Source organism: Eulemur rufifrons, chromosome 7, assembly GCF_041146395.1.
Source record: "Eulemur rufifrons isolate Redbay chromosome 7, OSU_ERuf_1, whole genome shotgun sequence".
Classification (NCBI taxonomy): Eukaryota; Metazoa; Chordata; class Mammalia; order Primates; family Lemuridae; genus Eulemur; species Eulemur rufifrons.
The window spans coordinates 91,334,922-91,395,869 of record NC_090989.1 but is presented as its reverse complement, the minus strand read 5'-3'; the positions used below and the strand labels follow the sequence as shown (position 1 = coordinate 91,395,869).

The following is a 60,948-nucleotide window of genomic DNA, read 5'->3' as shown; positions in this document are numbered from 1 at the left end:
TTCATTTGTCATCAGCACCTCTGGCAGCATGCTTTAAAATTTCCATATTTTGGAGGTGGTTCTCTCCAAAATATGCTTTTCTATACTGGAACAGCCAAGTACTGGGAAATCCAAGGGTTAAGAGTGAGTCAGACTTGGGCCCCCTGCCCAGAATCTGCAGTGGGTAACTCTGAGCAACTTCGATTCTCCAAGTTCAGATTTCCTCTTCTGTTAAAGGCAGAGCATAACAATGCCCATTTCCCGGTGCAGTGAGAATGAAGGAATGCTCCTGGCACAGCTCCCTACACACACACACACACACACACACACACACACTTTAAAACAAGCATCCAAATTCGAAATTGGGGGAGGGGGTTGCCATTCCGGCTGTGCTTCACTTGCTAGAGATAGTTCACGGGCAGAGGAGTATTTAAGACGGAGGTGGTATACAGGTGCAAAGTCGGAGCGATCTAAAGACGCTCTTGCCCACCCGGGGTCTGCTCCCTGGGGCCTCCGCAAAATGCCGGCCGAGAAGAGCCCCCGGACACACCTTCCTGGAGGCCGAAGGGCACAGTGACAGGCACACCTTCGTCCGAGCAACCCATCACACAAAAGGCGGACCCACGCAATGGCCTGGGGCTCCCCGGGGCTCCTCTCCCGCCCGCGCTCGGGGGCGCCCCAAAGTTCCGGCGACAGCTGGGATTCCCAGGGGCAACTCTCCGGCTGCGCCGCCTGGGGCCGCAGCCTCTCTGAGGAATCGGCCGGCGCGACCCCGGCACCGCTCGCGCGTCCTGTCCCGGCCGGGTCGCGCCGAAGGGCACCCTACTTCTTACCGCGCTGCACCGCGGGGGCAGGGGCCGGAGAGGGGGGCCCGGCCGGGGCCGGGGCCGGGGCCGGGGCCGGGGCAGCGGTCGCCCCCTCCTCGCCGCTGCTCATGCTCCTCTCACTCCGCGGGCCGCGGCCGCCGCGCTGCCAAGGCGACCGCTCGCGTGCCGCTGGGGGCGGGGCCCGGAGCGCCCGCGCGGGCCCGGAGCGCCGAGTCCAGCCGCCGCGCGGTCCTGGGCCCTTTCTGTCCCGGCCCCGAGGCCTCACTGGGCAGGCAGTGACTGCCCCGCCCCCGCCCTGGGTTAAAGACACAGCGAGGGAGGGCGCCCAGGCTCCTCTGCAGGGAGGAGTTCCTGAGGTTTGGGGGGCTCAGCTGCTGGGCTAGGGCCGGGGGCTACAAAGACGATTATGACATATTCCATCCCGCAAAGTGTGCACAGGCCCGCGGGAGGCAAGCGCAGGGGCAGATAGTAGCAGCACTAGCACGTTTTAAGGGCGTGGGGCTTTGGGAGCATAAAGGCTTTTGTGGCGGGGCGAGGCCATCAGGGAGGGCTTCCTGGAGGAGGTGACAGCTGGACTGGTCCGAGTGAGGCTGCCAGAGGGCTGAACTGCTTGGTGCATGCTGGAGACGCGCAGGTACTTTGGTGTACCCAGATCAGTACTGAGTGGGAGGCGGGCAAGGCCAGATCCACGCGGAGCCCTGTGCATCCTCTGAGGAGCACGGCTGTGATGGGGCAGGGTGCTGGGACCCCTCAGATCGCCCGCGGCCGGCCGAGGAAGGATGGGTTTGACGGGACCCAGCGGGGAAACTGGGTCTGAAGCCGCTGCGGCAGCCCAGGAGAGAGGGGAAGGTCTCGCCCGAGGCTGGAATCAGGAGAATAAGAAGGGTGGGACGGAACCGAGCAATATGACAGGGTAACATGGTCAGGATTTGGCACTTGGACATGGAAAGCAGACGAGGAAGGGAGAAGAGGAAGGAAGAAAGGAAAAGATGTGTTTGGGGGTTGCCAGAGTCTGAAGAGGAGACAGGGCGAGTAGAGGAGTTGAGCCTGCGGGCAAGAAGGTGAAGGAAACCCCGCAAGGTGAAACCAGGCCGCTTATGAACAGAGTTACAAAGTGCAAAATAAAATGAGCCCTCCCTGCCTCACACGATCTCGCTAGGCAATTCCGTGTCTGCTCTCCGCTGCCACGAAATCGTGCTGGCCAAGACAGAGATCTCTTAAAACCCTGTGTAGGCTACAGATACAAAGCATCACTTGTTCTACAGGTTAAACATGATGACAGAAAACAAACAATGTGTTCATTTATCCCATGTGCTCCCAACAAAGTTGGGAGGCAATTTGGAATACTAAAGCAAGAGTGGGTCCAGTCTCCATTTCGCACCTACCCTTCCCTATCCCGTCCTTATAAGTATTTTGAATGAAGAAGAGAAAGTAAAGAGAGGTGGAGAATCCTGCTTCAGGGGAAGGGAGGGATACTCTTCTAAGGGAATAAGAACTGCAAAGTCAGACTTTGGTTCTAGAGAGTGACTGATAAACAGGGTCAGAATAAACAGAAAATAGCTGCTTTAACTCATAAAACAGCACCTACAACACTGTTTTTCTTGTCTGACTTAGCAAGGCAAAAACCAAAACAAAAAAGCAGTATTTACACAGAACTACGGCCTGCATGTCAAAGGCATATCAAATAGGATGGTCAAAAAGACACTGAGCACATATACAACTCATTTCCATCAGTATGTTGCCCTCAGTGAGGGTAGTGTGGTGGAGGGAGGTAGTTGAAATAGTCCCCTCCTCTTAAGAATTGCTGGTTTCGGGGAGGAAGATGTTGCTGAACCAGCTCGGAGGAAACTTGAGTGGGTTCATTGAGTGCTTATATGCGAAGATCCCAGAGTGGAGGGATCTAACTTGAATCTGAACTTTCTATAAGTCGGAGTGAAAGAGAATGGGAATCCATGAGAGTACGTAGTCTCCAGGCTCCAATAACAGGTATCATTTGCATGTGTCTGGCATCTCATATGAAGAAGGTTTAGTATGAATATCTTTATGTAAGTAACTTAATAGACAACGTCTTTGACTATAGTTTTATAGAAGATCCAGAAACATTTTTCAAATGATTGTTTCTTTTGTTGTAACTCTATTTAAAGAACCAAAAGCATGGTGTTTAATTACAATTTAAGGAAGGCATTTCTCCAGGAAATACATATAATATGGTCTAGATATGTTTTCTGATAATTTGAAGATAGAACTTAAAGGATCTGACAGAGTTAATATTTAACACATCCACTGGCTATTTTTCCCAACTATCAGATGGCTAATGGAGCTGCCAGCAAGGGCTGGACCAGGGGTAAATTCTGCAGTTCTGGCTTCTGGTGTTTTTCAGGCATGCATGTTGTTTAGGTATTGAATATGCAGGTGGCAAAATTAATTCTCTGTTATTTAAAAATGTTTTGGACCATGGATAAAAGAAGAATGGGTAATATGAAAAATTTAGTGTTATTTTCTGATAAGATGAGAAAGTGGAGTAGTGGAATAGTGACCAAAATCTTCTTGCTCTTTATGTAAGATAACAGTTTGATGAAAAACTAAATTCTTTAAAAATAAGTAAATAAAAAATATTTTGCCTGTGAATCACTAGATCTGTAGTTTGGTAGTAGGAGAATGAAGGGTAGAAATATTTTTGAAAATGGAGAAAATGCCACTTTTGAGTCTATTTAACAAATCCTGAGAAGCTATTTCAGATCAGTAATTTGGTGACATTGGTGATAAGGGCACACTGCTAAGCACTAACAGTTCTTGCAAAGGAATGTTTTCACCTTTAGGTGACTGATCAGAGGTTTCAAAAGGATGGGCTGACTGCATCCCAGCTTAGTAATACTCCAGGAATTTTTCAGAGCTCATTATAAGATTATAGATATTTTTTCCTCCAACCATTTCTCTTAAGAAGAAAACATATCAAGGATCTCGATACCCTAGAATCTGCCTTTGTTATTGGCCTTTGAGATTCTTTCTTTCCACTCGCTGCTGAAAATTTACATTGCTTGTTTATAAAAAGCTTTCCACTGAAGTTTGAAGTTTATATGGAACTTCAGCTCAGTATTGAGAGGAGACTTAATTTTTCAAGGAATTGTATAGTTCCCCAGAAGTCTTTTATCAAAGCAAAGGATAGTGTTACTGTCAGAGAGGCAGAACTTTACCTCTACCTCCTTAGGGTCCCCAGCTGGGCCTGAGAATTAAATTGACATAAAATAGATTAGCAGGAGAATAGGATGCAAATTTAATATAAGTTTTGCATGATATGAGAGGCCTCATAAGAAAACGAAGACTCAAGGAAGTGCTAAAACCTAAATACTTCAAAATTAGGTTGAACAAAGAGATATAATTGTGGATCAGTAAATTTGTGGGGAAGGTAAAGGAAGATAGGAATTATTTTTACCAAGGTCTGGCTGTACAGAATTCTCTCAGCTGTGACTCCCTGGTGAAGAATCTTTCCTTTTTCCAGGTATAGGGAGGGCATCTTTAACATGGGAATTTTTGTCTCTTGTTTTCGGAGGGAAAAAGGGAACGTTAGAATGCCTTCTTGTCTCTGCTGTTTTTCAAGTGCCTTTGGCTTACAGTAATCCTCATGCCACAGTGGCACATTTTCAGGTGGCATATTCTGCCACTCTTCGTTACCGTTACATGATTTTCCAGTCCTAGGTCAATTAAGGCTACTTTTAGCTTGTCTGTGATCCATTGGTTGTTAGGGGGAAAAGATCTCCTGTGTGAAGTTTTAAGCAAAATCTTGAAATTATTTTAACTAGAAATGGTTATTTATACTATCAGAGAAAGTCACACACTATATTAACCTCAGGAATCTAGTATTTCCTATCCAATATGTTGTTGGCAGCTAGATTTATTATTAATATATTAGAGACATAAATGATTTCAGGAGTTTTGCATGGCTTTGCCCTGAAGGAATATGTGAATGTGTTAGTTCGCATATCAAAAGCTGCCTCACTTCAGGAGGGTGTCTCAATGGTCAGTAGCAGCTGCATTCCAAGGTGACGCTGCAGTCTCAAGCCTGTGGTTCTCGCCTGCTTTGAAGGACAAAGCAGGTTTGCATGGAGCCACGAGATGGGGAGCTGATCAAAAAGACATGCCACCCGAGACAGACACCTAGGGCTGAAACCATTAACCTAAGGGACAGCTCTTGCTTGATTTCTGAAGAATCTGTCTCAATACACAATAACTAGAGCCATTATGTCTCTGTTTTGCTAAAGTGATAGTTTTATCTTAAAACTTAGATGTTTGTCCTAAAAAGAATTTGTAACTGTTTGTTCACATAAATAGAGTTAATTAAGTAATCTATAGAAGCCTTTTGGGAGACTTTGAACCTAAAACGAACTACCTGTTATTATGTAAATCTGTTACCCCTGGCAACCAATCACTGTACCTATATATACTGATGTAAAACTTCAGTCTTCACCTCCAAAATTCACGGGGATATTTTGGGGTCCTCTGAGCACCCCCCTTTTCCTATATTCATAAATCTATCCTTTATAAACTGCATTTTTGCCTCTGTGTATTGTTTTATTTCTATTTTCTATTTCCTACTATTTGTTCATCCTTTGCGACCACCCCTGCCTGAGGGACCCGATTCTTTGCTGGGAGAGTAGCTAACTCCCCGCAATATGTGTGTAATCAGACTTGGAGACAAAAGTATCAACATTCACTGTAAATTTGAGAGGGTTGATCAGTTTCCTAAATGGCTTTCTCAGGCATTAGAGTTATACAAAGAAGGGCTAATTATTAAACTGCCTAATTCTTGGCTTCTTCAAATGAAGATGCAACAGTTATTCCACTTAGTAACCACCCCACAGTAAGTTGTAATACGTCAATTTGATCATGTTTGGGTAGCAATCCCTAGGGAAAAAAAATGAGCAATAAAGACTCAGTCTTCCCCATTCTTATTTCCTGTGGCTGAATTACTGGCAAAGCTATTGCAGATCCCAGCTTTACAATCTCCTTTTATTAAATCCACAAATGTATGTGTATGTGTGTATATATCTTTCATAGGGCCATCAAATTGGTTCCAGACACATTCAGTCTGGAATCATATATATGACTAAAGTGAGATAACATATATACACACACAATCAGACATTCTACGCAGATCTATTATGGGGCAAGATGAATGTTAGGAGAAATAAGTTCTTTTATGTATCTGGAAGCTCAGACACACTCATGTTAACTCTAATCAGGGCGGCTCATCCACACGAATTTCTCCCACGTGGCTCTGTTGCAAGGCTACAAAAAAAAAAAAAATTAAATCTCTCTAAGTCCTCCACTTATTAAGGACTTTAATTTCTTTCTAGATTGCAGCTTTAATTCATTTCAATTCACTGCAATTTCAAATGTCTTATTTAAAGAGTTAAGTCCCTCCTTCCAGCCAGGCTTAGGAATGTAAGACCATGAAACTACAGGATCTTGCTCTTGTTTTTTAGACCAGCCTGCAACTATCCCTAAGGCCATTTAGCCAACCAAAGTCTAATGGAGAGAACTGGCTAGTGGAGAGAACTGACTTTACATTTGAGGCTACTCCAAATTCGAATCCATCATGCCAATCCATACATGGCTGTTAAAAGTTTGGCTGGTTTCTCCTTGTCCCAGAAGTTCCTTTGCCTGTGCCTATGGAAAGCCTGCTTCTCTGCCTGCCAGTCCTCAAACTTGAAAATGCCACCAGGCATGAAAGGGCCCACTCATGGTCTCTAGTTGTTTAGGAAAGGCTGTTCCATCTCCAGAAGTTAGTTCCTTTGGCCTTCTTTTCATCTACAACTCAGACAGCTTTATAGAAAAATGTAATATTTTAAAATATGGATTTTTTTCTAGTGTTTTCTCAATGTTATGGTAAGAGAAACTATCTTTTGCAACCTTTTGCATCCTACCTGGCAACAAAATCGAAATAGGCATTTTTTGTTTGTTTGTTTTATTTGAGATAGAGTCTCACTCTGTTGCCCGGGCTAGAGTGCCCTGGCGTCAGCCTAGCTCACAGCAACCTCAAACTCCTGGGCTCAAGTGATCCTCCTGTCTCAGCCTCCTGAGTAGCTGGGACTACAGGCACGCACCACCATGCCCGGCTAATTTTTTGTATATATTTTAGCTGTCCAGCTAATTTCTTTCTGTTTTTAGTAGAGACAGGGTCTCGTTCTTGCTCAGGCTGATCTCAAACTCCTGAGCTCAAATGATCCACCCACCTCGGCCTCCCAGAGTGCTGGGATTACAGGCGTGAGCCACTGCACCCGGCCAAAGTAGGCATTTTTAAAAACTGAAATCAGACAATCATTTTTTTTTTCATTTGACTCAACCTGTTAGAAGAAAGAGGAGCCTATACCTTAATACTTCTCCTAACATGAAACACAAAAACCTAAATTTTATGTTGTGACATAATTTCGAGTACTAAGTTTAACAAACTAGATTTTAATTTTATGTTTCTTAAGGATCGCAAGTCTCATGGGAGGTCAATGGTGATTGTTTTTCTTTCTTTTCACAGTATTTCAGATTGTGAATATTTGAACTTTCCTTCAAAATAATGTTAAAAGACATAATAAAATCAGTAGAACATTTATCTAAAATTCCCCAGAGAGATGATCCACAAGTCACTGATAGAACATTTTTCATTGATGCATCTCATCAGGGCTTGACTGCCATTCCATCGGAGATCTTAGCGTTAAAAGAATTAGAAGAAGTGCATTTGGAAAATAACCAGATTGAAGAAATTCCCCAGGACATTCAGCATTTAAAGAACATCAAGATTCTCTACCTGGACAAGAACAACCTAAGGAGCCTGTGCCCGGAGCTGGGGGCGCTGAGCAGCCTGGAGGGACTGGACCTGAGCTACAACCCCATCCTCCCCGCCTCTCTCCTGGTCGTTAGCTGCCTCCGCACCCTGCGCGAGCTCCGGCTCCACCAGACTGACCTGGAGGAGATCCCCGTGGTGATCTGTAAAAACCTTCACCATGTCGAGCTGCTCGGACTGACCGGAAACCACCTGAAGTTTTTGCCCAAGGAGATAGTGAACCAGACCAAACTGAGGGAGATCTACCTGAAGCGAAACCAATTTGACGTTTTCCCTAAGGAGCTCTGCGTTCTCTACAACCTGGAGATCATTGATCTGGATGAGAACAAACTGAATGCCATTCCAGAAGACATTGGGAATCTGACGAGGCTGAAGAAGTTCTTCGTGGCTTATAACAACCTGTCCTTTCTGCCCGAGTCGCTGCGCCAATGTAGCAAGATGTCGGTGCTCGATTTATCCCACAACGTCCTCCACTCCGTCCCGGACTCCCTCGCCGAGCTCGCCAGGATGACGGAAATTGGGCTGAGCGGGAACCCCCTGGAGAAAGTGCCGCGCCTCATCTGCAGGTGGCCCTCGCTGCACCTGCTCTACCTGAGCAACACCGGCCTGCGCCGGCTGCGGCGCTGCTTCAGGCGGCTGGTCAAATTGTGCTTCCTGGACCTCAGCCGCAACCACCTGGGCCGCTGTCCGTCGCAGATCTGCGCGCTGAAGAACCTGGAAATCCTGGCGCTGGATGATAATAAAATAGGGCAGGTACTGATTCCCTTCCTGGCTGTCACTATGCTCTCATCAAGGGCCCTTCCTGCCCTAATTTGGTGTGGTTCTCGGTCTAGACAGCAAATTTGAACTGACTTTATGGGCGAAAATCCAGGGTTACCAAATATATCTAACAAGGTGATACTTTATATTACTTTCTTTTTTCATTTTTAGAAAAATGAACCCTCACCCTACACAAAAAAAGACAAATATATTATGGAAGATTCCAGGTATGTGAAACCTTTACAGATAGGTTATCCTAGAGTGGGCTTTCTTTTTTCTCCCACTGGGACTGACCCATTCACCAGTTACCTGTCTATTCCACCCATCTATAGAAGGGTGGCTCTGCTCCAACCAAAATAAAATGTAGGGTGGCCAATTAGGGAACTCACGGGAGGAATGCCCAAGGGCTAAAGCAAGGAACTATGAGGAAGGATTTGCAGGAATAAAGCCAGGTAAAGGCACTTAGGAATTAAGAAGCTGTTGAGATACATAGCTGGGCTATTTTTTTCCACAAGAAAATAAGGCGTCTCTGTAACACAATCCATAGACTGATTGTGTCACATAGTTTAAGAGTGAGATTTTTTTCCATGTAATTCTAGAGGGCCAAAAAGAGACCAATAGGTACACATAATAGTGATACAGATTTTGACTTGATGGAAGAAAGAAGTCTGATGATTAGAAGGATCCATCAAAGGTAATGAACTTTTCCTTACAGGATGTGATTTAAATAACATCGAATTGGTATTAAGTAACCAACAGTTAAGTGCACATATAGTAGTAACATTCATCAGGTGTCTGGCAGATGGGTGGGGGAGGAAGAGATGGGCATACTCACACCTAATGGGTGTGGTACGCACTGTCTGGGGGATGGACACACTTAAATTTCTGACTTGGGTGGGGAAAAGGCCATATATGTAACCTAAACATTTGTACCCCCATAATGTGCTGAAATTAAATAAATAAATAACCAAAATAAATCATGTCTGGATGGTTAGCTATAAAACATATTCAACCACTGTATTAGAGGGTTGAAATAGAGAACCTTTCTTAGGCCTTCCAGCCCTGAAAGTCTGGCAGTCTGCAGAACACCTATGCAAAATCATATAGGGCACACAAGCCTCAATATTCACTGGAAAGCAGAACATGGCAAGATACAATCATAATAGTGTTTGCTGAACACTCTGTTTAGAAATGGTATGAACATGTTTGCTTCCAACTAAGATTTCAACTTAAGTTTCAAAATTGCTAAAGTCTTTTAGAACTAAATTTATCATGTCACTAAATTTATCAGTTTGAATAACTGAATTTATTATGAATATTATCATTGTAATATTACACATAACTTTAGTACTTTTTTCAATGGTATCAATCATTTGCCACACTAAAGTTCACAAATTGCAAGAAAGTAGGTTAAAAATTGCTCCAATTTAAAGCAGTGCATGAATGTGAAGAGCAGAGACTTCAGATCTCCTAGTGTAAATACTATCATGCAGACATATATGCAAACTTTTCATCGGTAGAAAATGCTAAGTTGCTTCACTTTTTGTTTAGCAATGTTCCTTAAAACCAAAAGCCCAATTTATTTTCTGACTGTTAAAAATAATCTTAACCTGAAACTTACCTTTTTGGAATACTTATAGTTACCTTCAGAGTTGGGCTCGCTTTCAAAACTGAAGATACTTGGACTAACAGGAAATGAGTTCTGTTCCTTTCCGGAGGAAGTCTTTTCTTTAGCATCTTTAGAAAAATTATACATTGGGCAAGACCAGGGATGCAAGCTTACCTATGTGCCAGAAAACATTAGGAAACTGCAGGTAAGCCTCCCCAAATGAGCAGGCAAAGAAACACAAGCCACTGACCCTGAAGTTGGCTGAAACTAAGAAAACACGAGGTGTCCCACAGGATGGATGTGGAATCATCCATACTAGATTTCCAGGTCCAAACAAGCAGTCATTTTTACATTTTGAGGCTTCCACTGTCACTGACCAACCCCAATAACATTTTTTGGTGATTGCTGTTGGACATGTCATGCTATATTTCTTTCCACTGTGTCGTTTGGCATGTTTCATTTGCAGAAATTGAGTCATACCTCTTTCCATTAATTTCCATTTTTTTATAAGTAGCTCCCTGAAAATTGGGCTATTTTGAGTTAAAGTATCATACAAGTGGCATGGCTGGGAGCCTGCATTTTGGTCTCCCATCCAGGTCCTGACCGGGCCTGACCCTGCTTAGCTTCCCAGATCAGACGAGATCGGGCACCTTCAGGGTGGTGTGGCCTTGAGCCTGCATTTTGGTATCCAGGATTGGATTTCCTGTTAGGGGCAGTGTAACCTCCCTCCCTGCTTGGAGAGGGGAAATTATGTTACACTAGGTTTATGCCGAAGATGAGTCCACAGCACTGTGCAGAATCCTAGCAAAACAGTAAGATATTATAACTTCATTCAGAGTAGCCATACTTGTGTGTCTTTAAATACTCATGCTTTAAAGAACTGGTTGGGTTTTTTCCCTTGTTCCTGTTACTACACTCTTAATGATAACATAGGTGTCGGCCACAACATAACCCTTGCTAATGCAATGATATGTAACGCAATGACACATACGGCACTGGTAACTCTCAATGTGACACAGGGCTCCTATTCCTAATTCTCCATTCCTTTGCCCTGTGTTCATAGAATACCTTTCATCATCTTGCTCTTTGTACATGTCATGCCACATCTTAGGGCAAAATGCAAACATTAAATTTTTGCCCAGTGAAGTAGAAAATTGTTAATTTGAATATATACATTTTCTATGTTTTGGCTACTTCCACTTAGGTAATATTGGGTTGATACTTGAGGCAATTATAAATCTGTAGCAACTCCCATAGATAATTATCTATTAAAAGGGAGCAAATGATAAATGTAGATAAAGAATCCAAATTATTTTTCCATAAAATTTTAGTAAAACAAATAAGCACTGGATTCCCGTATTCTCTTTTCCTTGCATAAATGGAAATGAAGTCTAATGGCTCTACTAAAAAATAATTTTATTTCTTGATCATGGTCCTTTAAATATGTTTCCCCTTTATCCCAGTGCATAATTTCTCCCATTAAAAGTGCTTGGGTGCCCACAGGTGATTTTTGTTATTATAATTCATTTATCAAGGTAAGGATCATTATGGTATACTCTCATGTTATTTCAGAGTCTTAAAGAACTGTATATAGAGAACAATCATCTGGAGTACCTGCCCGTAGCCTTGGGGTCAATGCCTAACCTGGAAGTTCTTGACTGCCGGCACAATTTGCTTAAACAACTTCCAGATGCCATTTGCCACACCCAAGGTGAGGAAACTTAGTAGATCCACAGCCTAGTAGAATTTGAGGCCAGCATTTCCCATGAAGAGTGTCTTCCTTGCTTTACTGAAGACTGATCTCAATGTTGGGAGAGCTGAGCCCTAACCATTAACTCTTCGCACGGCTCACTAGTGACGTGGGGGAGGCCAGGTGCCCTGGTTAGTATAGCTAAAAGTCTTGCAAAAGCGGTTAGATTGTTTATTGGGAGTTGAAAAGAGAAGTAAATAGCAACTGCTAGGAAAATTAGCATTCATTCATGCATTCAGTACAACACATTCATACATACATTCAGTACACATTCCTTCATGCATTCAGTACAACAGTAACTTACTGAATACTTACTATGTGCCAGAATTTGGAGTTGGGGTCCTGTAGTAAATTTTCATCTAGGTCACTAAGTCACTTGAATAAAACAAAAAGTATTGACCCAGAGTGGTGAAATCAGCAAGGGCACTCTTGAGGCTATTTGATTGACATGGAAAATCATATATGATTCCTGTCTAAATACCTGAATGTCTTCCACTAGGCTAAGCCATTTTTTGGTCTTTTTCTTTTCATTGACAGTTGTAGTCTCAGGCTAGGCCATTCTTTATCTGTACATCCATCCATCCATCCACTTTTTGACCATAATGTGCTGAATCGCCAGGCTTATCACTATGGCTATTCTTTAATGGACCAGGATGGATGCATATGAGAGTGGAAGCTGTTGCCTCCCCACAAGACATTAAAAATTGGGAACAGGGGGTGGGATGCAGTATCCTTAGTAAGGCTCCTGACCATAAATTCTTATCCTGTCTTAGGTCCCTGGAGGAGTGAAACATTCTCAAAATTTTTTCGTTTTTACTATTTTCCTGCCTCTAATGTTTATTTACACTGGCTCCAACAACTCTGAGTTATATAAAGAAGTTCTAAAAAAGAGAGCTTGGTTTGCCTCATTAAATCCCATGCATTTTATTAAATAGTACAGCAGGAAATTAACATGTCAAAGTAACTGGACTTTTTAAATTTAAATTTTGCTTGTTCTTTCTAAATGCATATAATTTGTTATGTTTTTCAAACATCCAGTCCCATGACAAAATTTCCTGTATTTATCTTCTCTTTTGATGAACCACATGGAGAAAAATGACTGAGTTTATAAGTCTTTTACCACTGAGTATGATGTAAGTGTGTTCCTCTCTTCTCCCTCAATACTGGGTATTCCCAGACTTTTCATCTCTGCCTACTTGATTGGTTAAACATTGTATTTTGGTGTTTAATTTACATTTCTTCCATTGAGTGATTTTGAGCATCTTTTTTATGCTTACCGGCCATTTTTCGCTCTCAGTGAACTATTTAAGATGGTTTCTTATGCTAAAAAATAGGGATTCAAACTATTTTCTATGATATGATAGCATTTGGATTTACAAACTTTAAAGCACATGTATCTATAGGCCTGCATGTGCCTAGATATTTGCTGTAAGGACTCACAAGAATCTGATAACAGTGGTTCCTTGTGACAATTAAGATGTGAGAGGGCTGGTGGGAAAGGGAAGGAAAGAGATAATCATTTCTAGCCTTTCTTTGCTGTTTTTGCATGCATACATTTCTATTTACAAGTTATGTATGTTACTTTTATGACAGTAATTTTTTTCAAACAATTAATTTGCTTTGTAATTTGAGAGTAGTAGAGAAATGACTCTGTGAGTCGGGGGCCACACATTCCACTCTCTTTGGGCATCAGGCAGGGAACACTGATGAACCAAAGCTTGGTATAATAACAGGGAGTAGTGAGGCCTGGGGGAACATGGAGTGTCCCATCCAAAGGCATGCAGAGTCAATCTTTCCAGTATTCTGCTGACTCAAGAAACAGGTATGAGGGTGGTTTTTGCCAGTGAGCTGTCAGTTCCAGTTAGCAACTGTTCCTCTCCACTAAAAAAACAAAACAAATAAAACAAAGACATCTACTCTTAGAGGGATAGGAATATCTGAAGACTCAGTTCTATTCTCCTTATCATGAGAAGGAACAAACATAGAGACAGACCTTTTATTAGATGGTATAAAAAGTTGTGTCAGTTCTTGTACATCCTTCCTCTCTGTCCTCTTACAAATGTAGAGGTGAATCCCTCACATACCTGGGCAGGTTTAGGTGACAAGTTAATGTTTGTTCTTAAGATAAAACCACCATTTTAAAAAATAATTCTTTCAGCTTTGAAAGAACTTCTGCTGGAAGACAACTTGCTCACACGTCTTCCAGAGAATTTGGATTCCCTAGTGAATATTAAGGTTCTGACATTGATGGACAATCCCATGAGTGAACCCCCAGAAGAAGTGTGTGCTGAAGGCAATGAGGCCATATGGAAATACCTTAAAGAAAAGAGAACTAGGAAAATAATGGCAACAAAGGTAAAATCAGCACAGATTCTTGATAACACATTTACAGTTGCTTTGGAGGGTGTCTGGTGTTAAATACATTGCAGATTATTCTACGAGGAGACTCATTATGAATCTACACCTTGTCCTTCTCAAGAGGAGACTCTTATTTACTTTTATGTACCCAGGGACAAGTGAGATAATTTTTTAATGTCAGCCCTAGCATTTTTATCTTTTATGTTCCTTCTCTCTTGTCATATAAGAAGCCAACAAACAGGCAAAGAAAACCAAAACTTCAAATTTCAAAACAATCCAAAATTCTTGGACTATTTCATTGGAGTGAAAAAGGCTCTTATTAACAAAGGCAATAAGATAAGGTTGAAAAATTAGAAATGAAGGCATTCATGGATCAGAGGCCCAGAGACCAGGGTTCTGCTCTGCCACTAACTAGGATCACAGGGCTGAGAGCCCATGGAGACCTAGGAGACCCCAGACAGGCCAGGAATGTATCCACTTCAGGCAATATTCTTTATTCTTCAACTGGTCCAAGTCCCCATCCTCTCTCACCTGGATGACTACGTTAGCCCCTAACTAGTGTCCCTGACTCCACTGTGGCTCCCCTACAACACAGCTTCCACTCAGTAGTCACACCGATGCTATAAAACGTGGGTTGGATCTCTCCACTCTCTGCTGAAATTGACAACCTGTATTTCACCTGGAGTAAGAGTCAAAGTCTTTGGTCCGCAAGACCCTCTATCAGTGGCCCTCAACCCTATTGGACCCAACATACTCTCTTTTATAAGAAATCTTTTGTGATACCTCCTTTAGTATTCTGAAATTGAATTCAGAGATAATAAAAACTACCAAAACACATAATTTTAATAAATCAAAATAATGCCTGAGTTTGCAACATAAAGGAGAAAAAAAGGAAAATAATTTACATTAAAATATTTATTTCAGTGTGTATATACTCAGGAATAACTACACTGAAAGAATAAAAATTGTATTTTTTGACTGCATACTTCCTAAAAGCATCTTGAAAACCATGCACCCTCTTGCATATTTTTAAATTGATAGTTACAATTTTTTGGCATAAAGTTTAAATCATTGCAAAGGATGTGATTTTCAGTGAATTTTAAATGTTAACATTTTGTAATGGAGCTGTTAGATCCATATTTTGAATGTATCCAGTGGAATCTAAATACCATTATAATTTGTCAAAATCAATTTACAAATACCTGAACAAGCTCTCATTTTACAGGCAGAAAAATTTTATATCATATTCCTTTTCTTATTGAACATGTATTTTCCATTCCACTTTCCCCTCAGAATTGATCCTAAGGTTATAGATATATATTTTTTATTTTAAGTCTTTTATAAATTGCTCTTTTGTACTTCTATTTAACAAAAATATGTAAATTAAATTTTAAAATTAAAACATTTATATATTACATCACAATTATTAGTAGTATAAAATCATCTAAGACAACATAAAATTTATTATAAATTATTTGTAATAAATAATTGATAATTAATAGACATATAAGATTCTTTAGAACATCGTACCCAAATGAGAGGGATTTTTTTTCCACTTTATATATTCAGGCATAAATATTACTGATTACTAGAATAAGACAGGGTTTATTATATTTTTATTTTACATATGAAAGCCCTGAGAAACTTTGTTCATGTAGAGGAGTTGGTGCTCCTGCGTCTGTGGAAGGGAATAGCATCCAGGGAACAAGTGAGGGCTGGCTTTAGGTAGGAGCACAGACAGGCCAGTAACAAGAGGGAAGGCAGGGTACAGGCACTCGGATTGCCCTTCCATGCCTTGTCATTCTCCACAGCACTGGTCACCATCAGTCAAATTATACATTCATGTGTTTATTCTTTACTGTCTCTTCTTCCCACTGGCATGTGAGCTCCATAAAGTTAGTGACATTGGCATTTCGCTGCTGTTGCCCAAATATCTAGAGCAGTGCCTGGCACATAAAAGCGCTAAATACATTTTAAAAAACTTTGCCTGAACAACTGGCCGATTGAGAAAGACAGAGAATAAGGCTTGGAGTTCTAATCACATCCCATTCTCCACATTTTCAATACCACGTGTCCAAACAAAGAGATTTAACAATCTCCAGGTCGTCACGATACCCGCTGATGCTGAACTTAGATTTACCTTGTTTTCAGATTCAGGCATGGTGGCGTGGGACGATGGTGCGGAAAGGACTTGGGGAATTTGAAGATCTACTAAAAGTGCGAAAGAAAGGAAAGAGCTCTCCAAAAGATAAGAAAGGACAGAAGGCTCCAAAAGGAAAACCTGGAAAGGGAAATCAGAAATAATTCTATAAATTGATGAACTGAGGTAATGAACTCTAATGGATTAGGAGGGCAAAACATCTAGGAATTAGAGTCTTACTACATTAAAATTATTCATAGAATTATGTTTATGCATAAAAATAAAAGGTACTTTTACTGAATTATTTGTGGATAAAGTGATAATGACACATGGGAATTCCTTCGAAATCACGAGGGGACGGGAGAATAGGTAGGGATACAACTGAAACACACTGGCCATAAATTGATAACTGTAGAAGAAGATGGGTACATGGGTATTCATTAAACTATTCTGTCTACTTTAAAAACTTTGATTTTGGAAAATTATAGATTTATAGGAAGTTCCAAAGAAATGCACAGGTAGATCCATGTACCCTTCACCCTCCCTCAACATTGACGTCTTGCATAACTACAGCACAGTAACAAAACCAGGAAACTGACATTGGTACAATCAACAGCGTGTATTCAGATTTCAATTATGTATGCACTCACTTGTGTGTGTGTGTGTAATTCAATGTAATTTTGTCACGAGTAGCTTTGTGTAACCGCTACCACAGTCAAGACACAGAATTGCTCCATCACCACAAGTCTCCCTTGTGCTACTCCTTTGTAGATACACCTACCACCTACTCCTCTCCTGATTCCTAACCTGCTCCCATCTTTGTAATTTTGTCATTTCAGGAATGTCATATAAATGGAATCACACAGTCTATAACTGGGATGGGCTTTTTTACTCAGCATAATTTACTTGAAGTCTTTCCAAGTTGTTGCATGTGTCAGTGTTTTGTTCCTTTTTCTTGCTGGGTAGTATTGCACAGTTTAACCATTCACCCATTGAAGGATATCAAGTTGTTTTCAGTTTTGGGCTATTATAAATAAAACTGCAATGAACATTCATGTATATGTTTTTGCAGAAGCATAGTTGTTCGTGGAATCCATAGGAATGCCCAGAGAAAAGAATATCACATTACCCCAAACATTCCCTTCTACAGCACTCAAAAATTCCTCATCTTGATGACTTTTTCTTTTGGAGTAGTATTGTTTTTAAATTTCCATATCTTTCAAGAAATGATTGCAATACTAAGTATTAGTGTAGCAAGAGGAAAGCAAAACATAATTTGATTAGAGACTATCAGAACAGAAACATCTCTGCCATGCAATGACTTTCATGCTCTAGTAAAAGAAAACCAAAAATTTCAAAAATTGCTTAGAGCAACACAAAAACTTTCATTAATGAACCAATAGGTTTTATGTAGCAAATTCCATGTCAAAGAAATGCCTAGAGACATCATATTAACAATTTTTTGTTTTCACAATAAAAGGTTTTAATTTATTCTAACAAGATGTGTTTTTGATAGTGGGTTTTAAATTTTTTTACCACTTTTGACTAAGATTTATATGTCAGTGACTATTGTTAGTGTTTATCATTTATATCTGAGATAAAAAGGCACTAGAACATATATTAATAAACCATAGAAGGGTATACTTTCTGAGTAGACCAACTTATGATACATACAATAGTAAAGATAACATGAAACTATTAGATAGCCAGTGCCTTTTACATTAAAATCACACACACACACACACACACACACACACTCATCCTTATATTTAGAACATTTAACATGTAGGAAAACAAGAGGCAGAAACCAGGACAAGAAAAAACCAGTTGCATTACCAGAATCTAAACCTTTTTTTCAGGCCCTCTAAACAGTAAGTAAACTAACTATATATCCAAAACAAATTAAATATATTGAAAAATGCCATTTTTGTTTCATAAGATAGAGAATGACATGTTCATATTAGATTATTATATAAATGGCCCCAAAGTTGATACTCAGTTAATGACACTGGAATCCATTCATGTTCTTTTCCTTCGTAGAATGGTTTGTAGCTTAGTAAGACTTGGGAAATCACCTTACTGAAACCCACCATGGTCAAAGTGAATGCTTCTTTTGTGATCTTGGTCAAAGCATTCTAGTGCTTCCTCCTGTGAAGCAGGGAGAATCCATCTTTTCATTCCTATCTCAGTGATCTCAGGAAGCTTGGTCACGGCACATAACAAGTGTTTAAACCATTGTCCACAAGCCCGAAAATTTGATGGTCGAAGGCTAATATCCAGCTCAGTTAACTCTTTGAGGAACCACACGTTTTGGGAGAAGATGGCCCATCCTTCATCGCAGATGTTGTCATTGTAGCTCAGGTCCAGCTTCCGCAGTTCGGCCAGATGACCCGTCCCTATGATTGATGCTGGAAAACAAAATCACCCTAATGCTAAACTATACGAACACTTTCTACCATGGCTATTTCCCATTTCCAATAACACAGTGTCTCCAGGATTAGTAATGACAAGATTAGTAATTATTTGTTATTAGCCAGCAGCTTTATTCAGGGCATCTGAAATTAGTAACAAATTTCCTCTCTGTACAGCTGAAGTACAGCTTGAAAAGTGGATTTTTTCCAAATCCTAACCCAAAGAATTTCTTTTTTGTCAAGAAAAAGAAATTCTGCTCCACTGCTCCACTGGAGTCCTAGCTCTTCCTATAGACTTGCTCTAATTAAATTATAAGGAGTGATAGCTCATTGGCTTTAAAACTAAGGAAGGACCATTTGTAAATAGTCTTCTTGCTGTTTAACACTGTTAACTGTTCATTGCTCATTCAATCGGTCATTCTTCATTCAACAATTATTTAATTGAGCACTTTCCATGTTCAAAACATACCCGGATAATTTCTAATTCACCTTAGAGACTCTTAATGCACAGGACAATTTTCCCTTTGAATAGCACATATCACAGTACTACCTACAATGACACTTAAAAATAATACTTAATGATGAAGTGAAGATAATGACCTCTGTAAGAGGGGGTAGGAGAGATACCCAAGGGACAGGGCATTTGCTTCCCTTTTCAGCCAAACCCAGGAATGGATTATAGGGATCAAATGAGCAGGATAGACTCTCAGACTTGCAAGGGATCTTAGAAGTCTCCTCATCCAACCTCCAGATCAATGATCAGAGAAGAATCCCTTTCACAATCTCTCTACTGGTGACACTATGATTCTACAGGAACTGACCTTTCCAGGTTGCCCCCAACATTGTGAAGCAGCTCTCAGCAGGAGAAAGCCCTTCCATGGGGCCCCAATCTGTCATCCCGTGTCTTTCACCCAGTGCCCCCTCAGCCAGCTGAAAAATGCAGCTGCTTCTTCCTCATGCCAGCCCTACAGCGTTGGACAACAGTCATGTCTCCCTCAAAGTTTCCCCCTCTAAGACTAAACGTACCCTGATCTTTCAATCGTTCCTCACATGGCATGGCTCTCGGACCAAGGAGGATGCTCCAACCCCATCACTTTCACTCGCTGACAGTTTGACTCCACATTGCTTCTGAGAGCTTAGCCATCTGCACACACAAAGCTGCACTCTGGCTCTAGGTGTCCATGTCAGTGTGTCTCTCTTCCTTTCTGTCTTGCAACATTACTCACAATATTCTCAAGACCTAACTAAGTGTTAAAGACAATGTGCATGCTGTTTCTCTTTAAAAATCTTGTATTACGGAAATTTTCAAACACACAAAAAGTAGAGAGAATAGGAGAAAGTGGACCCCGGTATGCCCATCATTCAGCTTCAGTCATCTTCATTACACCAATCTTGCCTCACCTAGTACCCTTTCCTGTGCTTTTTTTGATTTTTTGTTTGTTTTAGTATTTTAAAGCAAATCTCAGCCATCGTTTTGCCTTTCTGTACTGTTTGAATTTTCCAATCATGTGAATACTCTGTTTATTGTATTTTACTATTTTAGGTTCATTAAAAACCTTGGTAGCAAAAATGTGGGCCATGGAAATATTATTTTTGTAGTTTACTATGTAAAAAAATGAATGCTGTTGTTTATAAAATAAATAAATATAAACTACTAGTGATTAACAAATTCTTAAAGAATTTTTCAGTTCGAAATAAAGTAATATAAAAGTGGCAATGGCTGAATTTATCTATCGGTTCAATGCAATCTCAATCACATTTCCAGGTGGATATTTTAAATAGATATTGACAATCTGATGCAAAATTTATATGGAAATGCCAAAGAACTAGAATAACCAAAGCAATTTTGGAAAAGAACAAAGAATACTCATACTACCTGATTTCAAGACTTACTGTAAAGTTTCACTAATTAAGACAGTGTGATATTTGGTAAAATAACAGACAAATAGATCAATGGAACAAAATAGAAAGACAAGAAATAGAGCATCACAAACACAGCCAATTGATTTTTTTTTTTTTGTATCCACCTGTCTGCACACTGATGGCCAATTGATTTTTGACAAAAGTATGAAGGCAAATCAATGGGGAAAGGATAGTCTTTTCAACTAATGGTGCTAGAATAATTGGACAGTCATGCAAAAACATTAACCTCTACCCATACCTCATACCTTGTACAAAAATTAACTCCAAATGAATAATAGGTCAAAATATAAAATGTAAATATAAAAATTTTAGAAGAAAATATAGAAAAATCTTCGAGAACATGGGTTTTGCAAAAAGTTCTAGGATGTAAAAGAAAAAAGCTCTAATCATGAAATTTACAAATTGATAAATAGATGTTCATAAAAACTGAAAGTTTTGTTCTGTGAAAAACACTATTAAGAGAATGGAAAGGCCAGTGGGACAGACTCAGAGAAAATATTTGCAAATTACATTTCTGCTAATGGGCTTGTGCAGGAAATCTAAAGAACTCTCAAAACTCATCATTAAGAAACCAAACAATCCAATTTTTAAAATTAGGCCAAAGATTTAGAACAGACGCCTCACCAAAGAATATATACCATTGACCAATATGCACATAAAAAGATGTGTGATATCATTAGTCATTAGGAAAATGCCAATTAAAATCACAATGTTTTGTTCCCATCTTCCAATTTTGCTATAACATTTGTTTTGAAAACACAAGTTTATTCCAATTAGATTGAAATGTCAGGGAACAATTTGAGCATAATGCAAATTTCTTGTTTGTTTATGCACAACTTGTCCCCAGGAAACATAAAACTGCCCCCAATTTAGGGATAAAGAAAATACATCCTTCTCATGAGGACAACGACCCTCACCCATCCACATCTGGTGCTAGAACTTTCTATTTGACTTCAGGTCAGATAGAAAGTTTGATCTTTCCACCAGTGGGAGTGAGAAAAGCCCAATTCTAGACAAACTTCAGGTCTTTCTCAAGGTGAAGTGTAGTATTTATGCATTTTTTAACTATTTAACATGGATAAAAGTGTACTACCATTTTTCTTAGCCTCTGTTTTTTCAAATGTGCCACTGATGAAGTTTTTCAGAGCTGTACTTCTAACTATAAGCCCTGTGGTTATTACTGCATGAGTTTTGCGTAACATGATGTTTAGGCACATGCGTCACGTCATAGCAAAATTGACTGTGTAAACACTGAGAACACACCTATAACCACCTGGAATGACTGTTCTGAACCCTTCATTTGGAAAGGTGCTCGTTGCTTCAGAGATCTGGCAGCTGACGGCTGGATAGTGAATCGCTGTGGGGACGAGGCTAGATGGAGGACAGAGATGGTACTCTCCAATTTATCATTTCATCATGGGAAGTGGACATGTGAAGTGATTGGAGGGGATATTTAGGGACGGTATTTTGGTAAGCCTGGAATCCCACAGTGCAAAAGCTATTCCTTATTCAATTCTCTTTCCATCTTTCTAGACTGACATGGGAAAAGTGTCAGATTGGTGCTGCAGTATGCTTTTAACCTTTCTCATCTCTTTTTTCTAACTGAGGGAGAAGGAACCTCTACTCAAAACCTTCAGCAGTCTAATATCTATGAGAAGTGATACCCATAATTCAGCTATGGTGGTAATCAGTTTCCTGTTTAAATAAAAGCATTTAAGTTCAAGAGTCAATTTAAAGAAAAAATTACATAATACTTCAGGAACCATGTGGATAAGATGAAATTTGTGAAGGTAAAATGTAGATGACTGAAGTTTGAACACTCTCGTGGATGAAGCAGGTGTAGAGTCAAAGCTGTTTGCCTGGTAGGAACCTCCCCCCATCCCCCCATCTGTATCCACCTCCTTTTACGAAACACCCTCCAGTGTCGTTTGGTTTTAGAATTGCCCTCACTCGTTTTAGCTGGGTCTGTCCTAAGCAGATGTTAAGGAGAAGGGAAGCTGCACAGAGGGCTTAGCCCCAGGCCTTGCTGCCTTCCTCACACCACCCGTGGACCTGCGGGGCAGGCACCCTGAGCCCGGCGTGCCAACACCGCTTCGGAACTAGAAGGTACAAACCCAGGAGAACCACATCCTCTGTCACCAGGGAACAGCTGCTCAGCCTCAGCACCTGAAGAGACGTGGAAAGCTTCAGCGACTCCAGAAGCAGCTTCAGGTTGCCACCAACACACTTATTCCAAGAAAGGCTGAGTATTTCCAGAGCAGGGAGGTGAGTGGAGGCTTCAGCTAAAAGTGATCATGATGAGAACAACAATAATTTAGGTTTCCTTGATGATCATAAGCCTTGCATTTGAGGACACTAGGCTAGGGCAACATAAATATAACTGGGCTGAGAAAGTTGTAGAGACCGTTTTCTTCTGTTTGAAATTCAGAGCCTCAATTTATGTTGTCTATTTTTATTTGGGGAAATATTGGAAGCTTTAGAAAAGTAAACCTTGATTAAATGGAATTCACTGTCCACTGAGGTTTCTTTCCTTCACATTTAGGGAGGAGAACGAGGCACAGCCCTTGAACAGCTAGTCAGAGTTCCAGAGTGTGTCCCAGCTGGTACAGGGTCCACTGCACAGCCGCCGCTGACATGCAGAGACTCTGAAACACCACAGCGGGTTTGTGTTTCTTCCCTGCAATCACTGAGGCAAGGGAGGGAACTAACCTATTCTGGAAAGATTTTCTGCTTAATTCTCAGTTGCCCCCAAAGTTAAAATTAGCCAAAGTAACATTTTCCCAAGCACAGTAGTTAATTAAACTGTTCTGCCTTCTTTCTAAAGAACAATCTGTGTCCAAGGGGAAAATTCTTTTATAATATCCAGTAAGAAAATTTCTCCCACCCATGGTACAGCGACCTAGAATAAGGAGATACAGAACTGTTTCTTCTAGAAGTGATGTAGAGAAACATATATTTACTTTATTTACTCAAATTGAATGGTAAACTTGTGTCAGATGGTGTAGTTTATTGTAATATTAAATATCTACTTGATCATCATTCACTGATTATGCAGCTAGAATTAGAAAGAGCTGCATTTTCTAATGGCCATAATTCCTTTAAATTTTGTTTTCTAAAAAAAAAAATTCAACTTTTCCCAACTAAAAAGTATATTTATGAGATACCATGTTGTTCCCAAAATTTTTTGTGTGAAACTTTCCTAAGCAAACATTAGTCTGAGCAGTGGAATGTATCTCGGGTATGTGTGTACCTAACCATTTGAGTGATTACAGACTCCCTTTAAGAAGTTTGCTTTGTTTACCTACTTACTTAACTAATATATAGATAATACCTAAAATGCGCTTTGGGTATGCAATAAAGAATAAACACAGTTCCTGCCCTCAAGAAGGTTACAATCTGGGGGAAATATAGACATTAAACAACCACACAAATAAATACATAGTTATAAATTTTGATAAAAGCTATAAAGAAAAGCATGAGAGCTCCTAATTTAGATAGGGAGGGGCTGTCTTAAAAAGGGACATCTATACTGAGACCTGAAGCACAAGGCAGAACTCCTCAGGAAAGGATGGGAAGGTAGGGCATTCCGGAGAACGGGATGGCCCTAAGGCAGGAGAGAGCTCAGTGACATGAAGGAACAGAAAGAAGCCAGCTGAGGCTGGGTTCAGGGAACAAAGGGGAGGTACTGGGGCCATATCATCCAGACTTGTTAGGCCACGTGAAAGAATTTGGATTTTACCTAAGGTGCTACAGGAAAGCCATAGACTATTTTTAAACTGGGCAGTGATAAGATCGATTTTACTTTTTAAGTGAAATTTATAAACTCACTCCTCATAATCATAACTAAGATTTATTGAGCATTTACTATGTGGTAGGCTCTTTTCCAAAAATTGTATATGCCTCAGTTGATTTAATTATTACAGCCCAATGAGGTATGTACTATTATTCCATTTTATATTTTACAGATGAGGAAACTGAAGTCTAGAGATGTTAAGTACCTGAGGTCATACAAGGTCACAAGAGCCAGTGCCAGGATCTGATTTCAGGCAATCTAATTCCAGATGTTTTGGAACCAGAAAATGTACCACTCTCTGCCGCACAGAATAAACACTTTTAGGGGGTTCACAGGCACCCCTTCAAGCATACCTATAGACCCTCTGGGGGGTCCATGGACCCCAGACACCAGGTCTGAAAGGTACATATCCTGGGACTTTTCCTCATTCCGACGCATGGACAATGAGACGAACGTTGCTGGGGGAGGCTGGGAGCAGTGCATGGACAGGGAGGACCAAGTCTACATGGGCTGAACAAAATACTCAGGCTGAGTTCTTAGAATTTGGGGTAAATATTATAATATGTACTTATTTTTATTAATAGATTATAATAATGAGCTAATTACTTTTATTAATAGAATGAATCTATTTATTAATAGTAGCCTATATCTGGTCCATAGCATAATTTATTTTTTAAATTATTTATTTCATTTCATTTTATTTTATCTTACTTTTTGAGACAGGGTTTTGCTCTGTTGCCCAGGTCAGAGTGCAGTGGTGTCATCATAGCTCATTGCAAACTCAAACTCCTGGGCTCAAGCGATCCTCCTGCCTTGGCCTCCCAAAGTGCTGGGATTATAGGCATGAGCCACAGCATCCAGCTAGCACAATTCATTTTTAAGGAAGTGTCAACTAATATAACACTTGGAAGAGGGTTAGAGAGAAAGACTATTTTCATCATTATCCAGAAAGCACCCAAATCCAACAACTCTAGTCATGTATATGTGTGCTGAAAAGAGTTAACATAGCAGGCCTGAGACTGCTATCCCTGGAAAAGTCTGCTACCAACCAGAAAGGCTGGTCTTTGGCTGATGTCTGGGAACTTGGAATTTGGGAGTGTTCCCACCACTCCCTAACTGATAAGAGTGGTTTACTGTTGCCCAACCTGTTTATATAAACAGTATGATTTATGCTGAACACCACCTTTCCTTCTGTGAGTGTGGAATTTTGGTTCAGGCTAGGAAGAGGGTGCTTATCTAACTGAATCCCAATAAAAACCTTTAACTCAAAGGCTTAGGTGAGCCTCCCTGGTAGACAACATTCTGCACATGTTGTCACAACTCATTGCTGGAGGAATTAAGTGTGCCTGTGTGATTCCACTTGGAAAGGACTCTTGAAAGGTTGTGCTTGGTTTCCTGGACTTTGTCCCTTGTACTTTTCCCTTTGCCAATTTGGCTTCATATCCTTTCACTGAAATAAATCGTAGCCATGGCTACAACACGTGCTGAGACCCAAGTCGTTCTGGAGATTCACTGAACCTGGAGGTGGTGTTGGGGAACCCCAGCACCGTGTGCACAAACTGCTGGTTATCTGGGTGGTATATTTGGAAAAATGCCACAAAGTCCCTTTGCCTCGAAATATCTCCTTCTACTTGCTGACAATGCACCTGCCCTGACATGGGTGCAAATTTCAGACTCAGTAGATCTTTGATCTAGGCTGGGGCATATCCATGACCTTCAGAAATACCAAGATTCCTGAGAAAGCGTAACAAATCCTGTGGGGAAGTGATTACAGGGCAGTCAGCTAGCCTCACACACTGGTAGATGCCTCACTTTCCCATCAGACTCACAGCAACCCAACTCATATCGGCAGCTCAGCGAAATTACAAGTTCCTGTCAACATAGACCTCCAGAGTAGGTTATATACGCTTTAAAGTTTAAATGTTAAATCTGCAAATGCCAGAATCATTGATATGGTCTTCAGAAGGTCACTTTTAAGAGGGCATATTTCCTGAAAAGAAGACAAATTAGAACTTCAAACCTTTGCCTATGGCTGAGTCTTACAATGCAAGTTGTAAAGAGAGGCCTCCCTCTGGCAGGTGTGGGGAAACTGTGGCCTTCTGATTTCAAGACTGTTTTTTTTAAGCACCAAACGAGGCAAGAAAATTTCATCTTTCTCTGCTGCACCCCTTTTAATGAAAGGATTTGTTCTGTAAAATTTGGATTCAGTCCAAAGGCACACTTAAGGACCAGGGAGGCCAGAGGTTTCCTTAAGGCTGCAGGTTTCCCACCCCTGGCAGGGACCTGGGAGATTTTCTTACCAAAAGCTGTAAAAGTCTCACTCTCCAAAGCACAGTTGTTGATTAGTAGCGACTTCAATGCTGGTAAAAACCGGAGCCTGCTGAGTAGGTTTTCAGAAGAGCTGCCCATCTTTTTGTTGGCTGATAAATCCAATTCTTGAAGATTTGAGAGTAAAGGGATAACCTGGGCTGTTAATATATCAACAATATCATGTTTCAGGCACCATCTCACAGAGACTCTTTTTGGTATTTGCTTCCTACAATCTTCTTAATCTGGCAATCACAGCTCTCCCCCGTCTCACCCTACCCTCCCTACACACACCCCAAACCAGCCATCTTCCCAGTATGCTGTTCAGGCTTTTCTACTTCCAAGCCTCTCTCCAGGCTACAAGTTAAGAGCAAAGACTTTGAAGACAGAGAGAACTAGGTTCTAATCCTGTATCTGCTACTAAAGAACTGTGTGATTTTAGACAAGTTAATTAGCCTCTCTGAACCTTAGCTTTCTTAATGGTAAAATGCCTACTTCATGGGGTCATTGGGAAGATAAAATGACTTGGTATAAATAAAGTGCTTGGTACAGTAACTGCTCGATTGTTTGATATTATCATTCTTTTCTTAGAATGTAAGCACCAGTAAGACAATGAAAACAAGAACAGGTGCCTGTTGGTAATAGCAGCAGCCCCCTGGAGTGGGGTCTCCAGGGGCCCAGGCATCCTAGGAGTTACCCCTCGTTCACTTATCTTTCTGCTACTTTGCTGCCTTTGCCCCAGCTCTTACCAAGACAGAAAATGCAGTATTCTGGGATCTCCTGGGGGCAGGCTCACCTCCTCAGAGCCTTCCAGGGCCACCCAAGCCAAAGTAACCCCTTGATCACTATCATATCACCCAATTTTATCCTTTTCATCACAGCACTCACCATTATGTGATATTTTCTTGTTTATGTATTTGCTTTCTGTCTCCCCCCACCAAAGGCAAGATCTATGTGTGTAGGGACTACCCCCTCCTCAGAGTGGGGCCAGTACCTAGAACATCAACCAGAGGCGTTTGTGGAAAGAGGGGAGGAAGTCCAGGAAAGACAGACAGGGAGGGAAAGGCAGGTGGGCACTTTTGATCCCAACAGGTGTAACTATTTCCCGGCTTCCAACCCCTCGCAGTACTTTGTATTCCACCATGTAATTTGGGCATGCATTGGTGTATTCTCCCTACCAGAGTGAAGCTCCTTGACTGTCTGAATTTTCTGTAGCCCAAGGTACAGTGCCTTATACAATTAGAGGCTTAATCAATAGCTATTGGATAAATGAGGTATAATTCCATTTCTTTGGAGCTATTTAGAATGATCAAAGAATGCTCAATTATTTAACATCACAAGATATAAATCAGGGCCGGGTGCGGTGGCTCTCGCCTGTAATCCTAGCACTCTGGGACGCCAAGGAGGGCGGATTGCTTGAGGTCAGGAGTTCGAGACCAGCCTGAGCAAGAGCGAGACCCCCGTCTACTAAAAATAGGGAGAAATGATCTGGACAGCTAAAAATATATAGAAAACATTAGCCGGGCATGGTGGCATATGCCTGTAGTCCCAGCTACTTGGGAGGCTGAGGCAGGAGGATCACTTGATCCCAGGAGTTTGAGGTTGCTGTGAGCTAGGCTGATGCCACGGCACTCTAGCCGGGACAAAAGAGCAAGACTCTGTCTCAAATAAAAATTGTTTTATTCTTGTTCTTTCAATCAGTATTCAACATGCATTTACTGGGTGCCACCTATGTGCAGGTGCTTGTGCTTGAGCAATGGTGAGATGCTGAACTGGACACACCTCTACCCTGTAGTTGCCCATGATCTGGAGAGACAGCAATGGCTAAGGTCCCAATGCCAGCACATGCGTGGCGTGTCTGCGGGTCAGCAAGGACAGTGTGGCCAGAGTGGAGTCAGTGAGGGGGAGGACGAAGGAATGAAGTTAGAGTAATAGAGGAACAGAGAAACCACTTGGGCTCTTGCACTGATCTAGGCATGAGAGAATGGTGGCCTAGACCAGGGTAGCAGAGATCTGCATGGTGAGCCCTGGTGAGCAGATGCTGGATGTATATTGAAGGTTTACTGTGGCCACAGAGGGCATAAAACCCTTAATCTCCAGGTAATGCTTGCTCTGTTTGTTATGGGAAATTGCATTTATATATTATATGTTGTAATTACAGCACTATGTTTGTGGCAGGAAAATAAGTGTAATTACCTAAAGTTGTAATGTACACCCTTTACACACCATCCTGCTGACTCTTTCTCTGTAACTTCATTTGTATCTGAGTGGCCTGACTTCACTTGTTTGTCAGAAAACCCTGATACCCTTTGTTTTGGCATTTTTGCTACATACCTATTTGTGATCAACTTTGTGACACTAGGAGATTCATTTCTAAACAGCAACATAAATTCAAATTTTCCCTAGGTGCTAAATCTATCATTTACAGACATGTTATGATGTCTTTAATATTAACATAAATGTTAGATTATTAATATTTACTGGACATTTAATGCATGCTAAGTACTATGTTGGGGCATTCATAGAACCTTTATGATGTGATCCTTCCAATAACGTCAGAGAAAGTAAATTTAACAGTACATATAAAATTTTCCAAGTTTCCAAATATATGCCAAGAGTCCAAAAGTTTTTCTTTCACCCTGCAATATACGCTTACTCAGCAACACCACGTCATCCGCAGTCAGGGAGCACTGGTGAAGATCTAGGACTTCCAGATGCTTTAGCAGGGCCAGCTGAGCAGACGAGTCTTCAAAGCCTCCACCCAGCTTCTTATTGCAGGAAAGATCTAGTTTCCTCAGCTCACCCAAGTATCCGAAAGCAGTATCTACAAAGAAAGTCAAAATCCCACTCTGACATATCGCAAGGTGGTAGGAAAGTGTGCATGGAGGCTGACAGTAAGCAGGGCAGGGAGGGAGGCTGAGCGGGCTGTGTTGACAAAAGCCAAAAGGAAGAGATTGCAGACTTCCTGCCAGCTGCCCTCGGTGCACCTGGCAGTGATTTCACACACCGCCCCCCGCTCAGGTCACATAGATTTCCAGTGGTTTTGACATGAATCCTGCAACTGCCTTGAGCATACCTCCTATTACATTTGAGCATTGGATTAACACAGAATTTTAGACTTACTCAAGCTGCCAGTGAGGATACCACAGGCACTGTAAGTTGAAGAGAAAAACACAGTATCATTTCCCATCCTCCATGAATGTGGATGCTCTGTATAGGGGCATACGATTTAGCTAAGGTGCCACCGAAGCCATTATTTTCATCAGTACCGATTCCTTCCTACTACTGAGCATAAAATAATTGTGAGGTTTTCACAAAGAGGAGAAAACCTGGTAGCTTTAGTGGCAAAAAAACTTTTATTTTGCTCAATGTCTATCTCAAACATAAAATATACTGGCTCTTTCAGAGTCAGTCATTTTAAAAGCTTATTTTTGTAATCTCAAAAGTGGATGTTCACTGTAAAAATTTAGAAAATTAATAAAACATAAAGAAGATTTAAATTATCCATAATCTTATTCCCCAACATAACCATTGTTTATATTTTGTTGTATTTCCTAATAGCTTTTAAATATATTTATATACAATATCTTAAATTGAGCCATTGTTAACTCACCCAATGTGTTGACACTCTTCTGTGATAATCCACATGAATGTAACTTCAGCACCCTCAGATTTGCAGTACATTTTAGTCCCTGAGCAAGCCTGTTCAGACCGCCTCCGATGTTTCTGTTCATGGAAAGATCAAGCACTTCAAGACCTTGCAACACAGGTAGCAATTGACCTGGGAGGAAGAAAAGGCAACAAGAAGAGCAACACCATGAAAATGCAGGGCGTGAAACCAGCGTGCATGAGGGGACAGCAGTCTGGTGTGGCCTCGGGACAGACTGGGTCTCCCTTTACGGCCAGGATAAAACAGAACGGCAAACTTAGATTCCCACACTATCCACTCACGGGCATCTTCACCTTTCTTTTCTGGGATGGACTCTCCCAATTCCACTCACCCACAAATGCCCCATCTTCCGACGTGAGGGCACAATCCACGAGCTCGAGCGTTTGTATCTTGCTTCCTTTTTGGAAGTTCTGGAGGACCAGAGGCAAGTTTCCTCCCATTCTACTATTCCAGGACAAATTTAGCTCTTCAAGTTCAGGTATCATTTCAAGTGCTTCTCCTGTTAGAAAATATCCCCAAAACTCTGTTGCTCGCTAGTCAGAAAAGCAGGGAATTCATTTCAAAATCAATACTACCATTATTATGGAGTATGGAAGCTGGGCCAGGTGCTGTACTATGTTAGCTGCCGAGGAACAGCAAGAAGAAAAGGATCCGGCTCCTGCCGGCCCACAGCAGGGTAAGCTTCTGTATTTACAGGCACAGTGACTCTAGTCCCTGCAACATTCTGAAACCATGCGTGTGAGCAAAAAATTGTAGTTGTAAAAAAATCCACGTACTGGTAGGGTGGTTTAGGAAGTTGCTTTTGTGGCAGTCCATCTGCTTTCTCTCATTCACCCTCTCAGGGGTCAGCATTTCCGAGAAGCTTGACCAGGGGTAGAAATGAGGCAAAGCAGGGAACTGGCCACCACAGCAGAGTGGAGCTGTCTTCAACATCAACAACATCACACAACTGAACCAACTGCTACAGAGAGGAACTAACATCAGGCACTGGCAGCTTATAACAGCCACACTGCCTCAGGAGGGAGATGGGGGTGCAGTGAAAGAGGGGTGAAAGCTGACATTTCTGAAACCATTTCACAAAGGAAAGCATCCGAGGGCTGTGGCCTGGAGCCTGGAAGAGAACAGGGGAAGTGACCAGAGAGCTCCAGCCTCAGGAATGATTTCCACTGCCTTGGGGTAGAACACACACATGGAAAATGTGCTCTCACTGTGCAGCATCAATCCTAAGACCCTACAATTAAGGGTCCTGGAAAGTCCCCTGTATCCAGAAGTCTCTTTTTCACTGGTTGCCACTGGACTTAAAGATCTACCATTATTTACTCCATGGATTAAAGTTTTAGGAGTCCAGAAACCGCATGTTAAAATGCATATTGTCCAGGAGTTACAGCGTCTCAAGGCAGGGGTGAACAGGTGTCATTTTGTGTGCCATTGCCAGTCACCGAGGGTAACTCTCTATAGTCCTGAGGTGCCCCCAGGATCAGGGAGAAAGAATGCATGATTGATTATGACACAGGAATGTGACTCCCAACGCTGGGAATCACTTGAAGTCCAAGTGGGTCCTTGGCTTCATGCAAGAAAGAATTCAGGAGCAGCCAAGAGTATAAAGTGAAAATGAGTTTTATTTAGGAAGTATAGAAAGTCTACTCCGCAGACAGAGTAGAGGCTAGATCCCCCTGTGGAGGAGAACTGGCACCCTAGTTCCTTTTGCCTCCCTATTTAAGCAACAGCTTAATTATAGGCTAAATAAGGGGAGGAATATTCATGTTATTTCTTGGAAATGGGTGCTGTTTTCCTGGAATTAGGGTGATGCTCTTCTTTTGACTAAATATGGTCAAACAGGATGTGTCATGGTGTCAGGTGCATGATGGGAATAAGAGATTTCCTTAGAAACTTTTATGGTAATGAAGTGTATAATGAAGCTGTAAGGTCAAGAGGTAGTCATTTCTCCATCTTGGTTCTAACCAGTTGGAACTTGTCCTGCCTCCTTCTTGTTTTGATCATGGTAGTTTGAAACTTTGTTTTGAGACTTCCTAACTCAGTTTAAGCAATACCTGGACAAGTAAGCAATGCCTGAAGCAATCCCAAAGCAGTGCCTATCAGTTCCCTGTCTTAATTAGTAATGTCTGCAGCGGACAAAGTACAGGAGTCCCCTGCTTTAGCCATCCTGCACTAAGCAATTGTAATGGGTGTAATAATTTTGAAATGCCTCCTGATTTATGTTCTCTTATCAATAAACCATTTATTCTCCCTGTCCCCATCTGCCATTAAGGCTAAGCTAGGAGAACAGAGTATGGTGATAAGTAAGCCCTCCTGAGGGGAAAGGATGCAGACGTCCTTGCAGAGAGGAGAATGGAAGGACTTCCGGGAGAGGGAGGGCAACAAAACATCAGAGCATCTTTTGTATCAGAACATCCATGTGCCCAAAGCTAGTTAAACGTGGCACGAGGATTTGAAGTAGGATCTGGGCAACACCAAGATATATAATGTTTCTCCTCAGCTATGGGAAGGGTAGGCCAGGGGACATTGGCTGGCCCCCATTTTCCAGGAGGGGCATGAATTGTGTTGTTTTTACAGAAACCTTTAAAGAGATGTAAATGATCAAAATATGTCATGAGGCCATAAAAAGAATAAAAAAGTATTAATGACATCTAATAAACCTGCAAGCATTTTAAAACAGCAGCTGGGTAAGTAGCATGACTTCATACAAATTTTATCCTATGTTCAGTATTAAACTAACTTAAGTGAGGTTCTAGTTCTAATTAAACCACCGCTTTTACTTTAAAAATCTGGTTCTGATCAATCTTTTAAAATGGAGGAGGAAAAAATAAAAGAGAGAAGTATTATTTTGGAATTGGAAAAGAACTTAATTCTTATCTACTCCAACTCCTCTATTCTACAGATGAGGTAACCGACACCCACAGTGAGCACGTTTTAAGATAACCTCCATTAAAATGCCACGAAAGCAGGCACTAATCAGACTCATTCCTTTCTCTGTCCACACTGCTTAGCACAACACTAGGAACAGGGTTACGTAGCTGCTCAGCGTTACACAAGTGCTCAACACAGCACTGCATCACACAGAGCACCCTTGACCACCATCACCCCTGGAGGAGGCAACATAGGCAGTTTGCCTTTGAGGATTCAGGTTGCTTCCAGTGAAGCCATCTCTTAAAGGATGAATTCATCGTACCCAGTGCTCGAACATCCTCAGTGGTAAGTCTGCAACTACCCAGCCTCAGGATTTTTAACTTGCTGACCAGATGCATTTGCTGAGTGATTGAATGGAGGTTTCCACCTACAAAATCATTCCAGGAAATATCCAGTTCTTCCAAGTCTGGGAGAATAGGCAGCAAAGCAACTAGATGTGAACAGAAGAAAATACAGGTTTATATTAATATATGTAATTTGTGATTTGTAGTAAATAGAATTCAATGCCTACATGCATAGGATATAGTTTTGCACTGTAGGAGACTAGAGGGGAGTGGGCATGTTGACTTTTAGCAAAGCAGGGACCTCTCAGTTGTGCAATTGGAGAAATTGTGATATTTACATTTCCTATTTCTTGAGATGTTTTCTATTTCTGCCAAATAACTGCACTCTGAAAACACAGTGGTGTCTCCATAAGACTTCACAGAACCTCCTTTATTGCAGTTGAACCCAACAGCGGTAATGGTAATTCCGACACCATGACTGCTACTATCGCTGCTACTGCGATGTGTGTACTGGTCTTTTTATTTTGCAAAATCCTCTGACATCCATCACCTGTCACTCCATTGGATCCGCAGGTTGAAGGGCCTGAGGATGCTCTGTTGGTCAGGACTACTGAGATTGAGCGTGCCTGTTCCCTTTTCTTTTTTATCTTGACTACCTGGCTGTCACCACCTTGAAAAGCTTCTGTTATACTTAAAGGGACCAAGATGTGGAGGTTTAGACAGGGACAAAGCTTGATTGGAGCCTTCTCTGAGTCTCTGCCACCGCTCGTTAAAAGTGAAGTTGCTCTCTGTGAAAAAGATTCTCAAAGGGCATCTTTATCTCCTGAAGCAACAAGACTGGAGAGTAGAGATGTCAAAGTAGGGGCTACAGCACCTGTGCTTGCTTGCTCGCTTTCACATGTCTATCGTGAACGCCACACTGGTGGCAGCAGCCAGAAGCACCACGTCACAAGCACAGCAATTCCAGACCTTCCAAAATTCTGAAGTCATGCCTATGAGCGAAAAATGGTTTTCTTTTTACTAGTACTTAAAGCACTTTAGCAATTTCATCTTGTTCACCATGATCCTAACTTCATAAAGTATAAAAGTCTATTGAATATATCAAGAAGGCAAAAACAAGAAAGGCCACCAAAAATCTTGCTTTTTTTTTTTTTTTTTTGAGACAGAGTCTCACTCTGGTGCCCGGGCTAGAGTGCCGTGGTGTCATCACAGCTCACAGCAACCTCAAACTCCTGGGCTCAAGTGATCCTTCTGCCTCAGCCTCCCGAGTAGCTGGGACTACAGGCACATGCCACCATGCCCGGCTAATTTTTCTATATGTATTTTTAGCTGTCCATACAATTTCTTTCTATTTTTAGTAGAGTCGGGGTCTCGCTCTTGCTCAGGCTGGTCTTGAACTCCTGAGCTCAAACAATCCACCCGCCTCGGCTTCCCAGAGTGCTAGTATTATAGGCATGAGCCACCGCGCCTGGCCCAAAAATCCTGCTTTTCTAACATCAAACATTGAGTTAGTAGCTGAACTCTGTCCTATAACTTTTCATCTCCAATTTTTTTTAACTCATAAAGGAAATCAAGCCTCCTCTTTGTTAATAATCCCATTAAGAAGATACAACAGCCATACACAAAATACAGGTCAGTGGTCAAACTTCAGTTTGCATCAGGATCCCGTGAGGGGTTTGTTAATCCCATGAAGGGCCCCTGGGGCCCAGTCTGAGAAAATACGATTCAGTAGGTTTGGGTTGGACTCAGGTGACTGCATTTCCACAGGCTCCACAAGTGATTCTGACATAGGCTGTTGAGGACCACAGGCACAGGGTTCCCTCTTAAGAGACCCGTTCCAAATACAATGGTGTGAATTTTGATTAAAATAGTGATGTGGTCTGAATGTTTGTGTCCCCCCCAAATGCATATATTGAAACCTAATCCCCAATGCAGTAGCATTAAGAGGAGGGGCCTTTAGGATGTGTGGTGGTTAATTTTAGTGTCGAGTTGACTGGGGAGTAAGGAATACCTAGAAACCTGGTAAAGCATTATGTTTGAATGTGTCTGTGTGGGTGATTCCAGAGGAGATTATGAGTCTAAGCGAGCTAGGTGAGGAAGATCTATCCTCAATGTGGGCGGGCACCATCCAATCTGCGGGGGCGAGGAGAGAACAAAACATAGAAAAGGCGAACGTGTGGATCCATCTGCTGGAGCTGGGATACATTCTTCCTCTCCTGTCCTTGGACAACAACGGCAGGCTCCCTGGCCTGTGAACCCCAGGACTTACACCAGCAGCACCCCGGGTTCTCCGGCCTTTGGCCTTGGACGGAGAGTGACAACATTGGCTTCCCTGGTTTTGAGGCCTTTGGACTGAGCCACACTACCAGCACCCCAGTCTCCAGCTTGCAGGTGGCCTGTTGTGGGACTTCTCACCCTCCGTAATTGCATGAGCCAAGGCTCCTAATCCCCTGTCATATCTCTAAATCTACATCTATACATATCCTACTGTTTCTGTCTCTCTGGAGAACCCTCCTAATACAGGAGGTGATTAGGTCATGGGATGGAATCAGTGCCTTTATAAAAGGGAAGAGAGCTAGGTAGCCCCAACCCCCATGTGAGAACACAACTAGAAGACACCGTCTAAGAACCAGGAAAGGAGCCCTCACCAGATACCAAATATGCCAGTGCCTTGATCTTGGGCTCCCCAGCCTCCAGAACTGTGAGAAACGAATTTCTGTTCTTTATAAATTACCCAGTCTAAGGTATTTTGTTATATAACAACCTGAACAGACTAACACAAAGAGTTAAGCACCCGTCACTCAAAATGCAACTTGTTTGATAGCTCTCTGTTGGCAGACACATCCAATTTGATTTAAGGTATCTGAGAAACAGGAAAAAAGGGTGATGTGATGTGGGGAGGGCACTTCTCCACCAAACTCCTGCTGAGGTGTAACAAATGGTAGGCACATTTTCGTGTACAGAAGGTGTTAGCAATAACGCTGGTAGTTATACTTTACATACCACAGATAATAAACAACACAATATTCCTTTAAATTCCCATCAGGGCTCAGTTTTATGGATGAGTTTCGTTAGTTTGTAACACCTGCAAGAACAGATGTTTTTCAGAGAGCAAGAGGCAATCAGGTGGATAAAATTTCTCAGGAAAAAAGAAACAAATGAACCTTCCTTCTAAACTTAGCTCATATCTTCAAAACTTGAGGAAGGATCAATTAGCTTTAAAAAAAAAAAAAAAAAAGCATAGTGAGGCAGCTGCTATTCCTGCAATTGTCTGGGACCACTCAGCAGACTTGGGGTGAGCAGGTGGGTAACTGATTATGTTTTGCCTGTTCGTCTCAGTGTAAAGCCATATATTCCTCTGCACAAGGTCGACCGCATACAGACCCACTTCCCTCAGGTCCGCTCTTGTTAATCCACAGTTATTCAAGTCTAGACACTTGTTGACAGCCTTTTTGCCCAGCTTCTGCAAGAACTGCTCATTTTTCTCCATCCTGGATCTAAATTCCACTTCTGAACTGACAGGCTTAGCTGTATGATAAGAATAAAGAAGAATTTGTTGTTAATGACAGATAGTATTAAAGATGCACAATGACCACAATGAGACAAGTGAAAAGACCGACAATCCTGAACCGGTCCCTCGTAAAACTTCAATTCAGAAAGGGAGGCATTCACCAGGGATAAAACTTAACCACCATTCCTGCCACTGGGTGCTCAAACATCAATTGCTTCAGGAGCCTGGGGAACTCAGCTTTTCTATCTTGGCCTGACCCGGGCTTCTCGGGGTGAAGACAGAGTTGTATTCCTAGGTGAGAAGCAAACCTGCTAGTCCAGCCTTTGAGATGCTTGCTGCTTGAAGAACACACATATCTTTGATGGATGCAATAGCTAGGGAAGAAGCACAGGTATTTGCCTCCTAAAGCCAAACAGGTCGACAGGAGAAGCATTGAAATCACCATCAGTGAGCTTTAATTGGCTGCAAGGAGGGGGTAAAAGACTTGCTGGTCAATTCTTAGACCATTCAATTGACAAACACAAAGAGAGTATAGTGCCCAGGAGAGCATCTGCATTTTCTCAACTCCTGCTAGAAAATGCATTCGGAAAGCCTCATTTGTCCTTCTTGTTATTAGAGGCTATTTGCGTGGCACCCTCACCAAGTTCCTGTGTACTAGCACTGCACTAACATGGTAGCACCGTAATAACAAAAGCTATCATCCTATTCAGCACCTATTAGTGCGACCTACTTCTATGCGCCTGCATTTTAGACACACATAAAACACATCAGACTTTTTTCAGGAAAAAATGGATATGGATACGTACTGACAGTGACTTTAAAGTGGTTTTTTAGTGAAAATCTATACTTAAACATATAGAAAGAGTACACTGGATTCCAATAGGAAATCAAAAGTTCTGAAAGTGCAGTAAGTAATCTTTTACTAACCCTGACAAAAAGATATAAAACCACATGGCTAAGAAGAAATGCATTGGTACCAGTGAAAATTAAAAGAGAGTGGGATTGGATTAGTGATACATTTAGACTAAAATATTAGCAAGATAATAAAAAAACTTTACCTCTAATCCAGTGTGTCTGTGGCGTGCTGTATTTGGTGAGAAAACCACCTACCTATAGGGTGCACATCTTTGTTGGGACGGTGCGTGTTGCCACATTCCACCAGTAGGGGGCAGCATCATCCACCCTTTTACCTCTTCACTCTGGCCTTCAATTTGTATCATTGCACATTGGGTACAAGGTATTTTATTTGGGGTAGGATTGCCAGATTTAGGAAAAACAAAAACAGGACGCACAGTTAAATTTACATTTCAAATAAATAAGAAATCATTTTTTTATGTGTCCTAACTATTGCATGTATTTTTTCTGGCAACCCTAATTTTGGGTGGGGCAAAGCAGAGTTGTGGATAGGGGACAGGAAGGGACTGCCTCTTACTTGCCAGCAAGTACAGGGCATTTTGTTTAAAGTAGTCACAATTAAACATTTTATAGATTTGGAAACTTGGACTCAGAGGGACTATTAATTGGTAAGAAGAGCCAGAATTTGAACTCAGAAAAGTTTGCTCCAAAGCTCATTATATGTGTATGTGTGTTTCATTTATTTTTGTATTTTAAAAAATTTCTGTGCATTGCATCTTATTACTTTCTCTCTGTTTTCAAGCTTTTATCTCAACCTACAATCATGCTCAAGTTCCAGCATCACCAAACCCTCTCTTTCTTCTCTTTCCTCCTCAAGCCACTGTTCTGTCAATCATTTCCTTTCCTGGCAAACGCTGGGAAAGAGTGGTTTGCACTTGCTGGCCCAACTTCTTCACCACCTTTACCAGTTGACTTTACACCTTCTAGTTGCTACACTCACCTATCCAAACAAGTTGTTTCTGAAAGATTATCAACAATCACCTACGAACTGACAGATTCAGAAATCTCTTCTAAGTCCACATTCCATTTGGGTGCTCCGTAAGGTTTGATAGCATTGTCAAGCCCAAGTCAGCACAGGTGGAAGACCTAGTTCAAATCTCGGGGCCATCAGATGAACAAGTCACTTAACTTCTCTGAGCCTTGGTTTACTCACCTATAAAATGGAGACTATATTTCCTGCCTAGGTCATTTCTCAGGAAGATAGTGATTAAACTTACTGGAGCCTCCCAGGCATATGGGAATGAGCAGGGCCTTTTATCTGAGAAGTACTTGGTAAATATTTGTTGAATGTACAAATAATCGAATGAATAAATATTGGTTTTACAGTTCCTCAATTACAAAATAAATCAACATGATAAATCCTTAACAAAATACCTAAATATAAATATTAATACCAACTTATGAGACCCCTGGACATCTCCTCGAAGACCATCTATTTCAATTTTTTTTTTAATCTATGAAGCCCATTCTTCAAAGGGTATCTCATGTTATGGCTCAACTCGGTTTATAAACCAGATGGGTTGGAGCTGCTGCCATGTGGCTGGGCTGGGAGGGCTGGTGCTCCATGGGAGACACACAGTGATCACACGGGAGTGGTCCTGTGGGGCAATTCGGCCCTTTTCCGGGCTGCTTTAGCTCTGAACAAAACTCTTGGTTCTTTGAGCTAAGTAGTATCTTCTCACCAAGTTCCTTTCCAACATAAGTCTGTCAGGGTTGGTTTGTGTTTATAACTTTTGTAAGACATTATTACATGTTGGTAAAATGGGTGGTACTGTACAAGGAACAAAGATCACAAGTTCCTGTTTTCAAAGAGCCACCTGCCTAATGAAATACAGAAGAGAAGTGGAGATGCAGAAGGCATATGGTAGCACATTTTAGTGACAATAAGTACCTCAGATATGGTGAGACCAGGTATGGTGGGTGGGTCTTGGGAAAGTTCCAAGAGAAACTGGTGCTTGAATTGCAATTTAGAGAATGAGCAGGAGTCAGCCAGGTAGGTGGACATCAGGGAGGGATAAAGCAGGGAGGGGTGCAGGGGAGGATGGTGCCACGAGGGAAGCTCTTCCTAGGCACAGGGAACCACTTGGGGTGGTGAGGGGGAGGTGGCCAGTTCAGGAAATTGCAAGTAAATCAGAATGTCAGAAGTGGAGGATGGCCATGGGGCTGTGGTTGGAGGTGGGGGAAGGCAGAGGTCACAAAGAGGTAGCCAACATCCACCTGATCACAAACACCTGGAAGGCCACACTTGGAAGTGGACTTTCTCTTCAAGGCAAGAAAGACTCAGCAAAGGATTTTAAGCAGGTGAGAGACACCATCATATCTGAGGCTCAGAAAGAGCACCCAGGGGCAGTGTGGAGGAAAGGTTGGCAAGAGACCAAGACTAAAAGCAGAGAAACCAGTTATTCTTTTAAAGGTAGTCTTTAACTTCCTATTTACAAAAACATAAAGTACACTTAATCTACTTGTTGGTAAAACTATATCGTTTTTGGCATTTGATGCCAAACAATCTCATGGAAAGTAGGGTAGGCAGAAATGAAACAAGATTGGCCACAGGTTGTTAATTATTAAAGGTGGGTGACTATGAGGACTCCTTATATTAGTCTCTCTACTTTTGTACATGTTTGTATAAAAAATTTTAAATGTTTTTAAAATACATTTAATCTAATAGATAATATATTGATGGCATTGCATATGACACAACTTTGGAAAGAGATTTGGCAATATTTTCATAACCTTTATATTTATAATCCCTGTTTTGAGAATTTATACTAGAAAAAAGCTGAAACCCAGTGAAGAGAGAAAACCAAAGATACTTACTGAAGGACAAAAGGAGGAACTTATTAAGTAATTATGGTATATGCATATAATGGAATATTATGCAACCATGAAAACTATGCATGTGAGCATCATGTAGCAATGTGGGAATTGAGCAGTATAAGAATATGCTCCAGGCTGGGCGCAGTGGCTCATGCCTGCAATTCTAGCACTCTGGGAGGCCAAGACAGGTGGATCGTTTGAACTCAGGAGTTCAAGACCCCGTCTCTACTAAAAATAGAAAGAAATTAGCTGGACAACTAAAAAAAAAAAAATATATATATATATATATATATATATATAAAAAATTAGCCGGGCATGGTGGCGCATGCCTGTAGTCCCAGCTACTCGGGAGGCTGAGGCAGGAGGATCGCTTAAGCCCAGGAGTTTGAGGTTGCTGTGAGCTAGGCTGACGCCACGGCACCCTAGCTGGGGCAACAAAGTGAGACTCTGTCTCTCAAAAAAAGTTTTAAAAAATAAAAAAAATAAATAAAAAAGAATGTGCTCCAGAAGTTGGATCACAGCTCCATGTAAGCTCAGGAGGAATTCGTAAGATATTACAACTGTGCAAACAATGCTGATCTGGCCCAGCTACCTCTCTGACGTGTCTTCCACTACTCTCTTCCTCTCTGCATCGCTCATCCTGCTTCAGCAGTCCTGACGTCCTGGCTGTCTCTCAAACCTCCAGGCTCAGTTCCACCTGGGACCTGGGCACTTACAGTTCCCTTTGTCTGGGACGCTACTCCCACAAATACTCAAGTGGCCGGCTTTATTCATTCATTCCACATGGCTGTTTATTCAGATCTCTGCTCAAACGCCACCAAATCAGAGACTCCTTGCCTCCAACCCCATCTAAAGTAGCACACCATCCCATCATTCTCCATCTCCTTAGCCTGCACTATTTTTCTTCATATCACTTATCTCATCTGAAATTATATCTGCATTTGGTTCTTTGTCTACATAAGACTCTGTTTTTCGTGGCTGTATTTCTAACACTTCGAACAGTGGCTGGCGCGTAGTAGGCACACAGCGAGTATTTGTTGAATGGCTGGCTGACTGAACTGGCCTACGTATGAAAAAAGCCTGAAAAGAATCTTGAAGAAATGACCATTTGTATTATAATGAAAGGAAATTAGGCATTTTCCCTAAACCTTTCTGTAGCATTATATTGCTACAGATTTTTTTATAATTTAAAAGTAAAATTACAAATTATTCAAAGCATTTGAGTGACAAAATAAATGTTTAGCACAGAGACTTATGATTTTAGTTTAACCCCTGAGATCTCTGTAGGAGGAAACATTATTCTAAAAAAATAAAGAAATACCAGCGACCAGACGTTTACCAGTGTCGAAGGTGGCTGTCTTCTGTAGCCTGTCGCCGGGTTGGAAATCAGTTGTTTTAAGGTCATCGTTCTCTTTTCTGCTTTCAGCTTTGGAGCCCCTGAGGAATTTATTAACAAATGAAGTCTGCAATTTAATTTCTCCTTCTGAGGAATTTTTCTTCCTTGTTTGACTCATGGTCAAGATGAAGGGGATCTTTCTTCATAAGACACCTTTCTGTTGTTTTCTGTTTCCTAGGATTTCTGAGAAGAAAATAAGCCCCTCTCAAGCCTTTGTGAAATCAAAACATTCTCCCCTATATGAGTCCCACTTTTTTCTTTCTGTTTTTATTGCTGGCCATGTTTAACATAAAAATAAGAATGATGTAACCCCGGATCTGGGAACCAACAGATGGTGACCGATATAAATCCAAAGCAAATTTGAGTTTTTAATATTGCCCTATTTTATCCCATAAGATATAGGTCATTAAACACCACTTTGGCAAGCACATCAAGTGTGTCAATACATCTTAAATTACAGCAGTCAATTACAGTTACCGTGTATGAAAGAGATGGTAGTAAAGGAGGAGTTAGTCTGCCTCTGGGATGGTCTGGCCATTTGCAAAGCTGTTCCTGGAGGAGCTTGCCTTCCATGGCCTTCCTTTGCACACCGCTCCTTTTCCTCTTGGCATTTCCACACTCTCTCTCCTCCAGCCCTGGACTGCCACCCACTCAAAACATGTGGACAGTAAAACATTCATGTATTCCATGAACATTTTTAAAGAACCTACTGTAGGCCAGTTATTGTTCTAAATGCAAGAGATTCAATGATGAACAAGTACACAGTTCTTGTCTTTGATGGAAAATTAACCTGGTGGAAAGAGGCACCTGAAGGCCAATGATCACGTGAGACAAGGGCTGTTGGAGAGGAGACACGGAAGTCGTCAGGGAACCCCCACGTGAACTAAGCCTGCCTTGGAGCACAGACTTTGGACAGTCAGTGACATTGCCTGGGTTTTGAAGAACTGGGAATTAGCTAAAAAGGGAAGAGAGAGAAGGGCATTCCAGTCCAAAGAAACAGCAGACTCAAAAGTTCCCAGGCAGGAAGATCTGGAAGAGCCTAGCATTGGTTCTTGGCATGGTATCTGGTTGGCCTGCAGTAAGGGAATGTGGAAGGTGGAGGTTAGGATCCGGTTCTGGTGCGATCTGAGGCTAAAAAGGATTCATAAGGATCAATCTATTACCTCTCTTGGAATTTGCTTACATTTTATGGGAGGGTTAAATAATCTAAAGGAATACATGTAGGTGTTGAAATTACAGTGCTCATGGTTTCCTATCTATAAAATAGCTCTTTCTGTAACAGTATGTTCCAGAATGGCTCAAAAAACATTTTGCACAGGGAATCCCAAAAATTGACCTAGCAGAGCCCACCTCCATGCCTGGGGTAAGAAAGTCTCCACACACCTGAAGGCCACCTCCATTTACCTGCAACACTGCTTTGGGAATCAAAATTGGACATCCCATGTACTTTTTAAAATTTTCTTGTCATATTAGAGCAGGGTCCAGCCCTGGTTTACCCAGGAATGGACAGCAATGGAACCAGACTATTGTCCCAAGCCACAGCACCACAGCTGACCAAAACCTCAGAGGGTTAGGTAGGTGGGAAAGAAGAACAAAAGACCATTGCTGGGCTTAACTCATAAATCTAACCACAACCTGCAGCCCCAGCTGCCCCGCCTGCCCCGCCCGCCATTCCACCATCACCCATGAGCACTTCTCTTTTTGCTGGTCTTCTGGCTCCCACCCAAGACTTACCTCTGTGGTCATTTTCACCCAATTTCACCTTTTGGAGATTTATGCACGGCCACTCTCTGGGGAGCTAGCCCACCAAATGGCTTCACTCCCTCCCACCCCTAAGTACACTGACTCCAACTCCCCGAGTCCTGAGAAAACACTGCTGGCCGGCGCTCCAGGATGTGGTAATTTACCCAAGTAAATTTACCCCACCCAGCTTTGAGGCCCCGCCGGGTTCTCCATGCAGATTAGTATCCCTGGGAGCAGGGGAGCCAGGAAAGGCAAGAAACAGAGCAGGAACCAAAGGAATAGGAAAGGAAACAAAAGAAAGGAGAGAAATGCAAGAGTAGGAAACAACTGGGAGGCTAACAAGGAATTGAGAAAGCAGCGCGGGTGAGTAAGGAGACTTGGGAGTTGAAAGGGAAGCATCTGCGCATTTCTTCATACGTGGGAGTTTAGTAGTAGTTAGCATGCTCACATGCAGAAAAAATTTTTCTTCAAAATGTGTTTAGAAAATTCCTCGTTATATGAAAATAATAAGCCCTCAGGCTTTCCATACCAATTCAAGCTTTAAAAACTTGGCTTAAACAAACCTTCCTTTTCCTCCTTTATCTCTGCACTGGACTTGACTTTATGAAGGTAAAGCCTGGAAATGGAATTTGGGAAAATCTGCAGGTCACAGCAAAGCAACTACACTACAGCAGCTGAAAACCAGGAGCGTCTGTCTCTTCTTCCAGGACCAGAGGCTGCCACTTCAGAGCCCTTTGGAAAAACAACGCTGGCATTTCAATTCAACCTAACAACATTGATTGAGCAACTTTAGATATTTACTATATTCTTAATAGGTAAGGTTATTTGCCGTGACACCAAGAATGATACATATTTCACATGTTATTTCTCTTGCATGTAAGCTATTTCTATTTATTACTTTTGCAAAAGTGAGGAATACATTTCCTTTCTTTTCCATCCTTAGGTTTGGGCTTAACATAATTTTAACATTTTTGAGGAATGCTTTCAAAGGCCTTACATTTTTTGATGTAGTTTCAGAGTGAATCATATTTTCAGTGTTGTTTGTCAAAGGGAGGTGTGTTTTTCTTTCTTCACAAAACTTACTTCATTAAAAAGGAAGGAAATCCTGTTGCATATTACAATACAGATGAACCTTGACGACATTATACCAAGTGAAATAAGCCAGTCAAAATAAAACAAATGTTTTAATACCACTTCTACGAGGTATCTCGTAGAAGTTAAATTCATGGAATTGGCATGAAAGTAGTAAAGTAAAGTAGTTAAATTCATGGAAATGGCAAGTGGAATGGTGGTTGCCAGGGTCTGGGGAGGGGGAAAATGGGGAGTTGTTTAATGGGGATAGAGTTTCAGTTTTGCAAGATGAAAAAGTTCTGGAAATCTGTTGCACAACGATGTGAATATATTTAACATTACCAAACTGTACACTTAAAAATGGTTAAGAGGGTAAATTTTGTGTTTTTTACCACAAATAAAAATTATTAAAGTGTATTTTTGAAAAGTGATTCAGAGGACTAGGACTCTAAATGTAAAGTTTTAAGAATACCTTAATCAATTTCTGCTTTTATTTTCCTTCTTATATATCCATAAGTATGATATGATTTTAGAAAATCCATACCTAAGTATGTCTAAATAGATTTTAATAAGTACAAAATAAAAATCTTTAAGCCCAGGAGTTTGAGATTGCTGTGAGCTAGGCTGATGCCACGGCACTCACTCTAGCCTGGGCAACAAAGCGAGACTCTGTCTCAAAAAAAATAATAATAATAATGATAAAAAATAAATAAAATAAAAATCTTAGGCAACTGGGGGGGGGAAATCTTCAGTCACTCAGTGCTAAGGCGTCCTACTGGCATGCAGTATCTTGAGTCATGTGTCTGATGGGCTTAGTTCAGCCCTATTCAGAACTCTTGTCTTGAAAAGGCATGATTGTAGAAATACTTCTAGCACTTTAGTTAATTCTACCATTCTCAGTTAATTTAAGCAGAAAAAGAATTTATTAAAAGAATGGTGGAACTTCTGTTAAAAGGATAGTAGAGGTAAACGTGTTTATCTCCACTTCTCTGGAAACCCCATTTAAGGGATTTTTTTTCTAAATCATAAATCTGTAAGGATAAAGAGAACTGGAAAGATGTCAACACAATTTTGAAATCTAGAGAGGATGAGGATGAGTTTAACTGACTTTAATGTGAAGTGCCTGCAAGGGTTGGGAGAACAAATTTTTCAAACTTCAGAATCCCAAAAGTCTCAGTAATTGAAGGGACCAGATAACTCTGAAGGAAGGAGAGGGGTGTAGGTAGGGCTGCACACAGGATAATTACTGACAAATTTGTAAGGAGTTAAACTGTTAAATACCATTTCTCATGCTGGGGCACCTATGCCTTACCCACGCTGGCAAAACATAAGAAGTTTATTTTCAGGACAGGTTGAAACATAAAGGATCTAGACTCAGACACTGGTCATGTTGAGTCATGTTGTGAGTAACTTATCTGAAAGGAGCTTAGGTAAAGTCTAGATATTGGACCATGAGACCCCTCAATATTCCCTTTTCTTTTTTACACACTGGCAACTAAGCTTAACGCCCACCCCCCTCCCCCCGCCCCCCGCGCCCCCGGTCCCTCATACAATAGAGGTACAGTCAAGGACACCTATCTGGGGAAACCGGCCAGCCCAAGAGAAAAAAACCTAAATATTGACAGTTGAGAGTCCCTCAGCTAAACGGATCTGTCCCCACCCAAGCACATTACAAAGAAGTCCACTGATTAAAGGTCCTACTTATGTCCGTAGATATCCCAATAGAATGCCTTAGGATCTCAAGATATTTGAGGAAATACTCAGACATAAAAATGTAGTACAGAAACAATAAGAAAAAGGAAACTCAGAGAAAATAAAGACAATATAGGGAGAAGAAAAGACTTTTAAAAATCATTATTAAAGAGATGATGTAGGGTTCACAAGTCAAGAACCAGAAGGCATAATGAAGGGAACATCCAGAGAACAAAAGACTTTCTAGAAACTAAAATATGATAGCAGTTTCTGGGCAAAATGAAAATGGCGATAGTGTGGTTTTAAATCTACCCAATCCTCCAACAATAACCATCACCACAACAAAATGCAGAACTACTACCTACTATAAAAGTAACAGTGTATCTCATGAACTGCTAAAATTAAGGAGGGGGCTGATTAACTGACAGCAACAAGACTCACGTGGTATCAGCAAGTGGGCAGAAGGAAGTAGGAAGCAGGTAAAGGGCCTTCTCCTGGCACTGAAAATCAGCAAACCCATAATCAAATTGCCAGAGGCACTTATCCCAAAATCAAAAGGTACAGTCAGCATAGAAAGCTTATTGAGTCTTTTTGAGAAGAGCTACCAGAGCTGGAAAGAGGTTCTATGGGTAAAGACAAAGGAAAGGTTAGGTGGGCCCTACTCTGGGCCCTTCTAAATCTCAAAACTTACCAATAGAATCTCCTTTCCAGTACAAAATCCGTCACAGAGGAGAATCTGCTGGAAGTAGAACCTAAATTGAGCAGCATAGAGGCACTATAGGAAAGGAAAGAGAAGAGATCAAAGTGGGGGAAGAGAGCAGAAAAAGAAGTTTCACAAAGTATAAGCCAATATTGCTTACCTCTTTATAATAACAATAGTAAAGCTACTGAGCTAAGAAAGCAATCCTGACTCCCCTCCCCTCCTAAGGTACACCACATGGGCCTCTTCACAGAGCTGCTTGATATAATCTCATAACACTGCAGCTGACTTGCCAAAAGCAAATGATTCAAGAGAGAGCAGGAGAAAGCTATGGTGCCTACTGTAACCCAGCCACACACCACCAACTCTACCACAGTCTATTCCTTAGAAGTAACTCACGAAGTCCAGCCCACTGTCAAGGTGAGGGAAATTAGGCCTCACCTTTTGAAGGGAGGAGTACCAAAGAATTTTATGGACATTTAAAAACTACTCTAAAATATAAAAAAGGTTAGAGAAAAACAATTGAAACAGTCTTCAAAAAGAAGAACAAAGTTGGAATATTCACATTTCTGAGTTCAAAACTTACTGCAAAGGAATAGTAATCAAGACAGTGTGGTACTGGCATAAGAATAAACATAGAGTGTAATGGAATAGAATTGAGAGTTCAGAAATAAATACTAACATTTGTGGTCAATTGATTTTTGACAAGGGTGCCAAGACCATTCAATGGGGAAAGAATAGTCTATTCAACAAATGGTGCTGGGACAACTGTATCCACATGCAAAAGAATGAGGCTGGACTCTTACTTCACACCATCACAAAAACTAACTCAAAATGGATCAAAGCCTTCAATGTAAGAGCCAAAACTATAACACTCTTAGAAGGAAACATAGGGGTAAATCTCTGTGACTTGAATTTGCCAATTCTTAGATAGAATACCAAAAACATAAGCAATAAAAGCAACAAAGGAAAGAAATAGAAAAATTGAACTTTATCAAAATTTAAAACTTTTGTCATTCAAAGGACACTATTAAGAAAGTGAAAAGACACATCACAGAATGAAAGAAAATATTTGTAAGTCATTTATCTGTTAAGGGACTATAATCTATATTTAAAGGATATAATCTAGAATACATAAAGAACTCTAATGACTCAATAAGAAAAAGACAAAAAACCCAATTTTAAAATGGGCAAATGATTTGAATGGACATTTCTCCAAAGAAGATACACAAATGGCCAATAAGTACATGAAAAGATGCTCAACATTATTGGTCATGGGGAAATGCAAATCAAAACCCCAATGACATACCACCTTACAACCAGTAGGATGGCTAGAAATAAAAAGTCAGATAAGGATGTAGAAAAATTAGAACCTTAATAAAATGCTGATGGCAATATAAAATAATGCATCCACTTTAGAAGAGAGTCTGGCAGTTCCTCAAAAAGTTAAATAGAGAGTTATCATTTGACCTAACAATTCCACTCTAGGTATATACCTAAGAGAAATGAAAACGTGTACCAAAAACTCTGTATACAAATGTTCATAATTCATAATAGGCAAAAGGTGAAAACAACCCAAATGCCAATCAACTGATGAATGGATAAATAAAATGTGATATCATACAATATTATTCAGTCATAAAAAGTAATGAAGTATTGATACATGCTAGCTAGAACATGGATGAACCCTGAAAATATTATGCTAAATGAAAGAGGACAGATACAACAGGTCATATATATAATTCCATGTATATTCAATGGCTAGAATAGGCAAATATATGGGGACAGAAAGTAGATTAATGGCTGCTTAAGGGAGGAGAAGATAGGGGTATGATAGCTAAATGTACAGGGTTTCTTTTTGGGAGAATGAGCCATTGAATTGTACACATTAAATGAATGAGTTATGTTTTATGTGAATTATATCTCAATAAAGCTGTTATTTAAAAATGAAGCAATTATTAACTACAAATGATTACACATTTTTGGTATATTTTGTGGTTAAACTTTGAACAACTTTATGTATCCATAACAATATAAACACTGTATATTAATTTAAACAAAACTCTGGAATAATCATATTGTCAGGTTGAGGAAAGAGGAAATTTGTAAATATGTAATGGAAATAAATCCTCATCTGCCCCACAAACAATAGGTAATATGTAAAAATGAAATAACTGTATAAGCACATTATTTAGAAATGCAGGAGTAAATAGCAGACAAAAGAATAAAAGAGTTAAGATAAGTTGTCTGAACAAAAGTCTTATTTATGATATTTAGGTTTTTCTGAATCTGATAGAAACAAGTGTAAGTTTTTAAAAATATTTTTTCTTATTAAGTCTTTTAGAAAAGTAAGATGAGAAATCATAACGATGATCTCAAAGAACTAAAAACTGGTTTGGCTTTTTATAACCTTCTGGAGAACAATGAAAAGAAAGAAAAAATATACTGGTGATGTTATTTACAACTAAAATAAAGAATAACAGGCATTTATATTATGAACTAACAATTTCTTGCAAAAAAATCCTAAATTCAAGCAATTATTTCAAGTCTAGAAATAAAAGATTATACTGAAAGTTCTTAAATACATTAAGAGCATTTACACAAGCTGAGAGTTTTCTGTTACTATGAAATAGAGCAAGAAACAGTTATTTAGTACCACTGGGAACTTACTTCCACTAAGGCCTTTCACAGCATAGCATCTTGGCAGGACTTTTTGTCTTAGCTATTCCTTTTAATCAAAGCTGGGCAAAAGGAGACACAAACAATTTTATTCCCTCCTTATTATTACCAAGTGCAGACACCAGAGTCTGCCCCACCAACCCCGCTGATGCGGGATCCTGGGCTCTCTACTAGGACCTTGGCTCCTGCTGCCTTCGAAGCCTAATATAATTACCACACCTGAAGCCATTTCTTGGATTCTGTATGCTCCCTGCTTCCTGGGGCCATAACTCCAGCTCCCAAGCCTCCCCAGAGATTCTGTGAAATACCTGTGGAATTAAAATACAAGTCATCTCTGGTTTTAGAAAAATTATTGGCAGAGTCTAAGTCCTGTGCCCACGAGTGGCTGCAAAGACAGCCGGGAAAGTTAGAATTGGGCATTTTCAGCTTCCATAATGGGAGGTGACTCTGCTTCCAAATGTGGAGGATAATCCAAACATGGAAAAGTTTTCAGGCATTGTGTGATCAAAAAAATTGACTAGCCAATTCACTGATAGGATTTCATTTGTCTATTTTTTACATTCCTGTACCATTTACATTTTTTTACATGTATGTATACTTGGTTTTCAAGGGAGAAATAAAGAAAAAAGCTAAACCCTTTAAAATTGTTATAATTTTGCATGCAAAGAAGCCTGTGTAAAATAAAATACCTTTTGTAGGACCCTCAAGTACCACCAATTGTTATGCTTTTCTTTGATTATTTATTTATGATAATACTGGAAGAATATTTGTGACGTCTTAAATGCAAACATTGAAGTCAAGAGTCTCCAAGCACCCTCTCAAAGATGGATATTTTGCAGATCACTAACAGGGGACAGAAACTAACTCACAGATAAGGAAATGAAGCTCAGGGGCCTAAGAAACTCATTAGAGGTCATGAAGTTAGAAAGCAGCCAAGTCAAAAATTTAACCCAAAACTATCAGACTCCAAACGTTTGCTCCTAGTCATCAGATACACCACTTTGTCTTTCCCCAACAAACTATTAAATCATGTTGCAATGCTTTTCTAATGTAGCATGCAAAATTACAAAATAAATACCCCACGTCCTGAAAAAATTACAAAGGAAAAGGTATAAATAAAGACTGCTTTTGTGCACCAGAAAACATAACCATTTCCGAGATGAGCTGTCAGTTTCCAGTCATTTAGTGAGAGAAGCTGGCCAGGGAAGGCTACTTGCCAGACTTCATTAGTTTCTGCTGAACAGGCAAGTTTGAACCAAAGAAACTTCCAGCCTTGAGATGCTCACAGTGTTTCACCTACACTGTAATATGTTTGGTGTCCAGGATATGTTTCTGATTACAATAGATGTCTTTTGCATATTTAAACTTTTATTGTTCAAAAAAAGACAAAATGGAATCTTTTACAAAACCAACAGAGCACCTTCCATTATATTCTGGTAGAAATTAGTGTGAATTTATGTGTTTGTCTGACAGTGGTGCCATGTCTAAAGCCAAGATTATATTTAATAATATAGCATGGTGTCCGGGAAATGATGCCACTAGAATGTCAGTGCTAGAAGTTGATTGAGAAAGAAAGAAAAAGGAATTTTGGTCACTAAACTCATTCCATGTATTCAGTAGCTAGAACTAATACAGGGTCAGGGGTTTTCTCATTGCTTTGGTGGGACACATTAGTCACAGTGATCTGACATGTTGCAGACCCAACTTGTTCCCAGAAACATATTTTCAAAGAGAAGAGCAAGACTGGGGCTTGTATATCCCTGAAATTGTCATTAAAGATAGTTTGGGTGAAAGTTTAGTATTTTCTTTGCCAGTTTGGATTTGTATTTTACCTAGAACCATTTCTAGTTACATTCTAAGAATTTTGATGAAAATGATTGAATACAGAAAGAAAGAAGTATGCTGAATTGTGAAGAGAAATATAACTTTACTCAGAGTTAGATAAAATATTTATTTTTAATCTTAAAAGTATAGTGCCATTGAGATAATTAAAGAATAGGAAATTACCCCAAAAGCCTTTAAAGACTAAGATTTTCCCAGGAAAGTTCTTAAGAAATGAAGATCTTTATTGGCCGAATTTCTTCAGGAATTTAATCCATTTGTTAGTCAATTGCTAAACTGGGCAATCAGTGGTTTTCTCCAAAGCCTAGCGACAATGCTTAATGAACAAGGCCGCCATTATTTCCCAGGTGGTTTGGATTTGTAACTTCTAATGTAGCATGTATTTGTAGTGCATCCTTACAATTCCTCAGCATATTATGTCTCAAGTCTCAGATATCCAGGTTCAAAGTCTCTTTCATGTGGCAAGTATACAATCAACCAGACATAATTATGAGAACCAATAGGATTCTCAGGGTCTCAGTGGTGCGGTCAAGGAGGAGCACAGCTACACAAAAGCAGGTTTCCTGCCCTCAGGGAGCTTGGCTCTGGATGAGGAGTCAAAACGTACCTACCCAAAAAGAACATGGACTTCGGAGCAAACAGACCTGGGCTCTAATCCTGGCATCACTAAGTGGTTGTGTGACTTCAGACAAGTTACTCAGTCTTAGTTTTATCATCTGTCAAATATTGAGCAGGATGGCTATAAGCTGTGGGGTAAAGTGAAAAAAGACGTGAAAATAACTAGCACAGTTCCTAGCACACGTAGTATTCAGTAGCACTTGTTTTTCTTCCTTATGGTTACATGAATGTCAGATATCAGAGATGCTGGAAGTTATACAAGGAGGTGTGTTAAGAGGAAAGGAAGGCATTCTCGCTGAAGGAAAGGATTTGATGAAAGTCACAAAGCAAGAAATGCAACGGGTTTGCTCATGGACACTGGGCAAAGCCAGCCTCACTGGCATGTTGGCTACCACTTTGGCATAGGTGCACCAGGCCAGGGAATTTCCCACAAACGAGTCTCTGTACTGTGGATTGAGTGAGGAGCCTCCACACTCTCTCTCTTTTTTTAAATTTCAGAATATTATGGGGTATGAACATTTCGGTTATATAAATTGCTTTTGTACTATTTGAGTCAAAGTCCTCCACATTCTTGGAGGTCTTAATTTGTTTCTTTTTAAATAAGCAATGAAGTGGACATTCTAGGACCACAAGAGAGGGACAGTCTAAGGAGTTAACCACTGTGCCTACGGTTTCTACCTCCCGCTGTTTCCCCCTCCTGCTAAATTTCTATGTTAAGCCCTGACTCCCAATGTGACTGTATTGGAGATAGGGCCTTTAGGGAGGTAATTAAATTTAAAAGAGATCATAAAGGTGGGACCCTAATCCAGTAGGACCGGTGTTCTTATAAGAAGAGGAAGGGAGGGACTAAACCAATTTAATGAGTACTGTGAACACTAATGGGCACACCTATAGCCAGGACTCAGGCATTACAAAAACGATCCATGTAACCTGAAACATTTGTACCCCTTTAATATTTTGAAATAAATTTTTAAATAAAGAAGCAGAGGAAGGGACACCAGAGATCTCTCTTTCCAATTGTTCACACAGAGGAAAGTCAATGTGAGGATACAACGAGAAAGCAGCCGTCTGCAAGCAGAGGAGAGAAGCCTTACGAGAAACCAACCCCACCAATACCTGGATCTTGGACGTGCACCCTCCACAACTGTGATAAATAAATTTCTGTTGTCTAAGCCATCCAGTCTGTGGCGTTTTGTTACGGCAGCCTGAGCAGCCTAATATACTACCTAAAGGAGTTCTGAAAAACTCTCAGGAACTAGCCACATTGGTTCTACCCCCTGCTAGAGAGATATCTCTTTTTTCACATATGTCCAAAGAGTTCCAAACCCTCCACTTTTGGGAGGCTAGAACAAAAGGTTTTGCTCATATTCAGGTACCTGCTTTAGAGCAGGGATTCTGCCTCTTTTTATTATTCTCCCTGGAGCAGAAACAACTGGCAGAAATGTCACCCCTTCATCACTCCCTAATCTATCCTGGGACCAGTTCCATGACCCAGCAGTTCCTTCTCAGGTCTTTGCTATTATTAAGGAGAAAGTGATAATACTTGGAACACTACTCATAGGAGCTTCACAATCGTTTAATTTACTGTAATATACGACATTTATCTTCTAGAAAAGGTATACATGGCTCTTGCTGTAATTTGCGTGCACAATAGGCAAGAGTCATAATTTTCTAATTTCACCTGTTTTCCACAAGAAAGGGGAAAAAGTTAATTATGTGGTAAATGTTATAGGTGTTATAGGGGCAAATTCGACCATGAATTTTCTCAACTACTTATTTGTGTGATCCTGAACATCTGTAGGCTGTAAGCCTCGATATTTTCTTCTGTAAAATGGAAGTAATAATAATATATAATGCAAAGGATTTTTGTGATAATTAAATGCAATGATGTATGTCAGATGCTTATTATAGTGTCTGGCACATATGAAGAACTCAGTAAATGTCAGATTCAGATATTGTCATGATCATAATCATCATTACTGCCAGAACCATTTGGTCGTTGGGATTTGCTCTGATATTTCTAACCATTAGGGCTATTTGAATGCCAGGGTAGCAAGAGTGATCGTTTCTCTTTGCTATGAGGCCCTCCCCTTTGCACTTCAAGGCCGCTCTGGAGTCCCAAGGTGGCAGAGAAGACAGAGACCAGTCTTGGGTGCAGGAGCTTAGGTCCTTCCTGGCTCTCTCCACAGCCCCTAGCACTTAGTCCCCTGTCATCACCACGCAGCCACGCATCACTTATTACTCAGTAAGTTACCACAACAGATGCAATAACCAGCCTGCCTGTGCCATCCTCAACTCTCATTTTGGGGATGTTGATCCTCACTTGTCACCTCCAGCGAACTTTTCTCTTTATTGGCACATTGTAGCAAACAGAACACATTCATTTGAGCTCAAAAAGCCCACATATGGGGTTAGATGCTCACAACATTTTCCTAACCTGGATATCACCTCCCATATGCCCAGTGCCAGGAGAACATCAAGACTCACACAAAATCCTGAGGATCGAAAGTCTATCTAAACATATCCTGATCACAAAAGCTGCCTGGGGGAAAGGAAATGCAGAGAAAATTAGAGAGGTGTAAAAGCACTGTCCAAGTAGTCACAGAAAAGAATATAGGCCCAGAGAGGTTTGAATTATCTACATTCCTGGCCCTTAAGCTGGATGCTCAACGTAGCTCATTCCTGTTGCATGACTTATGCTCCCTGTTCAATCTTCCCAAAGCAGCCTGGAGCAATCACGTTACAGAGGGACTCAACGAGACTAGTATTTGTATAATAAACATGTATATGAATATTGCCTAGTGCCCAGTTCCGACAGAGCTCCTGTGATGAAGAACTCACCCTCTTAGAGTTTGTAAGGATCCTAAAGCAAAGAATAGAAAGACAGAAAGGCACATGACTTAACAAAATGTAAAAGAAGGGGAGAAGTACATACTTTACACTGGTTTTCTTCTTGATAGGGGAAAAGACAACAGGGAAACAAGGAGAGTGTCACTATATATAGCGTTACAAGGAGCTAAAGTTTTGGAAGTTGGAAGACTTTCAAAAGTGAGGATCCCACTCGTCAACCTTGGTTCTTCTGAAACATGGTATGTGACCACAGTGAATTGTACACTGAATTTCAGTGCTCTACTAGCAGGCTTTCCCCACTGTAGAGAATAAAAAGTGAAAACAACTTTTCCCAGCCTATCTTGGAGTTGGTTCAGGATGTGATTTAGGCTCTGCTGATCCTTTGCATTTGTGCAAACCTTGAATTTGTAACTGAGGAATATGGGGTGAAAGGCAGGTCGTGTGACATCCAATTTCCTGGCGTATGTGTTTTTGAGCCAGCAGCTGTGACAGTGTGTCCAGTTGCAACAGGCAATGTCCTCACTGTGACAGGGCTGTCACTTTCTGGGTAACCCAGTTATGTGGGCTTTGGGAGTACTTCCTGGAAACACAACTTAGAATCCATTCCTCCATGATTCCATAACCTATTTAATACTTGTAACAGATCCCTTTTTACCTACTCTAGCCAGAGCAAATTCTGGATTCTGCCAAAAATCCCCACCGTCCCCCCCATACCCTGGGATGGCGGAAGGTGGTGGTCACTACTGGAGGAGTGGAAGAGGCCACTCACTGACCTCATGGCTGGGGGATGTGCTCAAACTCAATTTGCTTAACTCTTTCCCAACTAGGAAGAGCTCAGAGCCACTCTTCAAGGGCTACTGGGGGTAAAGAAAAGTATGACAGGTGGGTGGTTAGTGACCATGAATTGTCTGTTTCAAGAATACCCACATCGGTTTTGGAATAAGAGATTGAACTCTTTAATAGAGCCCACAGGGCCCCATGCAATCTGGCGTCTGCATGTTTCATGAGTCTGACGGGCTATTCCTCCACTTCCCCTTGGGAGTGGCCTTTTCTTCTTCAGATTCACTGCACCCTTCCCCGACTCAGAACCTCAGCCTGCAATACTCCTTAACTGGCAACTCCTATTTGTTCTTAAATCAACCCTTCCATTAAATCTCAGATCTCAGGATGCCTGTGTTACGTGCACTCTTGATGTGTTCTACTCTCTTTATAATGAGTCACAGCCAGAAATAAACAACAATGATTTATATAAGTTAAAAATAGATGCCTCCCCTGCCAGACAGGAAAGTCCACGGGAGCAGAGACCTTGCCTTGTGCAGTAGGATATTCCGCCCACGTGTAACAGCGCTTTGCACACGGTTGGTGCTCGATAAGTATAGTTTGAGTGAACGCACTCCATCTCCCTGCTCCAGTCTTGTTGCATCTCTAACTGAATATCTGCTCCCACGATTGCTGCAGCAAGGAAAGATAGCTTGAAAAACAGCACTGGTTCTTAAATGCTTCTGCCTGGGAGTGACACACAATTCCATGAACATTTCTTTGACCAAAACAAGTTCCAAGGCCACCCAAATAATTCAAAAGTGTGATCCAGAAAGAGGAGAAGGACTGCAAATAATAGTGTGCAATGTCTGTTGCAGCCTCCTACCCAAGAAGCTGACCTAAACATTAGGGCTGGGATAGGGGGATGCGCTGATTGTTCTATAACTGGTGACTTGAGTTTCACCTCCTAAAGCAAACACATTGAATTCTTTGCTCTAAGAATATTTTTCCCATTTCACTTTCATCGTCCTGTTCTCTACTGGCTAACGTACATTCTTATCTTGGAAGTCCTAAGCTCAGGGCTTTACCAGAAATGCCCCTGTGAAAATGAGCTTTAGGTCAATAGCAGAATCTGCTTACCCAGGCAGGCTTATCTCTATTCATTGCCTTCACAGCACAAGCAGATTTGGTCCCTTTGTTACACATGAACTGTGGTGTGCTGTTGCTCTCTCTCATTTGCCTTGAAATACAGTTGCTCTTGGAGCTTCAAAGAATGTGCCTACATCAACAATCAATCACACATTTATTGAACAACTGTTATCTATTATGCCTTTACCAGGTATTGGTAGGTGCAAAGAAATACAACTCATGTCTCTTGTTCTCAAGGAACTAACTCCTTAACTGAGGAAACAAGATGCAAATCCCTCAAATAGTATCTAAATTAATGGCCATGCATTTTTAAATACAGTATCGGTGGTCAGGTGTTAGAGCCGGTTCCCCTTGGCCCCAGGAACAGAGAGGCAGAGTCACCGAGGCTGCAAAAGGCACAGGAGTTTATTGGCTAGCCCGAGCTAGGATCCAAGTCCCAGAGCACCAACACAGTGGCCTCTCCATGAACCAGGACCCCGCCCTGGGATAAAGGTTAAGCTTTTATACTTTTCTGTATGCTAGTTTTCACACGACACGTTAGTCTGCACACGACACGTTAGTCTGCACACGACACACTAGTCTGCACACGACATACTGGTCTGCACTCCATCCCCCTTTAGTTTATTTGTTCTTTTTCTAGAAGTGGCTGATCGCGTTGGCTCCTGATTGGTTGACTCTAAGCTTCGGGCTTTTTGCGCTGGCGCCAGTTGTAGTTAACGTCATTTAGGGGAAGAGGAGGGTCTCCAACGGGGGAAGGGAGCTGTTGTTGCATACCTTCTAGTTTTTGGTTACAAGCGATACTGGGAACACACGCCCTGCACAAGCCGTTCATGTGCTGATCATGTCTTGCCCTTCTTATCTACTTAGTTGGTTGGAGGGCCCCTGGACTCTCCAGCACTTTATCAGGAAGTAACTTGCAGTTACTTCCCCGGGGCCTTGTTTTCCTTTACTTTAGTGAAGCCTGCCATGGCTCCACTTACGCTAAGCACCAAGCCAGCAAGCCATATATACAGAAGCAGAACTAGGCTGTTAGCTTCTCATATCCAGGAAGCCTAGCCTATCATGGAGTTACCTTTGCTCTTATCCCTGTTTTTCATTCTGATTAACTATATTTATCAAACAACTAAAAGCAAGCATAGTCACAGAAGTGAATAGCATCAGTTAGAATCAAAGACAGCACACATTTTCCTACTATCAATTCCTGTTCTTCACAGGCAATAAAAGAATTTCAGAGGTGAGAAAGCTGCAGACACTGCTATGTAATGAGGAGCTATGGAGATGTGGAAGGTGAGCTGGCTTGGGCTGGTAGGGCTCAGGTCGTGGAGGCTGGATCGCCCTCCTGTGCCTGGGCTTCTCCTGGGAGAGGCTTAGAGAGGGTAAGGGAGGAACAAGAGCAGCAACAGGGCTGGGGAAAGAGCACAGGTACCGTGGCCAGCTGCAGAGTGCACGCCTCCAGCAGCAGAGGAGAAATGCTGAAAGCAGGGCACTTCCCCTGCGGTGGCCTCCCAATTGTCAGGTCATCTCAGTTCCAACGTCGATTCTTGCCCAGATCATAACGCTGCCTGGGATTCCAGAAATTCTACCTCTTCCAGGAAGTCCAGATTTTGGATTAATGTCAGAATCCCACTCCATGTCAGATATTTTTTGTGTCCTATCTCGCATCCTTGCAGCTCACATTTTGCTTTGGCCGTCGCTGCGACACCAGCTCTGTGCGGCATAACCCGACAGCACCCTCAGCTGAACCCAGGAGCACGTCCTCTCTGCCTTGAGCTTCTCTGTCGCCCCCGGAAGGAAGCTCCAGGAGCTGCCCAGACACTGTACTGCCGGTGCAAGCCTGGAAGTGCCAGGGAGTTAGCATGCCCTGGGCCAAACCCTGACCAATGGGAAACTAGGGGGTGCACAGTACATATATGTTCCCCTTTTCTGCACCTGGGCTGACAATGGTGAGGGCATTTTACACGTCTCCTCAGGGGCTCCCCAGAGGGCGTGAACCACTGTTGCCCATAGGGGTATCCCCCTCTCTAACACACTCTGCTTTTCCTCCTTCTCTGTTTCATTCTTCCTTGTCCCCAAATAAACTCCAAGTCCTCATGCCCAAATTAAGACACATCTCCCCAAATAAAACTGTTTAAACTTTTTCTTTTCTTTCTTTTTTTCCTTTTATTTTCTTCATTAAAGCACTTACCCCTTTGTTTCAGGGTTAATTATTGAGAAAAAAAGGCCAATACTATTAACAGTATTCTATGCCTATTAACCACATATCTTCTGCACTACACAGATGGGGTGAAATTAAACATAATCGAATGGAAAGACAAAGAACTCTAAAGAACTAGAATGTGGGAAAGGAGGGAATTCACTCTGGCTTTTAATACATTTGATTTTCCCCCCACTGGGAAAATGTGTGGTTAACCTCAAGAACCAATGCACAATCAAAACCTACAGACTTTTTTGTTCCTTAAATAGGCTTTATGTAATTTGTACATTAAATGAAGTTAGACCTTTCCTGGAGGCACGATCACTACCAACTCTCAGATTCTGTGGCTAGGAACACTGTCACTTACACACAGTACTGAGTTTCTGCTATATAATTACATTAAATCAATCCACTGGTTTGGGTATGACAGGAAGACCACGTTCTGGCCCTTAATGACTAACTGTTTTGTTTAGGAGAACAATGGAAACTCTGTTGGCATTCAAGAAAAATGTGGTCAGGGGACTGTTCCTCTATTGTTAAAGCAATAGTGTTTTATTTAATGGCTCGATTTTCAGTCTGGTCATAATGAAGATTTTAAAAATTTAGTATTGATATATTCTTCAGGGCTTTGGGGACAGATATTAATCAAATATACAAAAGTTTCTAATAATCTTTGGCCAAATATCCACTTTTTTTCCCAGCCTAACATTTCTGAAGCTCCAGCTACTTTGGTAAATATTTTGTAAAATATCTGGAAAAGTGTTGACCGTAGGTCAATGGTACTCTTTTAAAACAGGATAGATTTTTCAGCTGTTTCCTGTGACTTAAGTGTGGTCCTACAAGACATGGGCTCCAGGCCTCTCCCAGAGAGGAGAGGTTGGGCGGGCAAAAACACTTTCACTGAGGTCCTTGAAGTGAAAACAATTTTCATAACAGTGCTAAGGTGTCATTTGCCTATTCACTCGCATTCTCTCCTGACTGTACGGTGGAGTTTTCCAGACTGAATGATGTCACAACAGACTGAATGAAGAAGCAGAGATCAGAATCCACCTGTCCTGTAAACCAGACATTACAGAGATTAGCAACAATGGAAAACAATGCCACTTTTGTCCCTAAATTTTCAAAAATACAGTTATTTTTCATAAAATGTTACTTATGTTAACATGTAATGGGCTTACTATTGTTATTTTTAAATGAATTGATAAATATTTTTAAAATTTTGCTTCAATTTCTAATACAATAGATATTGGTATTCATACCCATTTAAACAAGTTTTTTGAGGCACCCAATACATTTTAAGAGCAAAAATGGATCCTGAGACCAAAAAGTTTAAGGATCACTGCTGTAAGGGAAACAGTAATGGCTTTGAATTGAGGCAGCCTTGCCACTTGGAGCCACCTGCCCACACGCCCCACTCCAAAATGCACACAGCACACACA

At 41.2% G+C, this 60,948-nt stretch overlaps 2 protein-coding genes across 3 annotated transcripts; one reads left to right on the top strand and one right to left on the bottom strand.

Moving 5' to 3' along the window:
- Nucleotides 1-1,273: 1,273 nt before the first annotated feature.
- Nucleotides 1,274-16,558, top strand: LRRIQ4 (leucine rich repeats and IQ motif containing 4). The gene is made up of 6 exons (XM_069472945.1): nt 1,274-1,440; nt 7,344-8,394; nt 10,041-10,214; nt 11,582-11,720; nt 13,918-14,114; nt 16,269-16,558. Exons 2-6 carry the CDS (start codon nt 7,375-7,377, stop codon nt 16,419-16,421), a joined length of 1,683 nt encoding a protein of 560 aa, XP_069329046.1. The 5' UTR covers nt 1,274-1,440; nt 7,344-7,374; the 3' UTR covers nt 16,422-16,558.
- Nucleotides 16,559-18,328: 1,770 nt separating this feature from the next.
- Nucleotides 18,329-42,330, bottom strand: LRRC31 (leucine rich repeat containing 31). 2 transcript variants are annotated; one of them, XM_069472943.1, is made up of 9 exons: nt 42,156-42,330; nt 36,958-37,101; nt 33,552-33,719; nt 30,693-30,860; nt 30,305-30,472; nt 29,348-29,515; nt 26,685-26,852; nt 22,706-22,873; nt 18,329-18,665 (listed from the first exon to the last, which is right to left on the bottom strand). In XM_069472943.1, the coding sequence occupies exons 1-9, from the start codon at nt 42,328-42,330 to the stop codon at nt 18,334-18,336; spliced, it is 1,659 nt and encodes a 552-aa protein (XP_069329044.1). In that variant the 3' UTR covers nt 18,329-18,333. The 2 variants fall into 2 exon arrangements, with proteins under 2 accessions (XP_069329044.1, XP_069329045.1); XM_069472944.1 differs by lacking the exon at nt 33,552-33,719.
- Nucleotides 42,331-60,948: the final 18,618 nt, after the last annotated feature.

Coding starts and splice junctions, on each gene's coding strand:
- LRRIQ4 (XM_069472945.1), top strand. CDS start 7,375: ATGTTAAAAGACATAATAAAATCAGTAGAACATTTATCTAAAATTCCC. Junction 8,395..10,040: donor ATGATAATAAAATAGGGCAG/GTACTGATTCCC, acceptor GAATACTTATAG/TTACCTTCAGAGTTGGGCTC. Junction 14,115..16,268: donor GGAAAATAATGGCAACAAAG/GTAAAATCAGCA, acceptor CCTTGTTTTCAG/ATTCAGGCATGGTGGCGTGG.
- LRRC31 (XM_069472943.1), bottom strand. CDS start 42,330: ATGAGTCAAACAAGGAAGAAAAATTCCTCAGAAGGAGAAATTAAATTG. Junction 33,720..36,957: donor AGCGGACCTGAGGGAAGTGG/GTCTGTATGCGG, acceptor GTTCACATCTAG/TTGCTTTGCTGCCTATTCTC. Junction 22,874..26,684: donor TGAGACTTTTACAGCTTTTG/GTAAGAAAATCT, acceptor GATCACTTTTAG/CTGAAGCCTCCACTCACCTC.